Here is a 72,089-nt window from a genome sequence, read left to right on the forward strand (position 1 = left end):
AGACCTACCCTCCCATCCACATGCGAAACCATCCTTCTTACTCAACACCATTCACTGCCCTATCCCATTCACCCATTCGAACCCCACTCATCCACCAAACTCATCCCATCCAAACCTAACTTTCTGACCTTTCCCAACCACCCACATAGCCCGCCACTCACCCACCCAGCTCACCAAATGCATCCACTCACTAACCTACAGTATCTACTCCTAAAACCCACCCCAAGCCACTCCACACACGACACCCAACAACCCCTCCCCAACCCTTACCACTGCTCACCCACCCTGGCAATGCACTAAACTACCACTCCCGCCATCTCAACCTCATGGACTCCACCCACCCAACCAAATGACTCCAACACACACACACACACACACACACACACAGAAAGAGAGACTGACACAGTAATACACAAACAAAATTCACACACACACACACACACACACACACACACACACACACACACACACACACACACACACAGAGTCAGAGGGATGGGAAAGCAGGGAAGGAGAGGCTGGAGGATTTAGGGGTGATGAAAGGGGAGGATGAAATGTGGAAGTGTCCAGTACCGTTCTGATAGCAGCTTTCACAGTATATTGACTCATATCTTCGACATACACCCTTTAATTCCGATATATTATGGATGTACTTCCATTAGGACTCCATGATATGCTATCCAACAGGCAAAAGTTTTAATGAGTGAATACTTTGGTAAAGTATTTAATATCATAACTATACTGGTTTCATTATTACTTTCTGTTCATTTTGTTGAATGATTATACAGTCTACAATCAAAAAGTAATTGGTAAGACTTTGGGCCAATCTTCCTCGCGAAAACATTGAGGATGAGTAGTGAGTGAAGTTTTTTGTGAACCTCTGTGTGTGTGTGTGTGTGTGTGTGTGTGTGTGTGTGTGTGTGTGTGTGTGTGTGTGTGTGTGTGTGTGTGTGTGTGTGTGTGTGTGTGTGTGTGTGTGTGTGTGTGTGTGTGTGTGTGTGTGTGTGTGTGTGTGTGTGTGTGTGTGTGTGTGTGTGTGTGTGTGTGTGTGTGTGTGTGTGTGTGTGTGTGTCGGTGTGTGTGTGTTTGTGTGTGTGTGTGTGTGTGTGTGTGTGTGTGTGTGTGTGTGTGTGTGTGTGTGTGTGTGTGTGTGTGTGTGTGTGTGTGTGTGTGTGTGTGTGTGTGTGTGTGTGTGTGTACAAATGAGTGGAACTATCCTGGTTCTTCTTGGTCGTGCTGGTGCAGAACATAGTGCTCTGATTATATGGTTTGGTGATGAGTGGTTGGGTACGGGGATAACAGGTTCACCGGTGAATAGGCCCACGAAGAATATACAGCAGGTCCTTGTGGGAAAAAGCAAGTCATCCCTTGGAGACTTTGGCTCCTTCCTTGCACAGAAAAACAAAGTAGGTCCATCATGGCAATATTTAAATCCTACCATAGGGGAAACATAGTTACATATAGAATAAGCAAGGCCCTTTGTAGGGGTTGCGCGTCCATGGGCGACTAGGCAAAGTCCTCATGAAGGATATTTATACAGAATATATATATATATATATATATATATATATATATATATATATATATATATATATATATATATATATATATATATATATATATATATATATATATATATATATATATATATATATATATATATATATATATATATATATATATATATATATGTATATCCTATTGGATCCCACAGTTGCTGGGCGAGGCATTGCACTGGGAGGGTACTAAGCGTACCGCCCTCCGCCTATCGGCTAATAGTCGCGAAGCTCGTAGGTCCCTACCCGGGGGTTCCCTACCTTATTAAGATTTGAAAAACCCAGTTCTGTCCAATACTCTGGACACTGGGCTCCAATGATATATATATACATATATATATATATATATATATATATATATATATATATATATAAAATGTGATATTGTGATATAATGTGTGTGTGTGTATGTGTGTGTGTGTGTGTGTGTGTGTGTGTGTGTGTGTGTGTGTGTGTGTGTGTGTATTGGTGATAAAGGAATGAATATACTGTATCCTTCCTCACCCCCCCCCAATACCGATAAACTGATTTGTCACATAAGGGGGAGTAAATCCAGGAGGAAAAGGTTGGTTATCCTTGTATGGGGAAACAGGACAACGTAAGATATAGACAAAAAACTCTTCATATTGGATATTGGTCCACTGGGAATGGGAAAGTCCCCCTATGTGGGTAAAATAAACACACTGGGTATTATGGGTAGGCTAATTTGAAAGAAACGACAGTCCGTCGTAAGTGTAGGGCCCTGTAGCAAAATTATTTCCTTGTGGAAACACATCCAAACTGTAGTTTCCCTATCCGATGTGTAAATAAAGTTTTGAGAGTAAGTAAAAAGAGGACAATGAGGATAAAGCAATAAATGAAAAACTGTCTTCTAAACAAAGCGGACGGTGGGAGGAGAGATGAGGAGAGATGAGGAGAGAGAGGGTTGGGTGGACAGCAAGGGCGCGAGATTGGATGAAGTCATGGATGAAGTAGTTGAGTGTGGAGGTAGAGGAAAGAGAGGGAGGAGGGAGGGCGGGGAGAGTCGAGTTAGGTGGAGGGGGAAGGCGAGGACCAGCTGGGAGGGGGGAGTTAGGCATGATGGAGGGCAAGGAAGGGAAGGAGGAGGGAGAGGATGTGAATATGGCAGAAGGGGGAGTACGCATGGAAGAAGAAAGGACCCTATTTTTTAGAGACGTTAACAGAATATAAGTAACTGAATTAGTATTTTTGCTCACTTGTCGTTCTGCTGTGGATCAATTAATAATGTAAACTGAATGATATTCTAAGCAAACTTCGTCAGTTAAGGGCCAGAATAAAAGAGTTAAATATTCCAGTCACGGTAATTCGTAATTTTAATTCTCACTCATTATCAGCCCATTGAAAGACTCGAGACCATCCAGCCTTAAAGAAGGAAATTAAACAGCATAGAGGACGAGTGGTAGTGATGAACTTGGAATACATTTTCGCATACTTTCACAGCCATGACAATGTTTAATGCAGTTCATGTGTAATGTTCTGGTAACAAAGGGTAACCTCAACATTTGATTTGGTTATAGTTGACAGGTCAGGTATATTTATCGAAGCCTACACACACACACACACACACACACACACACACACACACACACACACACACACACACACACACACACAACCTTCACGACTTCACCCACTAATCATCCTCAATGGCTGTTTTTTCCCGAGAAAGACTGGCCCCAAGTCTTACGAATTACTATTTGATGGTTGACTGTATAATTATTCAACAGTATGAACAGCAAGTGATATGGAAACTAGTATTATTATGATATTTAATATTTTACCAAATTATTTGGTCATTAAAACTATTGCCTATTGGATAGTATATCACAGAATCCTAATGAAAATACATTCATAATGTAGCTGAATTAAACGGTATTTGTCGAAAGTACGAGTCAATATACCGTGCAAGCTGCTACTAGAACAGTAGTACTGGACACTTCCACATCTCATTCTCCCCCTTCACCATCGCCAAATCCTCCCCCGATCTCACTCCCTCGTTTCCCACCCCTCCGCCTCTTCCTGCCGGCTTCATCTGCCTATCTCAGTTCTTCCTACAAAATGTCATCACACATTAAATTAGGCTAAGTAAGTTTCCATTCCTGACTCACACAGGGAAGCAAGTGTTATATACAACCAATCACTGACAGTTATGTTGATTTATGTCCTCTTCAGTGTGCTTTACATAATACTTAGTTTGAAATTGGATTTTTTCTTTTGTGTCCGACTTTGGTCATAAACAGTGCTGCATAGTCCAAACAACTTCTTGCCTGGAGTCCAGCAGTCTTACGTGTCACACACCAATAATCTCTTATGACAGAAATTTGGTATTACTATTGTCGGCATCCTTTATAAGTTACATCACAATTATATTAGCATAAAATCTGATAAGTTTGTAAGATCTTCCTGTCGATTCATTGTAGTGCAAAACAATCCCAGCATAGTATGACATGTCAGCAGAAACTGAAAGAATGTTAGAGGCTAATTCCTCCAAAATACTGTTCAGTATGGTTGCGACCATGCACACACGTGACTATCTGTTGCAGTGACCACAAGAGTTATTTTCCCTTTCCCCTCACGCTAAAGTGCTGAACACAACTCCAAACATGTAATCATATGCTCGTGATATCCCTATATTTTATACTCCCATTCACATACGAAAGATCCATTTACTGTATACTCCTATACACATACGAAAACGCAATGAAATATTACTTCGTTTAGTGTTTGCGTATGTCTGAATGTATGTATATATGTCTGTGTGTGTGCGGGAATCTGTGTGTGTGAGTGTGTTCGTGTCTGCATAATATGTGTGTGCATGTGTGTGTGTGTGTGTGTGTGTATGTGTGTGTGTGTAATTCACCGGGTCGATCAGGATCACTTGATGGTCGTGATTGTCAGCTTTTACCCTTCCGGAAGGGAGCTGGGAGCTCATATAGTCCGATCTAAGGGCAAGGCTGTGACCTTCACACAAGCACACACCCCTCCCCTTGCTCAAGGGGGACAGTAACCACCCACTTCGTCGGTGAAACTTTTCGCAACCTGAGCGAGGCGCGAACTCCCGTCCACCAGTTGGCAAGCGAGAACGTTACCACTGCACCAGCGAGCGGTGTGTGTGTGTGTGTGTGTGTGTGTGTATGCATTATTCTTAGTGTTTCTGTCTTACTGTTTCTGTATCTTACTGTGTGTGGGAGGGGGGAGTCAGTCGGTTGGTTGGGTGGGGTAAGCGAGGTTGAACTGGTAATGTGGTTCAGTGCATCGCCAAGGTGGGTGGGCAGGATGTTAGATAAGAGGGTGGATGAGATGGGTGGAGTGCCTTGGGGTGGGTTATAAGGGTAGATCTCTTAGTAAGTGGGTGCGTGGGGTAAACTAGGTGGGTGAGTGACTAGTTATGTGGATGGACGGGGTGGGGTCGCTAAGTTAGGTTTGCATGGGGTGAGTTTGGCGGATGCGTCGGATTCGAATGGGTGAATGAGATAGAGAGTGAATAAGGTTTGATAAGAAGGGTGGTTGGGCATGTGGATGGGAGGGTAGGTTGGCGGCAGGGTAGGTTGGCGGGAGGGGTGGGTGAATAGAATGGACCGGGTCCCAGGGTGGGGTGGGTGGGCAGGTTGGGTAAGTTTCAGGGAGAAGTGGATGGGCATATTTTTTTTTTTAATGTGTTCGACTCTGGGCATAGGCTGCACAGCCTGCTCCCAAGGCCCAGTAGTCCTCCCACATACCATACACCTATACATGTCACCACTTCGGCGCTAACACCCACCGTCCATATTGAACACATGCTAGGGCTGTCTCATACAGGACTGGTGTATTGGTATTAGCGGGGGTATTTTTACGAGATGTCAGCGGGTCTTCTGGTAGATCGGTAAAGTCTGCTTTACACGAAATTCAAATCCCTAAAATGTTCCCTGCCCCAGCGAAGATTTGAACCTGGGTCCAGTTGGACCACAGGCCACCTCTCTACCGATTGAGATGGTTGTGTGGGTGGATTTGATGGATAGCATTGTTGGATGAGCATGGTGGGTGGAATTCGTGGATGGGGAGGGTGGGTGGCAAAGGTCAATGGGCAAGATGAGTTGTTGGAATATGTGGGCAGAGTGGGCCGGCAGGAAGAGTGGGCAAGGTGGGCCGCAAGAGTGAGTGAGCATAGTGGTTTGCAAGGGTGGCTGAGAAGATTGCGTAGCCGGGGTTCTCTGGGTGGGTTGTTGGGTTGGAGGGTTGGGTGGCTGGATGGGCTTAGTGTGGATAGATGAGTGAGTCTCGTATTGAGTGAACTTGGTGGGCGGCATTCGTGGATTAGCAGGGTGGATGGTCAGAATCTGTGGGTTTGTGGGTTGCCTACATGGCTGGGCAGGGTGAGTGGCTGGGGTGAGGTCGATGCGTTGTGTTAGAGTCCTGAATGGGTAGGTGGATTAGTAGGTGGGTCAACATGTGGCTCTCCAGATGACAAGGCGGGGAAAGACACATGTGGCTAGTAATCATATAAGTTGTCGTTGTTACTTGAATTTTAGTAGCCTATGTCACTTAGAACACATTGGATAAATATTTGGTAATCAAACTGTATACTTTAGGGACACTCTATTGAAATCTACTTAAAACGTCTAGACAGTTACTTTTAATGAAACTGAAGGTCTTCGCACGTGATAATACACCTAATAGTAGGATGAATGAAAGTAACAACACATGTGGCAAGACAAGAGAGTGAGCTAAGCTTCATATCTCCAGTCCATAAGCCAGACAAATCAGTGCTTTGGTGGGGGTAAGCAGGGGGATTTGGGAGGTACACGTGTGCGATCAACCTGACCTCGAGTAGCATATTACCCTGTCCCTCTATTAGTGTTTATAACTGTACCTCTTTTATAACCCCATCCACATGCATATTGAACAACCATGGAGACATGCCACATCTCTATGTGTATTGGTGATCTGCCAGGTAACGTCTTTTCACGGCACAATCTTGTTTCCACGGGCTGCCAGGTACTGGCTATTCACGCTAGTGTCTTCCCGCCACCATTTGAACTGGCCGCCATTTCATCTTGTCATCAAAGGGTAGAGAAGGAGTCCCTCTATACCACAGAAGCGAGGCTCAGTCTGTCCCTTGCCTTTGCCAGTTGTACAATGCTTTCTTCAGGTTCCTCTTTGTCTGATTCCGTCTGCACCGCCTGTAGCCAATTGCATCATCCACCCCTGCCAAGCCTCTTTCCAAGGACACTAGGGGCTCAGCGATATTGCCATTAGGAATGCCTTGGATACAACAGTGTCTAGTTTATCTAGTAGAGGAGTAAGTTATCACACTGTGGGCAAAGCTATTGTCAGCACCACAGGCAGACGCACGAACACCTCTCTCGCACTTCCTCACGTCATTACTAATCCATGCAAGGACCTACAGACCTGGGGATGCTTTCATTCGCAAGAGAAAAAGTTGGTAAGTATAATGGTGTTAAATCGTTTCCCTAAGTGCTATTCTTTCCGATATATTAAGGTTTGAAAACAAGTAATTTTCATTGTTTCTGAGAAATTGCCCATAGTGAGGTGACGAATGCGTTAAATACTGCCTGGCATGTGGGGGTTAAACCCAACATTCAGATTTTAAAAAATCACTCAGTTTATTATCCACACGCACTGCAGCCTTAGCACCTTTACACATACTCTTCACTGCATTCAACAACTTTCTATTTACTCCATATATTCTTAATGTTTTTCCACATTCCTTGTCTATCCACTCTGTCATATACTTTCTCCAAATCCATGAAGGTCACATACAACTTCTTTCCTTTCTCTGGAAACTTTTCCACTCAAGATCTAAGAATGAATATCAGATCAACAAAACCTCGTCCCTTCCCCAAACCTCCCTGTTCTTCGTCAATTAATTCCTCTGTTATTTCCGTAACTCTTTCAATCAGAAGCCTAACATATATTTTTCCTGTTACACTAAGAAGACCAATGCCCCTACTATTACCACACACTTCTTTTTCCCACTTGCACAGGGGAATAATTATACCCAATTTTCAATCCTCCGGGACTCTACCTTCCTCCCAGGACAATCTGCACATCTTCTATATCCATTCTAATACTATCTCTCCCCCATGCTTCAGCATTTCACCACACACTTCATCAATTCCTCGGGCCTTGCCCATTTTGACTTTCTTCATTGCGTCCACTACTTCCCTCCTACTAATCTCATCCTCCCTTCTATCTCATCCTCCCTTTTCACCTCCCTCCTTCTCCCAGCCATTCACCAGCCACTTATACTAGCTTTACATTCATTCTGTATGTTTAACAGTTCCTCATAGTGTTCTCTCCATCTGCTCACATTTTCTCCCTTCTCAACTATCAATCTACCATTTTTATCTTTCACTTATCTGCTAACATCTTTATCACCCTATCTTTCAAATCTCCTTTCTGAATATTTTCTTACATTACCTCCCCTTTACACTCAAATTCCTTCCAAATTCCTCATCCACACTCATCTTACTCTCTCTTACTAATCTTTTTACCTCCTTCTTACTCTCTACATACAGCTCTCTCTTTTAACTCTCAACTTCCTCCGTGCCTCTGCTTTCCATCCACTTACTATATGTTTTCTTCTTTTGTGACATAGCTTGTCTCACCTCTTCATTCCACGATGCTGTTCCTTGCACCCACTTAAGACTTCAGTTCATCCTACACACTACCTCACGAGCTGCTCAGATTTCTTCTTTGAATATTTTGCACACACCTTGCACCTCCTCCATCTGCTCCAAATCATATTTGCGCAATTTTTCCTCCAGTTTTTTCTTATTTTCTGCCTTTTTTCATCCTCTTCCAACTATTCTATCCCTCTTTTTATGTACTCTGCAGCCTGTCCTTCCCTCCTTCGATTCCTCCCTTTCACTTGAACCTTGACTTTCACCACCACCACATGGTGGTCCGAAAGTCCACTCCCCCAACCTCTACGTGCTCCTGCATCCATTACATATCATCCTATTGTGTCATCCACATACTGTACACATAATCAGTCATTGCCTTCCGTTCATTCAGTTTACCACCCACTCGTCTTATCACTCGCCATGTATACCTGTGGATCATTTTGTGTCTAAAGAGGGTATTGGCTATCCCCAACCCCCTCCTTACACAAATGTCCACTCGAGCACTGCCATTTTCATCCACTTCTACAGGCACTCCCCACTCACCAGCTACTACACCAACCTTCACATTCCCTACTTTTCCATTCATATCTCCAGTAAATAACACTCTCATTCCTCTCAAACTTTTCCATGCATGCTTCCAAATTTGTTGAGAACTCTTCTTTCAATGTGCTTCCATGATCTTGCATTGGTGCATACATACACACAGTTGTTCATATTTATAATCATACTTTAAATCTTACCCACACAATCGTTGAACCAACTGATCCATATTCTCTTATATTCTCCTCCCATCTCTTGTACACAAAAATAAATACACCCTCTTTTGTCCTCTGATTCTCACCTACTTCTGCACATATACCTCATCCATACTCTCAGCCTCTCACACTCTCACTTCTATCTTTTAGTCTCATTAATTCACATATGTCCAGGGGCGTCCGCAGGATTTTTTGTAAGGGGAGGGAGGCAAAATAAAAGAAATTATACATATATGTGCGATTATATCAAAATACACACTCCAAATAGGCATAGGCATATACTTACATGAGTTACATGACTTACATCAAACGAATTAAGTGACTGAATGCATGAATCGACTCAAATCACTCAATAATCCTTGAACAAGAACTGAAGCACTCTGGGATTCCAAGGGGGGGGCAACTTCCCCCCCTTGCCCCCCCTCCGGACGCCCATGCATATGTCCACTTTTGCACCGTCAAGCACCTGGACGATCTCTCTCTCTCTCTCTCTCTCTCTCTCTCTCTCTCTCTCTCTCTCTCTTTTACCTCATCCTTAACGCCCCTTACATTCCATGTTGCAATCGGAACCATGTCCTTTGTCCGGGCCTTGGTTGTCACGTTTGTCCATTCTGGTCCGAGGCTTCTTGTTTGTGTATTTAGTAAATCATTTTCGGGGGAGGAACACTAACCTTCCGTCAAGGGAACACGTGTTGGTTGCTTATAAGGTTACCACCCAGCATGTTAAATGATATATTGATCTACAAAAAATAATTTGCCTCGCTACTCAGTGTTGAGCTACCCCAAAATAGAGTACCATCTTTCATTTTCACAAATTCCCCAATGTAACTTCCCTTTTATTCTTTCAATACATGACATTTTCATCGCATTTCAATAATCTTTTCTTTTTTTTCTCACTCCACAGAGTGGGCGATGTACATTTCTCCAGGTGGCTGTGTGGATGTGGATGTGATAGGAAGCGTTATGAGGAACACACTGAGGTGGTTTGGCCATGTGGAGAGGATGGAGGGTGAAAGACTAACGAAGAGAGTGTATGTGAGTGAGGTGGAGGGGGGAAGAGGGAGGGGGAGGCCAATGATGAGATGGAGGGATAGGGTGGAGAGGTATTTGAGAGAGGGTGTGTGTGAGTTGGGAGCAGGGCAGTGAGATGGCGGGGGACAGGGTGACTTGGAGGCGATTTGTTTGTGGCCACCCCAAACGGGATTAAGGCGTCTGGCAATTGTTACGGAACAGAGAAAGATAATGTACACTTTAAGTGAGAATACTAAGAGTCACTACTGTCCCGTAAAGTTCCAGGTTCAAAACAAAAGAGTTAGGTAAAATTACAAGTTAAAGTTTAATGCACAAACTAACAACAAAACATTCAGGACTCATAAGGATAATATAATGGCAAATAAACAGGTTAAATATATGGTTAACTGCAATAGCCTCTATTAACACGAAATTAGCAAGAATAAATTTATCTAAGTCAGCCCTGATAAAATGAGATACCAGATAATACTCAGTGAATGCCAGATAAATAATTACAGATACAAACTATTATCAAAAACGACTGACATAAAGAACCCTACATGAATTACAAAAACTTCACTAGGCCTACAAATTAAACTTATGCTATACAGTACAAGAAAAACATGCAACAACAGTTATACTCAAATTACACACAGCTGCTAGATGGTTGGAGACTTCTTGAGCACTCACAATAATAATATCTGTACAGGGGAGGACAGAGATGTGAACAAAATGAGGAGCAGATCTAAGTGGCAATGATGCAGAGACTGAGCTCATTATATAGGGGCCGGCAGAGCCTGATACAACTTGTAAGAGGACGCGCAAATGAAAGCCATGGGGAAATAGAGTTCACAATCCCGCTCTGGACAACAGAGAGAACGACTTACTCTACTATAACGGTAGAAGGGGGGGACTGAGGCAGAACACGCTCGTGATCAAACATGCAGCAACTGGGCGTTAAAATTACACAAAGGATGATGAAATCATAGGCTATGTAACACCTCCCCACAAAGAAAAAAGAAATTTACAAAGGAAATTTCTTATTACTCTAAAACAATCTGTATATGGCATTACAGACCATGCAAAGGTCTTTCCTAATGTTACAAAACATGAGATCTCCCTAGCACGTTCAGTCATAGGTACTTGCCAGTATCCCCCTAACAAATCAAACCCACCTATGTACCCAGCCCCCCCGATCTCGTCCATGCAATCCTCCACACGAGGGAGAGGGCAAGTGTCTGCCTTAGCTATCTGACCAACACGTCTGTAGTCGATGCAAAGCCTATGTGACCCACCTGGCTCAGGGACCAGAGTGACAGGAGAACTCCACTCGCTCTGACAGGGCCCAATCATCTTGTGGTCCAACAGGCAGCCAAGCTCCCTCTGGATGAGAGGAACCCTCACCGGGTTCACACGGCAAGGAGGCAGCCCAACTGGCTTTGCGTCCCCAACCTCGACACCATGCACCAACACAGTAGCTCTTCCCGGAGTGGCACGGAACACCCGCGGGCACTCCCGCAGCAACGCCGAAAACTCCTGCCTTTCCCTGGGAGGTAGATGAGAAAGCTTAGTCTGGAGATCATTCATGATATCAGGATTCTTCCCCAAACTATCACTCAGGCTCATGCTGCATGGGAGAACTTCACTTGTAGACTCGGGTGGAACAGCTACAGTGCAGACTGGATTATTTTCGTCCCGCCTGTGATATAACTTTAGCATGTTGATGTGACATAGTTGCTTGCTCTTTCTACGATCTGGTGTGGCGATGACATAGTTGACATCACTGAGTTTCTTCTCCACGAAATAAGGACCACTAAACTTGGCTTGAAGAGGTTGCCCATGAACTGGTAGCAGAATCAAAACCTGATCTCCCGGCTGAAAGTGGCGCAACCTGGACCCCTCATCACACCAAGTCCCCATCCTCTCCCGAGCAGCTCCCAAATTCTCTCTCGCCAGCTGCAAAGCAGTGGACAGCCGTTCTTTGAACTTCATCACATACTCCAGCAGGTTGACGTCATCTTCCTCCGACAGCCAGCATTCCTTGAGTAGCTTAAGGGGTCCTCTTACTTCATGGCCAAACAGTAGTTCAAAAGGTGAGAAGCCCAGTGATTCATTTGGAGATTCTCTTGCAGCAAACACAACGAATGGAAGACCTTTATCCCAGTCTTTCTGATGTTCCAAACAGTATTTCTTGAGCATCGATTTGAGTGTTTGATGATATCTCTCCAACGCTCCTTGGGTCTGGGGATGGTAAGCTGAAGACGTGATCTGGGTGATGCCCAACTCTTTCAGAGACTGCTTGAAAACACTTGACATGAAATCACTTCCCCGGCCCGACTGCACCTCCCTGGGCAGACCAAACCTTGTGAAGAACCCCAGCACTTCCCCAACCACGCTCTTTGCTGAGATGTTTCTAAGTGGAATGGCTTCAGGATAACGAGTAGCCATATCAATCATGGTCAACACATAAGAAAATCCTGAAGAAGTCTTAGGAAGAGGGCCCACAATATCCACCAACACACGGGTGAAAGGCGCCTCAAAAGGAGGAATGGGAACTAGAGGTGCAACCTTTTCGGTCTGATTACACTTTCCCACAACTTGACAGGTGTGACAAGACTTACAATACCAGGAAACATCCCTGAAGATACCTGGCCAGTAGAAGTGTTTCAAAATGCGTGCCACAGTCTTCCTCACTCCAAGGTGTCCTGCCAAACTGGAATCATGAGCCACTCGAATGATATCCTGCCTACAAACACGAGGGATGACAACTTGATGTACAACCTCCCATTCACAGTCGGCTGATGCTGTTGGGGGTCTCCACTTCCTCATAAGTACTCCTGACTTTACATAATAACAAGTAGAAGCACCGGCTGACTCTTCTTCACTGTAAGCAGAGTTAGCTAGACCTTTCAACTCAGGGTCAGCAACCTGCAACTCAACCAACTCTGACGAGACAAATTATCAACACTACGGGGTACTGCCTCATCTGGTGAGTGGTCCAAATTAGCAAGAAAAGTGTCAGCTAGGATAACATCATCATCATCATTATCCTCTAAATCACCAGTAACTTTAGACTTAGCCCTAGTGACAGCACATGCAGGGAACACATCAGGGACATCACAATCCTGGGACACAGCCACTGGCTCACTAGACAACTGAGGAGCTGGACACACTTGACTTCCCCCAATATCATTTCCAAGTAAGAAAGTTACACCTGACATTGGGAGTGTCTCAACCAACCCAACCATAACGGAACCATTAACAAAACCAGACTCTAAATTCACTCTGCACAGAGGAACAGAGAAGTAATTATTCCCTACACCTTGTAAGATTACAGTTTCATCAGAGGAATTAAAATTAGAGCCTAGAACACTGGTCAGCATAAGGGATTGGCAAGCACCTGTATCACGATATATTTTAACTGATTTCCTGTCATTACTGTCCAGAGGACTGACAAAACCATCAGACAGGAAATTAGCACATGAACTCTTGAGAGTGTCACCCACGTTACTGCTCAAAAGAGGAGCTCCATCATGAGAATTTAAGTTACCCCTCAAAGCAGGTTCAGTTAACTCAGTTAAAGAATTCTGGGAACTCTCAAGAGTGGACACTAGACCAATTGACTGAATATTTAAAGACTCCTTTTTGTTCACATCACGCTGTCTCCTGAAACATCTCTCTGTAGTATGACCAAGCTTACTACAATAAGTACATTTACTTTTCTGAAATCTAGAGGTGAAGCTGGTATTTACTTCCTTAGAAACATCATCCTTATTCTCTTTCCTGTTACCTGTACTCTGAGTAGAGGCAACGTACTGACTCTCAGCTTTCCTTTTTCCTCTAAAATATCTCTTGTGAGTGAGAACATACTCATCAGCTAAAACTGCAGCATCAGACAAATTATCTATTCTTTTCTCATCAAGATATAGGCTTACATCTTTACTAATACACCTTTTGAAATCCTCCAGCAAAATCATCTGCTTAAATTTACCAAAATCAGAATCCACATTCTTAGAATTTAACCACTGCTCTAACAGATCTTCTTTGATTTTTGCATACTCAACATGGGATTGCTTATCTTGCTTGTAAGTTGTCCTAAATTTTACTCTATAGGTTTCAGGAACAAGCTCATAGGCCTTAAGAATCAAGCTCTTAACTACATCATAATTATCAGATTGATCCTGAGGCAAAGATGCATAAGTTACTTGAGCTTTACCGGTGAGAACAGTTTGAAGGAGTACTGGCCAATACTCCTTAGGCCAATTAAACCTGTAGCTACCCTCTCAAACAACTGAAAATACTTTGTTAAATCAGATTCATTAAAAGGAGGGACAAGTTTAACATTTTTAGCCACATCAAAATCATCAGAGCTAGATGATCCAGTTCCACCTTGTTTCATGCGATACTCATGGTCTGCCTGAATCCTAGCAAGTTCAACTTGTGCCTGTATCTGTGCCTCCTGAATCCGAGCCTGAGATTCCGCCTCCTTAGCCTGAGACTCAGCTTCCTTGGCACGTGCTTGAAATTCAGCCTCCTTTACACGAGACTCCGCCTCCTTAGCACAAGCCTCCTGCAGGGCTAGCTGTAACTTAGCTAATTCAATCTGCGTTTGCTCATTTGGAGGAGTTACATTAAACAAGCTTTTATTAATCATACCAACAATCTGATCTTTAGAATGATGAGAGCGAACAACAATTCCCAATTGTTGAGCAACAAGCTTAAGTTCATTCTTTGTTCTGTTTTCTATATCACACACTGTTTGCACATTTGACAAAAAATCTTTGGCTTCATCAAGTGTAGTAATAGTAGCCATCATGAATATATCACAGTCACAAAATATCAAACAATATCCTTATGATAATATCCTGAATATCCTGATATGAGGTCGCCAAATTTATGTTACGGAACAGAGAAAGATAATGTACACTTTAAGTGAGAATACTAAGAGTCACTACTGTCCCGTAAAGTTCCAGGTTCAAAACAAAAGAGTTAGGTAAAATTACAAGTTAAAGTTTAATGCACAAACTAACAACAAAACATTCAGGACTCATAAGGATAATGTAATGGCAAATAAACAGGTTAAATATATGGTTAACTGCAATAGCCTCTATTAACACGAAATTAGCAAGAATAAATTTATCTAAGTCAGCCCTGATAAAATGAGATACCAGATAATACTCAGTGAATGCCAGATAAATAATTACAGATACAAACTATTATCAAAAACGGCTGACGTAAAGAACCCTACATGAATTACAAAAACTTCACTAGGCCTACAAATTAAACTTATGCTATACAGTACAAGAAAAACATGCAACAACAGTTATACTCAAATTACACACAGCTGCTAGATGGTTGGAGACTTCTTGAGCACTCACAATAATAATATCTGTACAGGGGAGGACAGAGATGTGAACAAAATGAGGAGCAGATCTAAGTGGCAATGATGCAGAGACTGAGCTCATTATATAGGGGCCGGCAGAGCCTGATACAACTTGTAAGAGGACGCGCAAATGAAAGCCATGGGGAAATAGAGTTCACAATCCCGCTCTGGACAACAGAGAGAACGACTTACTCTACTATAAAGGTAGAAGGGGGGGACTGAGGCAGAACACGCTCGTGATCAAACATGCAGCAACTGGGCGTTAAAATTACACAAAGGATGATGAAATCATAGGCTATGTAACACAATATATATATATATATATATATATATATATATATATATATATATATATATATATATATATATATATATATATATATATATATATATATATATATATCCCCCACAGCCATAATAAAGACATTAAGTGGCAACTGCGTGGGTGTTAACCATTATAATCCAACCATTGGCTGTGTTTCCTCTCTGACTTGCTGCAATTATGTAGCAAATAATAAATCAGTCTTAGTATTTGAGTTTTTTTTTTTTTTATTAAAGATGCCTAGCCTACATATTTCCTGCATTCTGAAATATTCAAAGGAAGGAGGTTCAAACTCACGATCCGCTCATTTCGAGGTGGATGTTTCGTGTATTGACCTCTTCTGCCCGATAACAGTACTTGTAGTTTTCTTACGTTGTCACCAGATTATTTTACTTACTTCTGGAAAGACATTTCATACTAAAAGTTAACGAAGGCTATATATGACCTTTCTCATTCGAAATGCCTGTGCCCTGTTGGTTGAATAAAATCATGTAGTGTAAAGAATATATTAAACATGGATATGTAAAAAATCTGTGAAAAATTTAGGATTCTTTATCATATAAAACGAGAAATATCATTCGGAGAGCGAATTCCTCCTCCAACCCCTTTACTACACATCTCTGATCATCACCAAAATTTGACAAGTTCATATTTGATGCATATCCCACATATCCACAAAATATCATTGGACTCCATCAGCAATTTTTTTTAGATATCTTGTGAACAAACAAACATAAAAAAGTTTTGAACTATGACACGAACTCAGATCATCACCAAACTTTCATGAGCTTTTTCTTGGTCCATGTCACACATATTCACAAAATTTCGGTGATATCCATCAACAACTTGGGGACAAATAACCAAACGCAGACTAACAGGGGCGAATGCATAACCCCCTCCAATTCCACTGGCAAAGTTAACAAGAAGAGGCACTCGGACAGTGAATCACACGCACTCCCCTACTGGCCTAAGGGTCAAGTATTTAACTCTGCCCTGTGACACTGACCTTCAACAAAATTCTTTGAAAAGAGAATTATTTTATTCTCTTGTAACTTTTAGCTGTTCCACCTTCAAATCAAAATTGTCACACAAAACTTTGTCCTCTGATCCCAGACTTTGACTACTCTCTGCGACCTTAATCTTCGGCATTCTCATAATCGACTCTATCATTGATCTAACCTGAAACCATCCACAGAGTTTAGGCTGCATCAGATAGAAACTGTTTAAGCTGACGTTGCAGTGTGACCTTGACCTTACATATTTGCTTTCAAAAAGGATAGGTCAGCCTCTTGAATGAACTCATCCACTACGATTGATCCAAATCAGATCAAAACTTTTCAAAATTATTTTGTTCACACACGGATACATGGCCGAACTTTGACCTTGCACTATTTCCTTGGCTTATAGCTGGAATTGCTCAAAACTGAATCCCATCGTTCTTGCCTGACCCTTAACCCATCCACCAAATTCAGCTCAAATCAGATCAAAACTCATTCAACTGACCGTGGCACTTCACCTTTCCCAGTGACAGTGACTTCTCACTGGTTTCAAAACTGAATCCCTTTCTTTACTCGTGCCATCTAAACTCGGCCACAAAGTTTGATCTGAGTTGGATTAAAACCTTTAAGTTGACCCTGCCCAGTGACTTTGACTTTTCAGCCTATTTTTTTTTTTTTTCTTTAATAATAAAGAGATTTACTATCTGGCTGGCCATGAACAACTCCACCAAGCCTCCTTAAAATCGATTTAAAAAGGTTTGTGTTTTCTTGTTACCAGTCACAAACACGGGCCGAGCTTTGACTTTGGCTTTTGACCATTACGTATGACTGTTCCCAGCACTTTATGTGTGTGTGTCTGCTTCTCTGTTGTTGTTCGTCCTTTTGAGGCCAGGCAGCAGGAGATTCGTTGTAGCCGCAGGGATTGCTTCACAAGATACAGCATAGCTTTATATATATATATATATATATATATATATATATATATATATATATATATATATATATATATATATATATATATATATATATATATATATATATATATATATATATATAAAGAAGAAAGAATACCAATGGCCAGAACCCCGCAAGATTATTCCCTCCAAAATGAAAAAGGAGATAAAAAACTAAATTCAAGACATGTTCATTCCGAGAGTCTTTTACACATTGCGTTTAAAAGACCGCAGTTCATAAATACTAGGAAATACAGACGGAAGAAGACAGTTCCAGAGTTGACCTGTTGCATGCATGAAAGACGGGAAGTAACAGCCAACTCTGTCATTAGACAGCTGGACAGAAAATGGATGAGAGTTTGCTGCTAAACGGGTGCTACGTGCCCGCCACAGTGGTGGAGGGATGGAACCAGACAGTTCAGAAGAGCAGTGACCTTAAAAGTAATGGTAGAAAAGAGATGAAGAAGCAACAGTGCGGTGAAGAGATAGAGGTTGATGGGAGCCATTAAGAGAAGGAGAGGTAATAAGATGAAAAGCCTTTGACTCCACCTTGTTGAGAAGAGCTGTATGTGGGGAGCCTTCCCACACATGAGAGTTGTACTTTACGCAGAGGCGAGTAAGACCTCTTTATAAAGTCAGCCAATATGCAGGGGCAAAGAAGGCACGGAATCGGCTTAGCGCACCTAATCTTTTGGAAGGAGATTATACAAGACAGGTAATATGATCTTTCTTAAATAAATCCAGAGAGAATGAAACTCCATGTATAATCAAAGATGATGCAGGATTGAGTTGGATATTGTTAAAAATGAGAGGATACTCTTGCAGCAGGTTTTGACGGGTTGAAAGATGTAAGAACTAAGTTCTGGTTGCATTAAAGACTACAAGTTTGCTTTTACTCCAGTCAGAGATATGAGTCAAGTCAGATATTGGGTGCACCATAGCCTCATCTCTTGTTTGTTGAAGTAACTGCTGAGATGCATGCTGTGAGAAGCAGATGGAAAGGTGAAGGATGGAGTAATCAGCATATGAGTGTATCGGTTAGATACACTGCTTATAAGGTCCTTGACAACTAAAAGGAAGGAGTTGATCATAGGATAGAGCCCCAAGGAACAACACTGTTCATAGCTGGGAAAAGGAGTACATTACCCTAAATGGGTAAGGCTTAATATTTAGGTGGTAATGTATGGTGTATGAGAGGTAATGCGGGCGGTATATTACTGATTTTTCACATAAATGATGTAAGTTTTAGTGAACAAGACGTAAAACTATGTATCATGATAATGCTTAGCCGCCGTACTATTAACAGACGTAACCATTTTTTTTTTCTTCTTAGATGGGAGTAATTTCATTTTACTCAGATAAATTTTTGGGTAATTCGCAGCTTAAAAAAATAAGTTCCTGACCCTTGCTCCAGGAGAAGAACGATGGCTGTCAATAACAGCAGCTAAAGAACGACCAGAAGGAACGCTAGGGATGAAGGCACAGATAGAAGGATATAAACCGTAAGAGGACAGTGTGAAAATTAGAATATGAAACACTCAATGGCAAAGATTTCTCCAAAATCCCGAAGGAAGGATAACCAGGAGTTTTAATGGAAGATGAAAAGATTGCTAGTGGAGTGTCCTTGGCAGAACCCATACTGGCCATCGGAAAGATGGTTACGATAGGAAAGGTGCTTTAAAATTCTTTTAAGAATAGACTAAAAAACTTTAGAAATACAGCATGTTAAAGCAATTAGGCTATAGTTTGAAGGTTGGGAATGGTCAACCATCTTTGGGAAAGGTTGGCTGGGAGCACACTTCCAGCAAGAAGAAATGGTGGAAGTTGACAGACAGGGGCGAAAGAGTTTACCTAGGTAGGATATAAGCGCAGAATCACGGTTTTTAAGGACAACAGAAGCGCTGTTAACCCTATGTCCATAGTTGGAAAAGAAGACTAGAGTTGTTCCGACAATGAATGAGCTGAAATAGTGTGATAAGTTTACGGCAAGTGTCTATGATCTCCAGCACGTTTATGGAGCAGTTCCAGATCTATCTTCCCGCCCTCTCTTCCCGTGTTGTATGAGCCACGAGGCGGCTTGAATCCAAAGCAACGGGTGATGTGGTCTGATGAATTGTGGTTTGCTTGGGTGTGATGTGGTTGGCAGTGGTGTGGTGTGGTATGTGATATAGTGTGACGTGGTGGGGGTAGGAAGTGGTATGTAGAGTTTAGTGTACCGTGGAGTGATGTAGTGTGATGTAGTAGAGCGTGGTGTTGCCTGAGAGACGTCTTATTAATATACCAGTACAGTAAAATGGGATCAGGAAGGAGTATTAATATACTATTCCTACTTCAATTAATTGTTCTTCACCACAGGGAAGGAATTAGTGGGCATTATTTTCCCTCAAATACCCCGAGAGATAAACTCAACCTAAAGCAATACAGATCATTAGTACGGAAATAAAGGCCGTATTATATATCACTGAATGGAAATATCATTAATATGTGACTTTCATGAGATTAAATAACCACGCTAACAATGTCGGTTGGGTGGAATGAAAACTGTATGGTTTGCACTGCAGCCTCATTTGGGGATCATTGTGACTTTCGATCATCCATGGACAGTATTGCAAGTGGCATAGTAGGCTTCGCACCACCTCGACCTCAGTGATGTACTTTACATATTGGACCTTAACATTCCCTTGCATGCTGTTTGTATAGTTTTGATAATTACATATTTTGCAAAGATAATATACTAGATAATACGGATGTGTAATGTGTTAAATAAATCGTTAATGAACACGTGTTTACGAAGTCTCTAACGTAACTTAGAATGAGATCCTGGTTAACCCACCAAATTGACAGATCAGGACGGTAATGAGATTCCCCTGTATCACAGCTGACATGTTCAAATATTCATTAACATCCAGATGCAGATGACGTATTTCTTTAATATGCTCTTGTCACCTGCAGTCGATTCCATTCAATTTAGGTGACCACCACATTCCTGTTGGCCATAATAAAGGCTGTATTAACCCCAGCAACTTCAATAAACCTCTCAGCAGAATCGAATCGTCGAGGATAGAAAGAATAAAATTTGACTAACATCATAGGGTATAAGAAATAAAAAATAAACTTCCTTTCAGTGGCCCGTCTCTTCCCTGTCGCCCGCCACCTACTTTTGTGAAACATCCACAATGAAGTTTTTTTTTTTTTTTATCCACCGGTAGCTGGAGGAAGATACGTAGGACATCAAGAAAATGCGGCAGCTGAAACAAACAATAGTGAGAGTAAATCTATATGTGTGCGTTACATAATGTTAGTGTTAAGAGTTATATTATTTTTCGCCTTCCTTTCCCTTCTCAAGGACCTCAGGACCTGTGTCTCTACACAACACTGTTGAAGTGTATAGCACTGTATGACTGGCTGCCGTTCGTCTTCGTCGATATCATAATGAGAGAGAGAGAGAGAGAGAGAGTTCACTGCATGTAACCTAATTATTTACATATCTGTCTATAGCGAGACGCCCTAATTCTGTAAGTGGTGGCCAAACACAAATCCCCTCCACGTCTCCCTGTCCCCTGCAGTTTCAATGCCCTCCCCCCAACTTACACTCCTTCTCTCATGTACCTCTCCACGCCATCCCTCCATCTCATCCTCGGTCTCCCTTTCCTTCTCCCCCCATCACCTCCCTCACATTCTCTTCGTTATTCTTTCACTCTCCACCTTCACCACATGGTCAAACTACCTCAATGTGTTTTTCCTAACGCTTCCTATCACATCCACACCGCAACGCTCCTTTACTTTGTCATTTGCCAGTTTCTTCATGTAACTCCACATGCTCCTCTCAGACAACTCATTTCCACTGCTGTCATCTTGGCCTGTGTCCTTTCAACGGGGTCCAAACTTCACATCCTTATGTTAGAGTGGATATCACAATACTGTCATTCAACGACTTTAAACTCCCATGCCCACTTCCCTGTTTCTTATCACTGCTTTCAATGAACTAGCAATCATTCTTCCAAGCTGAACTCTTTCATGCACTTCATCCTCCAAACTTCCATCCTTATTCATCACATTTCCCAAGTACTAAAATGCACTCACATTTTACGTATCCTCACCATCCAGCCTCGCGTTGCATTCGGTGACTTCATTTTTTTTTTTTTTCGATAACTACGGCTTTACTCTTCTCTATATTCACCTTTAGATTTCGTTTCTTACAAACTCTACCAAACTCATTGACAAGCCTTGCAGTTCCTCTTCATCTTCACTTAACAATACAGTATCATCTGCAGGGAACAGAGCAGGAAGTTTCTAAAAGCTGTTCTCTCTCATTAGGGCTACTCCAGCATTCACTGTCCTACCTGTACCTCTTTTATAAGTCCATTCATTTACAAATTGAACAACCATGGAGACATGACACATCCCTTTTTCAATCCAACATTCAGATAGAAAAATAGCCCAGCTCATCATCCACACATACTGCAGCCCTGGCGCCCTCATTCATACCGCTCATGGCGTTCAGCACCTTCTCATTTATCCTATATATACTTTTTTAATATTGTCCACATTCCTTGTCTGTCCACTTTGTCATGCGCTATTACAAAAATCCATGAAGGCCGCATACAACTGCAGTCCTTTCCCTAGAAACTTTTCCACTATATAACTTAGGATGAATATCTGATCTATACAACCTCTTCCCTTCGTGAAATCTCCCTGTTCTTCTCCACCTATTTCATCACTTATTTCCTTAACTCTGTCAACAAGTATCCTACCATATGCATTTCCTATTTCACTAAGGAAATAATTGCCCCTATGATTACCACACGCTTCTTTTTCCCCTTTTTCTTTGAACAGAGGAATTATTATATCTGACTTCCAATCCTCCGGTACTCTACCTTCCCTTCAAATTATGCATACGTATATCTTGATTATCTGAAAATCTTAGAGGGTCAAACGTCATGTTAGTTTCCGAGAATCTCTTCATTCATGGTACTGTGTGTTATTTGGCGATATCTGGTGATGAAATATCTGTGAATGTCATATCAAAAAGAAAGTGGCGGTAGGCAGAATATGTTATAATATTTAATGTGAAATAACAGCTAACCTATTGTGTAAGTAACAGGAGGTACTACAGTTTACTGCGAAGGCAATAATATCAAACAGTTTCTTTCTTGAAGAATGGCAAACAAAAATAAGTTTCTTTTCTGCATCTTTTATAATACAGAAATGATACTCCAAGCCCTGGTGGCTGCACCACACAATAAAACTAGAAAAGGTCCTCACACAGCACGATTATCCTGCACCTGAACTTTGACCCGCGACCTTCGCCTTTAGTCGATCTCAGGATGCCTATCTATCTACTGCCAGACGCCTCAGTCCTGTAAGGGGTGGCAACAAACAAATCGCCTCCATTTCGCCCTGTTCTCCGCCATTTCACAGCCATCCCCCCTCAAGCTCACACACCCCTCTCTCATATACCTCTCCACTTCATCCCTTCAGCTCATCCTCGGCCTCGCCCTCCCTCTCCCCCCCTCCCCTCACCCTCAATTACATACACTCTCCTCGTTAGTTTCTCGCTCTCCATCCTCTACACATGGTCAAACCACCTCAGTGTATTTCTCCTAATGCTTTCTATCACATCCACATCCACACCACAACTCTCCATCACTTCCTCATTTGTCAAACTGTCCATGTAACTGCATGCTCCTCTCAGATAAGTCATTCCCATTGCTCTCACTCTTGACTTGTATCCTTCCAGCAATGTCCAAGCTTCACTTCCATACGTTAGAGATGGTATCACAGTACTGTATTATCTTGAAGGGACTTTTCCACTTCCAGGCTCACTTTCCTATTTCTTATCACTGCTTCCAAAGAACCAGCCACCTTTCTTCCTTGTTTTACCCTTTCTAGCACTTCATCCTCCGAACTTCCATCTTTACTCATCACACTACCCAAGTACTTAAAGGCACTCACATTTTCCACTGCCTCATCATCCAGCCTCACTGTACATTCATTGACTTCATTTCTCTCGAAGACCATAACTCTATTCTTCTCTCCTTTCAGCTTTTAATTCTGATTCTTACACACTCATTCAAACTCATTAACCAAGCCTTGTAGTTCCTCTTCATCTTTACTTATCAATACAACATCATATGCAAACAATAGTGCGCTGCCCTACCATATACAGTATTTCATTTAAACTCTATCCATATACAGACTGAACAGCAGTGAAGATATGACCAATGTTTCAATCTAACATTCAGACAGAAAAATTCACTAAGATCACCATCCACACATACTGCAGCCTTAGCACCCTCATACATACTCTTCACGGCATTTTACAACTTTCCAACTACTCCATATATTCTTAGTATTTTCCACATTCAATGTCTATCCGCTCTGGCATATGCTTTCTCCAAACCCATGAAGGCCGCACATAACTTCTTTCCCTCCTCTAGAAACTTTTCCAGTAAAGACCTAAAGATGAGTATCTGAACCACACAACCTCTTCCCTTACTAAAACCTCCCAATTCTTTTCCAGCTAATTCCTCTGTTATTTTCCTAACTCTGTCAGTAAGTATTCTACCTTATACTTTGCCTACTACACTAAGAATACAAATGCCCCTATGAATACAACACATTTCTTTTTCCCTTTTCCTTTGTACAGGGGAGTAAATAAATCTGATTTTCAATCCTCCGGAACTATACCTTCCTTAAAGACCAATCTGCACATCTTCCACATCCATTCTACTACTATATCTCCCTCATTCTTCATCGTTCCACGACACACTCCATCAATTCCTGGGGCTTTCCCCATTTTAACTTTCTTCATTGCTTCCATTACTTCCATCCTAGTGATCTCTTCCTCCATTTTCACCACCCTCCTTCTCCAAGCCGTTTCCCAGACACTTCTGCTCGCATTATTTTAATTCTCTATGTTTAAAAGTTACTTAAAGTGTCCTCTCCTCCTGCTCACTTTTCCTCCTTTCTCCACTATCCGTCTACCGTTTTTGTCTCCCCTACTATCTTCTCTATCACCCTGCCTAACTCTCTTTACCTCCTTTCAAAACATTTTCTCACATTCCTTCCACTTTGGACTCCAATTTCTTTAAAGTTCCTCATCCAGTCTCTTGTTACTCTCTGTCACTAATCTTTTCAGCTCTCTCTTCCTCTCTACACATATATATCTCGTTTCTGTCTCTCAACTTCCTCCATACCTCTGTTTTCCATCCACTCACTATCTGGGTTCTTCTTTAGTGCCACAGCTTGCCTCACCTCTTCATTCCACCATGCTGTTGCTTGCACCCCCTTTCGTTTTCTATTCACCCCACACACCATCTGACATGCTGCACAAATTTTTTTCTGCGAAGATCGTGCACACACCTTCCACCTCTCACATCTGCCCTGAATCATATTTGCACAGTTGCTGCTCCAACTCTCTTATTTTCTGCCTTTTGTTTTTTCCATCCTCTTCCAACCTTTGTACCCTCCTTGTATGGACTCCTTCCTCCTTCCCCTCCCCCCTTCTATTCATTCATTGCATTTGAACTTTGACTTTCACCACCACCAAGTGGCAGTCAGAAAGTCCACTCCTCCAACCTCTGTATAATCTCGCATCCATTACATACCTTTTCATTCGGTCGTCCACACACACAGTCAATCACTAGCTTCCGTTCATTCAGTTCACCCCCCATCCTTCTCATCGCTCGCTACGTATACCTGTGTATGTATCACTTTGTGCCTATGGAGGGTATTGGCTATCATCATCCCCTTCCCCACACAAATGTCCAATTGAGCACTGCCATTCTCATCCATTTCTGCAGGCACAGCCAACTCATCAACTACTCCATCCATCTTCTCATTCCCTACTTATCCATCCCTGTCTGCAATCAAAAACACTTTTTCATTCCTCTTAAACTTTTCTATGCACGTCTCCATTCTTGCCCAGAACTTTTCTTTCACCCTACTTGCACAATCTTGCTTTGATGCATACACACATACAACGACCCACGTTTGTATCTCCATTTTAATTCTTACTAAGACAATCCTTGAACCAACTGATCCATATTCTCTTATATTCCCCTTCTATCTTTTGCACTCAACAGTACCTTCATCCTATTTTGGTCATTCATTCTTTCCCACTCCCGCGCATATACCCCATCCATACTACCACTCCTCCACACTCTCGCCTCTCTATTTCGTCTCAGTTAATCCACATATGTCCACTTTTGCACCCTCAAGCACCTGGACTATCTCCCTCTCCTTCACCTCGTTTGCACCCCTTACATCCCATGATGCAATCCTTACCATGTCCTTTGTCCTGTTCTTTGTCGTCATCTGTTGGTCCATCCTGATCCGAGACTTCTTTTTGTATGTATTTTTAGTTAGTTGTTTTCTGAGGAGGGACACTAACCATCCGCCAGCCAACTTGCTGACACTTAGGGAACACATGGTGGTTGATTATAAGGTTACCACCCAGCATATTCTATGATTTCCTGGTTTACAGGAAAACATTTGTATACTTACATAATATACTCAAACAGGAAAGGAAATGACCACAAGATAAGCCTTTAATGTTGCCAATAAAAATACATAACAGGTATACCGATATAGTGATGGGGTAAAATGAATTTTACATAGAATGATGGAAATGAGTCTTTTTAGTATGTAGTATGCGATCTAAAATATTGTCAGTCCTGCTTTTCCAGAACAAAACTTTGGAACATTCTCCCTTTGTCTTCTGCACTACTTTGTGACCTCAAGACTGCTAGTGTATTTTACTCTCTCTCTCTCTCTCTCTCTCTCTCTCTCTCTCTCTCTCTCTCTCTCTCTCACCTACTGGTAGTCTTTTCATCTTTTCCTGGCATGCCAGTTTTAGCGTGAGGTTCGAATTACGTCCTTCTGGCGTTACCCAAACTTGCCTTCCCGCTTCTTCCGTCCTTATGTCCGCTTCCCTCTCGTCACATTTTTGCCTGTTCTTTCCACCCTGTTTGGTCTCTCTTCCACCCTTCTCTCGCTCCTTGTATCCTCGTCCATACCCATCCCTTCCTGCTCCACCATTTTTCGGAACACACCGCATTTACTTGCCTCTTCAAAATATTTCTTTTTCGCGATTTTAGTACAGATTCCTTCACAAAATTATTAGGTTGATACTACTGGGTTTTCATCCCCGCAAACAAAATATACATATTGGTGTATTTTTTTGATTGTCCGTGTCCCACATACACGCGTCGGGATCAACATAACGGCCACCTGTGTCAATCTTCTAAATAATTTGATAGATTAATGGAACTTGAGAACCAGGTTTATTTGTAAAACCCAAATGTCAGCCAGAAAATGGAATTATGTCCATTGGTCTCGTTGTTTCCCCCTCCCTCCCAAAACACCACCCTTCTCCCAGGAAATATATATATATATATATATATATATATATATATATATATATATATATATATATATATATCATTACTTACCCAAATATAGTGTAAAACTTTGTTGTAAAAGAGTAACTTGATATATTTATTTAAATAGATACAAATAAACATCGCAGGCCAAGCTGAGACTTTTCCCAGTATGTCATGTCTATACTACATAAAAATACAGTTTCATTCATAAGTTAACCTTTATCAGTTCTAAGCATTCCTTTTTTAAGGATGTCACACACATATACATAGAGAGAGAGAGAGAGAGAGAGAGAGAGATAAGGGTGTGTCTTGGGTAGGAAGGAGAAAACTCGAAATGAGAATTTATTGATCTCACCCTCCAAATTTGTTCCACTTGATGAAAAAAAAAAGTTTGGAACCAAAAGTCATTTGTTTTATTTAATATTTAGGGGATTGCCTTTGACACCGAAGTTATAACACACGAACATATGCTAAAAAGTTATAGTACAAGCACAGAATTTCACACTGAAGCTTTCCTTTTGGTAAGAAATCCCTTGGCAGGGGTAGGAAACTGATGTAGGCGGTCTGCTACAACACGGAGAAGGAACTGGAGCTGCTCTTCCCCCTTGGTGAACTTCTTCTTCAGGTCCTTTATGAGGGCCACAGCTCGTTCAACCCTATCATTGACGACAGGGAGCTTGTAGTTTATATCACAAGCATGAGTATAAGCTGCATTCACTGTCCACGAAATGGGGTCATCCCGAAGAAAGTCACTGGGAAGGTCAAGTCTGGAAAAGAAAGTCCTAGTGTTGATGGTTACCAGGCCATTTAAAGTATCTCCGGCAAAAGCAGTCTCTTGTATTAGAGGTCTCTTCGGTGGTGACTCTTGGGCTTCTCTGTTGAGTGACAACACCATCCGGTGCTTTGTGTCAACGGTGATCCTACCACTGAAGAATGCAAGACCAACTGCTTCCTCTGAAAGATACCATAGAGCAGAGCCCAGCTTCTTCGTGTTGGCTTCAGAGATTTTCTTGCTCAGATACCTGATGAGTTCTTGGATAAAGATCCAGTCACTGAGGGGAGCTTGAGCAGAAAATGGAGCTGAAACCAAGGCCTTCAACTAGATAAGGACGGAAAAGAGGGACAGATCTCACATTCTGCGGTCTTCTGCTTTCGTCATCTGGAAATGGCTACGGAAGAGATACAACTTCAAGGAGTATATAACTTTCGCCATACATCGAGCATGGAGTACTGCCCCCGGATCCTGAAAATTCACGTCCTCCTTTGGAGTCCCGCTGAGAAAGATAGTGGACCAGTGCAAAGTTTCCTGGTAATCATCTCTTACTTGGTTTGACTGGGACATGGCAAAGCAAAGGAGATCTTTCCTTGCCTCGGCAATTGCTGCCTTGGCTACCTCATCAGTATCTGTGGTTTTGAACTTCGCTTGATCTATTAAATTCAAGTGGTCTCTGAACCTCTTGAAGAGCAAGATATATGGTTCCATTAAAGCGGTCCCAATGGGGGCTGCGAATGCTGCTTCCCATGATCATCTCCATCACATTGTGATGACAGGCCAGGTAAAGTAAATCTCGTCCGATCTTTTCTTGAAGGATAGCACAGGTTCCTCCACACTGGCCTGTGTTCAGCATAAAGCACATGGAACTGATCTGCTGGATTAGGCCCCAGTCATTAAGGTACTCCATAATGGTGTGGGCTTGGGCTTCTGCTGTCCCAGAAGGAAGTTTTGGTACTCCCAATAGTAGCCCTATTCCGAAGCAAGACACCAAAATCTGAAGATGGTCCACGTGTTCCCTTGAAGTAAGATCTTCCGTAAGTTTTCCATCCCAGTGCACTGTCAGTTTTTTAATCCCTTTGAGCTCACTCTTCAGTTCTTGAGCCCTTTGGGCACGAAACTGTGCCCGTTGGCGGTGTATGGTTGATGGATTGATGTTCAGTTCACGAGGATCATGACCTAAACTGGCAACAGTCTCCATCAGAAGATACGTTACCTTGCGGGAGGATATGTTTGTTCGGTTGTGAGAGGCCAATAAGTCCGTCATAATGTTTTTCACTGCTCTTCGTTGTGGAGGAAAGGGGTCATTTGTGGGTATCTGAAGTGATGTGGATGTCCAACACAAGCTCCTTCAATCTTGGCCTCATCCTCAGAACTGGATGTGGAGGATTCTGGGATGATTTTCTCAGTGACTGCCTTCATCTCATGCCTGGAATGCTTTCTCAACTTCTCAGGAGTTTCCTTCCGTTGTTGTCGAGCCATGACTTTTTTCTGGTGAATCATGTTGAGTCCCCATGTGCTTCCAGAACGTCCTTGCTGGCGCTGAAGAAGGAGAAAGTCCCAGCCCCCTCGATGAGATACATGCCACTTGGCATGAGCATGAGCAATGTCAAATAAATCTTCGAGGGAAGCCAAAATCAACGGCTCATTTTCCTTGCGAGGTTCCGTTGTAGGGGAAGAGTTTTTGCGGTCTAGTCCAAGCTATAAAGATCTTTTCCAACTTTTTGATAGTATGATATTCCTGTCGAGATGGTAGATTTGCTTGATCCTACAATGCCTTTACTGCTCCACCTGTATCACGAAATTCACTCCTCTTCTCTTTCCGTTGCTCTCTATGCAGATGCCTTAAATACCCAAAGGCCTGTCGATTCTATGGTAGTTTGTTTCCAGTTATCTCTGTAAACGCTGAACCAAGTAAGGAGATTGTCTTTCGAGTTTCCATCTGGGAATGACTGAAAAAGAAAATAACACTGATAATGCAACACACTTACTAAACATTGAAACTAAACAAACTATCATATTCCATGAATGCATGAACGCTGGCCCTTTGATGGTTAAGAGTATAGAACAACAACAATGGGTGACAAGGGGCTAAAACTTTGCAGCTCCAGGGCGACCAGTAAATATCACCCAAATGGTATGAAAATCGATGTGCCTTGTTTTTAGAGGGAGTGGAACAAAAGCAGGGGGTGAGACAAAGAAATATCAAAATTATATTTTTTTAAAGACACCCTCATATATATATATATATATATATATATATATATATATATATATATATATATATATATATATATATATATATATATATATATGGAGCCTCTGTGGTACAGCGGTAAAGTGTGCGTTTTCGTACAGTGAAGAACGAGGGTTCATTCCCCGCCAGGGTAATAAACTTTGGGAGCGTTCTTCAGGCCACATACTGCATTGGCGGACACAAGGGGTGCTGTGGCTGAACCAGTGTCGCATTCTATAAAGTATGCTTGCACCCAGTCGGCTTGTGCGGGCCGATTACACTTGGTTCACAGACTACACACACATCCAAAGCCACTCCAACACTAGAGTTACACTTAAAAGCACTTCTCACCCTTCGTAAAATCTCTACTAGACAGCCTAAGCCACTTGGAAGAGATGCATTGGCTGTATCGTCCCCGCTTCGGTCGGGATAGGCTGGTCCTGCAGTAGACACACAAACGGCTCATGAGATGAGATTATATATATATATATTATATATATATATATATATATATATATATATATATATATATATATATATATATATTTGTGTAAATATAAAATATCTATCTGTCTATCTATCTATCTATCTATCTATCTATATATATATATATATATATATATATATATATATATATATATATATATATATATATATATATTTATACTGTATATACAGGGTGATTTGTAAGTCCGTGAAACATTTTAAAAATTCACCACTAATAAACGACGCAACAGACAGCACATATTATTACACGGAACTATAGGTAAACTCTCCAAGTTTTTTTACATACGTTACAAATGCTCAATGTGTCCACCTTTGCTGATGGGCAGATATCTAGCCGGTAATCCATTTCGTCCCACACGCGTGTCAGCATATCTCGGTCGACCAGTGCCACGGCTGCAGTGATACGGTTGTGAAGTTCCTGAAGATCAGTGGGGAGTGGGGGCACAAAAACTTTTGTACACAGGTGGCTCCTTCTGATACTCTGCTCGAAATCGTCGCTGCACAGTCACAGTGGGCGAGGTCCTTGTGTATTCCAACACACAAAATGATCTCTCACGTTTACTTAGCGCCATATTTGCTACTACTGCCTCCTAGCGGCAACCACGGTATATAACTATGCGCACGGGCGGGTTTTCAAAAAAAGAACTCTCCAAATTTCTCATTCAATCGGCGTATGAATTAACAATATCCGTTGCGTAGTTTATATGTGGTGAATTTCTAAAATGTTTCACGGACTTATGAATCCCCCTGTATATCAGCAGCAGCTGCAGCCATTGCATGTCCACTACTGAACAAAGGCCTCCCCCAACCTTTTCCACGAATCTCTTGACTGAGCCAATCTCTGCCACATTTTGCCTGCAAACTTGTCTATCTCATCTCTTCACTTCCTGTATGGCCTTATTCTGCTACGCTTACAATCTCTTGGAGTCCAACCAGTTAACCTCTTGCTCCATCGGTTATCTCTTATTCTATCTACCTAATATGTCCACCTTCATTTATGTTCTTTTTTTACTTCTGTAATGTCCTTGACTTTAGTCTGCTATCACACAGAAGTTGATGTTTTCCCGTCTCTTGAAGATAATCTCAACATTGACCTTATCATTGCTCTTTAAGAATATATTAGTTGATTTTCCATCGATTTTGTCTGTTTCCAGCCCTCATAGCTGCACATAATAGCTGGAGTTATCTATCAATCTATATACCTAGGCTGCTTCCCCCAAAGAACGGGAGGTAGCCGAGACAAGACGACACACTTCCAATTTACTCATCCACACACACACATTTTTTTGTATCTTAGCCCAAAGGGGAAAAAGGACAGATCCTCACCGCACCACACCGTACGAGGGTCAACTGTGCAGTACAATCAGCGACATCCGCAGCAGGGCCCGACAGCAGAGGTGGTTTACGAGTGTCATTATACATCTGTTATACAGTTTTCGTTTCAGCCATATTAGCCAGTTACTTTTCATGATGTCTCTATGTTTACCGGAAGTTTTCCATACAATAATTGTAATGTGTCTTATTATTTCGCCATCCTGGTTTTATGTTAGTTTTAGTATTTGCCCCAAGTAACTGTACTCTTCGACTTATACAACACTTTGTGTGTGTGTGTGTGTGTGTGTGTGTGTGTGTGTGTGTGTGGTACAATTGCTAGCACATTTCTTTAAAGTCCCAGTTAGTTGTACATTGTTTTTGTACATTTATTACTTATTTTTCGGAAGTGTCAATAACAACCTATTGTTATCAATTTGCATAGAAATTTGGTAAAATTGCTAACTAGCATTATGGCAAATCTAATAAGCGTTAATCTGAATTAAGTCTAATATTCTTTTTATGCAAGAAAGAAGGAATCAAAGGCCAGGAGCCGGCAAACCGTTCCCTCCAAGAGAAAAAAAAAAAATGCGAAAGAGAGCCAAATTCAAGATCCGTTCATTTTGAGATGCCTGGACATACTACGTTTGAAAGACTGGAGATCATAGGAAGAAAGAAATACAGACAGAGGGAGACAGTTCCAGAGTTGACCTGTTGCATAAATGAAGGACTAGGAGTAATGGTTAACTCTTGCATTAGAGAGTTGGACAGAAAAAGGATGAGAGTTTGTTGCTAGAGAGGTGCTACGCACCCGTTGAAGAGGTGGAGCGATGCAAGCAGACAGTGCAGAGGAGCAGCGACCATTGAAGCAGTGATAGAAAAGATAAAGATGCAACGGTGCAGCGAAGAGACAGAGGTTGAAGAGAACCAGTAAAAGGAGGAGAGTTGATGAGACAAAAAGCCTTTGATTCCACCCTATTGAGAAGAGTTGTAAGTGGGGAGCCTTCCCACACATGGGAGTTGTACTCTAAACAGGGGCGAATAAAACCTGTGTATAAAGTCAACACCTGTGCAGGGGTAAAGAAGGTACAGAGTCGGCTTAGCACACCTAATCTCTTGGAAGCAGCTTTTGCACGGGATGCAATATGATCTTTCCATAAGTCCCGAGTGAATGAAACCCCAAGCATGGTCAAGGATGATGCAGGATCGGGCTGGATATTATTAAACATTAGTAGGTACTCCTGTGGCAGATTGTGTCGGGTTGACAGATGTAGAAACTAAGTTTTTGATGCATTGAAAACAACAAGGTTATTTTACCCCAGTCAAAAATACATGCCAATTCAGACATTAGGTATGCCATAGCCTCATCCCTTGTTTGTTGAAGTATTTGCTGAGATGGACGTTGCGGGAACCGAATGGAAAGGTGAAGGGTGGAATCATCAGCATACAAGTGGATACGGTTAGATGTACAGCTTAGAAGATCATTAATGAATAAAAGGAAGAGAGTTGGTGATAGGACAGAGCCCTGAGGAACACCAATGCTGATAGATCCAGGAGAAGAACAATGGCCGTCTACAACAGCAGCTATAGAACGACCAGAAAGGAAGCTATAGATGAAGGCACAGAAACAAAGATAGAAACCTTAAGAGGGCAGTTTGGAAATTAAAGATTTTTGCCAGACTCGTTAAAGCCTTTGAGAGGTCAAGTGCAATGACAAAGCTTTTGCCAAAGTCCCGACGGGAGGATGACCAGGAGTCTGAAAACTAGGTGAGGAGATCGCCAGTGGAGCGTCCCTGACGGAACCCATACTGTTGATCAGAAAGAAGGTTGTAATAGGAAAGATGTTTTAAAATTTTTCTAATAAGGATTGACCTGAAAACTTTTGAGACACAGAATGTTAAAGCAATTGGACGATAGTTAGAGGGTTGGGGATAGTCACCCTTCTTTGGGACTGGCTGAATGACAGCATCTTCCAGCAAGAAGGAAAGGTACAAGTTAACAGACAAAGGCGAAAGAGGTTACCTAGGCAGGGTGTAAGCACAGAGGCACAGTTCTTGAGGACAACAGGAGGGACTCCATCAAGCCCATATGCCTTGTTAGTATTGAGGCCAGTGATGACAGAAAATATGTCAGCTGACGAAATTTTAATGTCAACCATGAGGATGTCTGAGGGGGGAAGTGATGGAGGAACAGCACTGGAATCGTCGAAGGTGGAATTGGAAGAGTAAGTCTGAGTGAAGAGATCTGCTTTATCAGTAGAAGAAATAGCTATAGAGCCATCAGAATAGTAAAGAGGGGGGAAGGATGATGATGTAAAGTTGTTAGAAAGGTTTTTGGCAAGGTGCCAGAAGGAGAGGGAAGAATTCGAGTTGGAGAGTTGAGAGCATTTAGTACAGATGAAATTATTTTTAGCAGAGTGAAGAACAGACTTAGCATGATTCCGGGCAGAAATATAAACAAGATGTGATTCAGGAGTGGGTTGCTTCTGGTACCTCTTATAGGGCCTCTCCTTGTTGCGGATAGCATTAGAACATGCGTGATTAAACCAAGGCTTTCTTGCATTAGTCAAAGGATATGAGAAGGGAATGAATGCTTCCATGCCCGAGAGAATAACCTCAGTAATGTGCAAGGCACACTCAGATGGCACCCGGCCATGGAAGCAATAATCATTCCATGGAAAATCAAAGAAGTACTGCCTAAGGGCCTCCCAATCTGCAGCTTCAAAGTGCCACAGATGAATTAGTTGTTGTAATGAAGAGGTCAAGTATGTTGGAACTCTCTTCAAGGCGGTCAGAGATATGGGTAGCGTGCTGTACAAGCTGGTGTAGGTCATTAAGGATAGAAAAGTTGTTGGCTTGTTCACCAGGTGGATCAGTGAAAGGAGAGGTGAGCCAAAGGTGGTGGTGAACACTGAAATCTCCTAGAATGGAGATTTCAGGGAAAGGAGAAATAGATAGAATGTGTTCCATCATAGAAGTAAGATAGTCGAAGAATTTCTCAAAGTTAGTAGAATTAGGAGATAAGTAAACAGCGCAGATATATTTAGCCAGAGAATATCAAGAAAGCCGAAGCCAGAGAGTAGAGAATCTAGAAAAAAGAAGTTCAGGAACACGAGAGCAAGATAAATCGTTGCGTGCATATACACAACAGCCATCTTTGGCCTTGAAGTGAATGTAGGGAAAGTAGGAGGAAAGAGAAAAGGGTTTGTCTTTTAAACCTTAAAAAATATTGTACTGTCCACTAGAACTAAATTCCCTAACTATTTATTTATTGTTCCTGCCTCGTCGGTATGCTTTAAGTGCAGTATTTTCTCACAGGTGTCTGTTGCTAAATTCTGAAGGTAATATTCAGTTGGCAAGTAATATGACTTACAGTTATGCGCATAGTTTTAGGCCGTGTACTGTACCGTTGGGTAATATTTTTCAGCAAAATCATTTTTTTTAAATGCAAGAAAGAAGGAACCAAAGGCCAGGAGCCCGTAAACTGTTCCTTCCAAGAAAAAACAAAAACAATACAAAAGAGAGCCAAATTCAAGATCCGTTCATTTCGAGATGCCTGGACATACTGCGTTTGAAAGACTGGAGATCATAGAAAGTAGGAAATACAGACGGAGGGAGACAGTGCCAGAGTTGACCTGTTGCATAAATGAAGGACTGGGAGTAACGGTTTACTCTTGCTTTAGAGAGCTGGACAGAAAAGGGATGAGAGTTTGTCGCTAGACGGGTGCGTATCGTAGTGGTGGAGGGATGCAAGCAGACAGTGCAGAGGAGCAGTGACCATGGAAGTAACGATAGAAAAGAGATAATGATGCAACAGTGCGGCGAAGAGACAGCGGTTGAAGGGGAGCCAGTAAGAACCTATTGAGAAGAGCTGTATGTGGGGAGCCTCCCCACACATGAGAGTTGTATTCTAAACAGGGGCGAATAAAACCCGTGTATAAAGTCAACAACTGTGCCGGGGTAAAGAAGGTACAGAGTCGGCTTAGTGCAAATTTACTAAGTGCAAGTGCAAATTTACTGTCATGTAAAAGGAGTTATTAAGAATTCGGTAGAACTCTGTAAAATCAATAATACAGATTATGATGACCGATCTATTACTAAGAACGGCATAAGAAAAGAATATAAATTTATGGTTCCTTACACGACCTCGTGGTGTAAATAAACAGAAAGCACTGTGATGACGGTAACTAAGCTGTAAGACTAGCATAGAGAAATCTAGCAAATGAAAATCATACGTTTATAAACAAGACTTTTTCAAATACAACAAATTAAGCAGAAAATTTCTTGCACGCAGTGTGTGTTCTGGGATAACTGTTCAACTAAAGTCACTCCCAACACCTAGCAATTTTCCTTTCACGACAAGAATAATCAGTGCAAAACCATGCAATATGCAATCACCTTTTATTAGTACTGCTGCCTAAGAAAACATACTTTTTTTTTTTTTTCGTTTACGCTTAATCAGGCAGCGTTGGTTCCGTACTCAAAAAGAAACCAACCTAATGGATCAGGTTATCAAACTGAAGGATGAATCACTGAGCTGCTTAAGTTGAAAAGACTATTGGAGACAGGGTTAGCATTAACCCTCCCCACAAAAAAAATCACCCCTCCCAAAAAAAAGAAAACAGCTTGTGTTTTTTTAAATTTGATATAGTTAATTTTACGTACAAAATGTAGGCTTACAATTACTTATTTAGTCTTTCTAATTACCTTACTCAGTAACTCACCTGCCTTTTCCCAATAATGAACTTTCCTCTTGTGGCATTTTTGGATGTGAATTCTCACTCTTTCACTTTTAGCACTTATTATTTGGTTGCAGTATTTGCAGGGTGCTTTCTGTTTATCATTTTCTAAAATATCAACTTCATCCCATTCTGCTGCCTTTTTTCTGCCGCTACCAGCAAGCATTTTGTTGCTGTTGTCCTCTCACTACCAAGGAGAAACTGAGACTGAGACACTGAGTCAGGAGTAGTTAAGCCTACCTCACCCTTCCCTTTCCTGTACAGTACAAGTTAACAGAGGCTTTGTCCAACCGGACCACCTTGTAACAAAAACAACATGTCTCAAACAAGTGCTGTTCTTCAGATAATACTTAAAACCTTCTGTTTCACTCTAAATTACTTTTTATTTTTTTTTTTACACATCCGACTATGGGCAAATGCTTCAGTGCCTATTTCTCGGGGGCAGTGGCCTATCCCAAGGCCCAGTAGTCCTCCTACACCTCCACATATCACCACTTCGGCGCTAACACCCACCATCCATACTGAATACATGCTACGGCTGTCTCATACAGGATTGGTGTAATGGTATTAGCTTGGGTATTTTTACGACGTGCCGGCGGGCCATCTGGTAGATCAGGAAAGCCTGCTTTTTAGGAAATTCAAATCTTTAAACTGTTCCCTGCCCCAGCCGGGATTCGATCCTGGATCTATTAGGAGTGCAAGCCGCCTCTCTACCGATTCAGCCACCGCCTCTGCTTATTTTAACTGAGTTACATATTAATATGAGGAATAAGAAAATAAAACAAAACCCCCCAAAAAACAATAACCCCCCAAAAAAATGTGGGTTGGGTAAAAAAAAAAAAAAAAAAAAAAAAAAAAAAAAAAAAAACGTTTTTTTTTCCAGCCCTGATTAGAGACCTTTATCGTTTGACAAGGTTTTCTCCTGTAGTTCATCGAACTGTTGCAATTCATCAAGCTGTTGTAACCTATCAGTCCATTGCCCCCCACTTCCACTCTACAGTATAGTTGGGTTCATTTCTGCACTCCTGACATGTCGCTAGGAGTGGCAGTTTTGACAAACACCCCTGAACCCTGCATGTTGGCATCTCTATGAAGGCGCCAGATGTCATGTGCAAGACAGGATTCATTCAGGCCCTCATCCTCAAGTACTTCCAAGCACGCAGGTATATTATACGTATAGCCTACATCTAGTGCAAGAGACAACAGACAGCATTGTGTTAATTCTTATCCACATACTCCTACACTACCATACATAGCCATACACATCACACACACCTTTAACTCTATGGTCATGATGCACAATTAGCCCCTCCACTTTTCTCTGACTTTTCATTGTGCAGTGTGCATTGTGGTCCATGTCCAGAGATTCTGGGAGTTCAGTAATTATTAAGCTATTCAACGTGAGGACGTAGGTTAGAAAACCTCCATTATTCTTCTCAATCAAAGCATGTACTTCGCAGTAAGTTCTGTTTATGCCAAACAGTTTAATTCAACTTGCGGATTACCCATCAAGATCAGCGGGTTACAGTAAGTCGTGGCATTCTCAGCTTTGGGTAGGCTATTTAACAAATGAACTCTGAGCACACTTTGCCCACATATGATGTATATTACCTACGACCTTGATTACATGATTGCCATTAGTGGGCATTTAAAGTTTAGTTGTTGTTGTTGTTGTTGTTGTTGTTGTTGTTTGTCTTATTATTATTATTATTAATATTATTATTATTATTATTATAATTATTATTATTATTATTATCATTATTATTATTATTATTATTTTATTATTATTAATATATTATGATGTGTAAGATATTCAGTGAAGAAACCTGTGCAGCATGTGAGGTGGTGAGTGGGGTGAAGATAAGACGAAAGGGGGTGCAAGGAACTGTATAGTGGAATGAAGAAGTGAGACCGGCTGTGGTGCAAAAGAAGAAAACATATAGTGAGTGGATGAGAAACAGGGGCGTGGAGAAAGCTGAGAGATGGAAGAGACAGAGTTATATGTAGAGACGAAGAGAGAAGTGAAAAGATAAGGAAGAGAGAGTAAGAAGAGAGTGGATGAGGAATTTGGAATGAATATGAGTGTAAAGTGGAGGGAATATAAGTATATGTTCTGGAAAGAGGTATATAAAGAGATTTAGACAGCGTGATAATGAATTAAGTTGGGGAGTGAGATATAAAAACGGTAGATCGGTAATGGAGAAGAGAGAAAAAGTGAGCTGATGGAGAGAACACTTTGAGGAATTGTTGAACATACAGAATGAAAGTAACGCGAGTATAAGTGTCTGGGAAATGGCTGGGAGAAGGAGGGAGGTGAGAAGAGAGGAAGAAATCAGCAGAAAGGAAGTAGTGCAGATAAAGAAGAAAGAAGAGGAAAGCCCCAGGAATTGATGGAGTGTGTGGTGAAATTCTGAAACATGGGGGAGAGATAGTAATAGAATGGATATGGAAGATGTGCAGATTGGCCTGGGAGGAAGGTAGAGTCCCAGCGGATAGGAAGTCAGGTATAATAATTCCCTTGTACACGCGACAAGGGGAAAACGAAGTGTGTGGTAATAATAGAGGCATTTGTCTTCTTTGTGTACTAGGGAAAACTATCTGGTAGGATACTTATTGACAGAGTTAGGAAAATAGCAGAGAACAGGAAGTTTTAGAAAAGGAAGAGGTTTTGTAGATCAGTGCCTGTATTAATAAAAACTTCCAGGAGTTCTCCTAAAATTACTACTAAAAGTGGTTGTAGCTGATAGTTGCTTCTAAAAGTTCGTCCTAGGAGGACTCGTAGTAGTATTTTCGCTCCTACCATGAAGTGTTACCAACACAAAGAATCTCTGCTAAATATATTTTAAAAATTACCATTACAAAGCCTTAGAGTATCAGTAAGTAGTTTAAAAATGAAAAACTAGTTTTCATATATAGAAACAACACCTATTTGATCATATATTATGATTCTTTACAAATGTCGATAAAATGGATAAAATGTAAATACATCGTAGTAATTTTTCCTATTCACATACAGTTCTTCATACTGGTTTGGTGCCACAATTCATATGTGAGTCCCATCAAACACACCAGCTACCCCAGGAAAGCCAGCAATTCGCCTGAATTTTCTTTCAGTTCTTTGTAGTTCAGGGAATGTAAAAGGAAACTTCACAAACCTCCTAACAATGCGTGGAGCAGTTCGAGCGTAGAGTGATTCCGTTATCACATTGCTCACTGATGGCTGCGATGGTCAAAAGTCATCACAATTACACTGCTGCATTTTTCCAGATGCAAGGTACCTTAATAGTATCAACACTTTCGTCTCGGGTGAGAGAGGATGGTTTCGATGTGTGGCCCTTTCCAGTACATCTCTTACTAAATCAGTAATAAACAGAATGCCCTCACGAGCGAAACGGCTCCTTCTTACAAGTTCTTGATCATCATATTCCATGAATGCGTCCTTCCGAGCTCGAAAATTTCTGTGTGGTGGGTGGTGTCGGTCAGCCATGGTCTATGTTGTCTTGTCTCTTGGTGTTTGAGGGACGCAGCTACTGTGTTTACTGTCACTAAAAGCCCTACTAACTCCTTAAAAGTCCTTGTGGAGGACTTTTAATTTTTAGCGATTTTACGTGTAAACTCAGGAGTTGAAAGTAACTTTTAGGAGTACTTCTACAAGTTAGGAGCCAAATTTTACTTTGAGAGGAACTTTTTGCTTCTAGGAGTTTTTATTAATACGGACACTGATATTCATTCTTAGGTCTTTAGTGGAAAAGTTTCTAGAGAAGGAAAAGAAGTTGTATACGGCCTTCGTGGATTTGGAGAAAGCATATGATAGGGTGGATAGACATGGAATGTGCAAAGTATTAAGAATATACGGAGTAAACGGGAAGTTGTTGAATGCCGTGAAGAATATGTATGAGGGGGTTAAGGCAATGCAGTCAATGTGAAGACCTGGGTTGATGACGTCACAAGATGAGTCGGACTGCCGTGTCCCCACTCCCTTGCTTCTGTCCCTCTTACTACTTATCTCGTTCCTTCGTCTTACATTTATTGACTACCTCCTTATAACAGTTTCTCTGTCTGCATTTACCTTTGGCAAGTATGACAATATTTTTCATAAGGTTAAGTAGCACCGACATTGAAAAGGAAGCTAGTAATGCGACTGAAGCTTAGTATTTTTATTGTAAGAAATCATAGCAATGGGTGTACAGTACAAGTACTCTATGTAGAGAAACACTGAACTTTACAAACAGGAAAAGTCTAGTCATATCTAGTTTACTCTGGCAAACATAATTAAAAAAAAAAAAAAAAAAAACTTCTGTCGTGTGATTTATGTCAAAGTTGGTATCATCTAGAATATGTAGGGATGCCAGCAGCATATTTTAAGGTATTTCTGAAAGATCACTATGATTCGCTCGGTGATCAGTTTAAGTATATATATATATATATATATATATATATATATATATATATATATATATATATATATATATATATATATATATATATATATATATATATATATATAAGATAACCAAAGCAGAAACATCAGAGGATAGGTTAATGAATTTAGAGAAGGAAAATGTTAAGAGAAGAACTAACAGTACAAACACTGAGAGAGAGAGAGAGAGAGAGAGAGAGAGGTATATATATATATATATATATATATATATATATATATATATATATATATATATATATATATATATATATATATATATATATACATATATATATATATATATATATATATATATATATATATATATATATATATATATATATATATATATATATATATATATATATATATATATGTACTGAATGTACATAATCCAAAACTTATGAGAAGGAGTGTGGTCACTATTAATGGAGCGATTCATTGACAGTTACTGCATTATTTCCTAAAGATTTGACTCTTCGAACAGGTGCTAATACAAGCTTAAAAATAATTAAAGACACATCCACTGATAATAAATCTAATTAACAAAGTATACACCGGAGATAATACTATATTAAAATTGAATCGTCTATCTATCTATCTGTAGCCCGATTCCCTACTCCCGCAAAGGGTGGCCGCAGACAAAACGCCTCCAAGTCGCTCTGTCACCCACCATTTGACTACCCTCCACCCAACTCACTCCCCCCTCCCTCATATACCTTTCAACTCCATCCCTCCACCTCATCCTTGGTCTATCCCTCCCTCTCCCTCCCTCCAATTCGCCTACATACACCCTCTTAGTCAGTCTTTCATTCTTCATTCTCTCTTCATGTCCAAACCACCTCAGTGTATTTCTCCTAATCTTCTCAACCACATCCACATCCACCCCACAACGTTCCTTCACTTCTTCAGTCGTCATCCTGTCCCTCCATGTCACTCCACATGCTCTTCTCAAGTAACTCATTTCCACTGCTCTCACTCTTGACTTGTTCCCCTCTAGCAAGGTCCACGCCTCGCCTCCATATGTCAGGGTAGGGATCACAATACTATCATGCAGTGACTTCTGAACTTCCATACTCACTTCCCTATTTCTCATCACTGCTTTCAGTGAACCAACAACCTTCCTTCCCTGCTGTACCCTTTCACACACTTCATCCTCCAAAGTTCCATCTTTACTCATCACACCACCCAAGCACTTGAATGCACTCACATTCTCCATATCTTCACCATCCAACCTCACTGTGCATTCTGTGACTTCATTCCTCTCAAACACCATAACTTTACTTTTGTTTACATTAACTTTCAGCTTTCTCCTCCTACACACTGTCCCAAATTCATTCACCAAACCTTGCAACTCCCATTCATCTTCACTCAACAATACTGTATCATCAGCAAACAGCAACACCGGAATCTTCCAAATCTCACCCTCATTCATTAGAGCCACCCCCACATCCACTGCCCTATCTTGCACCTCCTTTACAACCCCATCCATGTATATATTAAACAGCCATGGAGACATCACACAACTCTGTTTCAGTCCCACATTGAGATCAAAGAACTCACTCAGCTCACCATCCACTCGCACCGTAGCCCTAGCTCCTTCGTACATACTCTTCACAGCACTCAACAATTTCCCCTCCATTCCATATATTCTTAATACCTTCCACATACCTTGCCTATCTATTCTGGCACAAGCTTTCTCCAAAGCCATGAAGGCAGCATACACTTTCTTTCCCTTCTCCAGATACTTTTCCACTAAACATCTTAGAACAAATATTTGATCTACACACCCTTTTCCCTTCCTAAATCCCCCTTGTTCTTCTCCAATTAGCTCCTCTGTCATATGCCTAACCCTATCAATGAGTATTCTGCCATATATTTTACCAGTCACACTAAGAAGGCAAATACCCCTATGGTCACCACATACTTCTCTCTCCCCATCTCCTTTGTAAAAAGAAACATTTATGCCTGATTTCCAGTCCTCTGGGACCCATCCCTCTTCCCAAGCCAGTCTACACAACTTCCATATCCACTCCACAACAATCTCACCCCCATACCTCAGCATTTCATCACACACTCCATCATTTCCTGGGGCCTTTCCCAACTTGATCTTCTTCATTGCTTCCACTACTTCCGCCCTACTGATCTCTTCCTCCCTCCTCTCATCTCTTCTTCTCCCAGCCATTCCCCAACCACTTATACTCGCACTGCTCTCATTCTCTACATTCAACAAATCCTCAAAGTGCTCCTTCCATCTCCTCAATTTCTCTCTCTTCTCCACCAACAATCTATTATTCCGATCTTTCACTCCCCTACTATTTCCCCTTTCACACTGCCTTACTTTCTTTACCTCCTTCCAAAACTATTTCTTACTCTCCCTCCACTTCACACTCAGTTTCCTCCCAAACTCTTCATCCACTTTCTTCTTACTCTTCTTCACCAGTCTCTTCACCTCCCTTCTCCTGCTCACATATACCTCTCTCTTCTCTCTCTCATCTTCTCCCCTACCTCTACTCGCTATCCATTCACTATATGCCTTCTTTTGTTCCACAGCTCGTTTCACCTTATCATTCCACCATGCTGTCCCTTGCACACCCTTGCATCTCCTCCTCATTCCACAAACCACCTCACACGCTGCGCCTATCTCTTCCGTGAATATCTTACATACGTCTTCCACCACTTCCATCTGCTCTAGTTCATACCTTCCCAATCTTTCTTCCACTATGCTCTTATACTCTGCCATTTTCTCACTATCTTGCAAATTCTCCACTCTTCTCACAGGAGCTGTTTCCTCCTGTCTTCCCCTTCGTCTCCTCAACCTTTTTCTTTGCAGCTTTACCTTGGCCATCACTAAGTGATGGTCCGAGACTCCTTTCCCCCACCCTCTCCACACTCTTGCATCGAACACTTGTCTTCTCATTCGCTCATCCACACACGTGTCTATCATTGCCTTTCGTTCAACAAGTTCACCATCCATCCTCCTCATTACTTTCCATGTATACCGGTGGATCATCTTATGCCGAAAGTAGGTGTTGGCTATTGCCAACCCCTTACCAGCACAGATGTCCACCAAAGCACTACCATTCCCATTTACTTCAGCTGGCACACCCCACTGACCAACTACTCCATCCACTTGTACATTCCCAATTTTGCCATTCATGTCTCCAATCAGAAGCACTCTCTCGCTCCCCACAAATTTGTCCATACATGCTTCTACTCTCGCCCAAAACTCATCTTTCACTCTTGCCACGCGGTCCTCTGTCGGAGCGATTCATTGACAGTTACTGCATTATTTTCTAAAGATTTGTCTCTTCGAAAAGGTGCTAACTAATACAAGCTTAATAATAATTCAAGATACATCCACTTATAATAAATCTAATTGACAAAGTATATACCGCAGATAATACTATATTAAAACCGAATCGTGATATTGAAAAAGATAGAGATAGCCAGTGGAATAAAGCAACGCTGTATTGTATCAGCAACCTTATTCAATTCAGTGGCATGTACCGGTTGCTGTGATGTAAAATTTAAAAGAAGCAAAAATAGTTTCTGATGATGAACACTATTATTTTGATACAGTATTCTTTGCTGATGATGGCATAATATGTCACATTCAATAGAAGATGCAGGACTTAACATTAGGACTATAATACTGTAATACATAGTAAGACCCCTCACACCTACGTTTGAACCAAAATTGTAGAAAAATTAATAGAACACAACTAATAGAACATTCAAGATGTATTATATTATGTTCTTATAATTAAAAGAGACCTTGCAAAATAACTAGGAACCGGTATAGTTTATTAGGCCTGCCAGTAGTAGTTTAAAATCGTCGTGACTATAACCCTCAGGTTAGTAATTAAATTACAGATATTTTGTTTCTATGCTAAATACACTGGACGTATTAGATTTAATAATAATAATAATTATTATTATTATTATTATAATCATAATTATAATTATATGACTTTTTTGCTTTACAGAGAATTTGTCTTGAGTTAGTCCATAGGTACAAAAGCCCAAAGAATAAAAGCTAACCTAATAGAATATAAATCGTACAAAGAGTAATAATGCACTAGATTCTTTCCACCATAAGACTAAGCTCCAGCTGAGGGATTCTACTGCACTGGTTATATCTTAACGAGTAAGATAACGGCTGAGAGACTCCATTGCACTAATTATAATCTAAGACAATCCCGGTTGAGGGCCTGCATTGCGCTGGCTGCGTCCTAAAACTGGATTTCGTTGCACAAGTTGTATCCTTAAGCTACAAACACAGCTGTGGGATTCCCCGGCCCTATTAAAGCATGGAAAGAGGGAAGACCCCAGGAAAAGATGGAATAGTAGCAGATTTACTGTCGGATGAAGGAGTAGAAGTACAAAACAGGCTCACCCACTCATTTTCTCAATGTATAAAGAAGTAGAAAATTCCGAAATTATGATGTAATGCAATATTTACATTGCATTACAGAAAACGCGACTCAAGCGGTCTTAATAACTATCGACCCGTTAGTATATTACCAATTATATACAAACTCTAGAAAAGTTCTTGCGAAGAGAATAAAAAAAAAATCTGGAAGAAAACCAACCTCGTATGAAGGCAGGATTCCGAAGCACGTATTCGACTACTTATCACCTTCAGACAATGAATCGACTTAATATTAAAACTATGGAATAAAATAAACCACTGCGCTAAGGTTTTGCTGATTACGGAAAGGCTTTCGACTCAGTGGAGCACATAGCAATCATAAATTCAATGTGAAAACAAGGAGTAAATGATAATAGTGTAAAACTGCTTGAAAATATAATTATATAACAAGTGGCGTCATGCACAACAAACCTCGTCAGACAGTAGTTATTTTTTCATCCATTTTCAAGTTATAGCCCTCTAATAACCTGTGGTCTTGCATATGACCTTTCAAGGCCACTAAAGGTCAGAGGCCATGGTGCCAAATGAAAGCCCATATGAGAGTTCCTGTATCATGATAATAGTAAATATCTCTGTCTTCAGCCAGTTTCGAGTTATAGCCCCTCGAATATCTGTGACTTGGTGTTTGACCATTCAGGGTCACTTAAGTTCAAAGACCATAGTACCAGTTAGAAACCCATATGGGACCTCCTGTATATTGATAACAGTAAATTTCTCTCTGTGTTCAACCATTGTCGAATTGCAGGTCCCTGAATAACCCTGACCTTGAGTTTGACTTTTCAGGGTCTTCTAGGGTCAAAGGTCATGGTACCAATTAAAAGCCCATATGGGACTTCCTATTTGTTGACAGTAGTAAATATTTATCTACAACCAGTTTCTAGGTATAACCCCCTGAACATCCATGACCTTGAGATTGACCTTTCAAGGCCACTCAAGGTCAAAGGTCTTGGTGCCAAATACTGTAAAAGCCCATACGGGAGTTCCTTTATAGTGACAGTAGTAAGTATCTCTGTTTTCAACTGGTTTCAAGTTATTTCCCTCTGAAAACCCGTGACCTTGATTTTGACCTTTCAGGTCAATCGATTACTTCCAATATTTATTCACTTCCTTTTGGGACCAGTGTCCACATATCCTGAAAGTTTCATGTAATTTCATCCTGTCGTTTTCCCGTAATGCTGCTAACAAACACTGAAACAAACAAACGACCAAAAACAGTACCTCGTCGGACTCCATCTGGGCAAGGTAGAAAGGAAACTGCTACAGTTAAATTACATAAAGACTCAGAAAAAAAAATGAGGTTGAGAAAGGCTTGCATCAAGAAGATAACAATTTCGCCAAAATTATTTGCAGCATGCCTCGATATTATTTTTATAATGCTAGACTGAGAGAACAAAGGACTTAACATGGATGGAGGAAACCTAAACTAGTTAAGATTTGCAGATGACATTGTCCTAATGTCAGTTACAGCAGAGATATTGCAAGAAATGTTAAGTGACCTGAACAGAGAAAGTCTCAATGTAGGGTTAATGATGAACTATCGTAAAAACTAATGTTTAATCCAAATACAACAAAGAGTGTCATCAGAGTAAGCGAAGAAATTCTTGAAGAAGTCGAAGAATACAGTAGCTCGGGGCAGATACTAAAACTTTCGAAAGACATGAAAGCAAAATAAAATGACGTATTACACTTGGACGGAAAGCTTTTGGTAAACGTAGAAACATCATGAAAAGTAACTTGCCAATATGTATGAAATGAAAAGTTTTTAACGAATGTGTAATCCCAGCTACGACGTACTGTTGTGAGACCTGAAAACTGACAAAATCGATGGAAAATCAACGAATATGTTTTTAAAGATCAATGGATAGGTCGATGTTGGGAATATGTTCAAGAAACAGGAAAAGATCAGCTAGGGAGAGACAACAGACTAAAGTCAAAGACATTATAGAACTTACTGTATACAAGAACAGAAGTGGAAGTGGGCAGGTCAGGCAGCAAAAATAAGGGATAATCGGTGGAGATAAAGGCTGACTGACTGGACTCAAAGGGATCGTGGAGGCCTTTGTACTGCAAGGATATGCAATGGCTGATGATGATATTGTATATGTATATATATATTTGATGATGATATTGTATATATTGTATTTGTGAGTGCATATAGGCCTGGAAGTGAAAGGGATGAAGAAGAGGGGGAGTCTTTCTAGAATGATGTTGATGAGTGTCTGCAGTTTTGGAGCGAATGTGAATATGGAAATGATGGAGGATCTGAATGCTTGAGTGGGAAATGTAGCAGCTGATGGTGTAGTTGGTATGCATGGTGTGCTTGGAAGAAATGAAGATGGGGAACGAATGATAGGGTTGTGTGTTGAGCGAGAGTTGGGGGATTGGAAATACCTTGTTTGAGAAGAAAGATTTTTATAAGTATACATAGGTGAGACAGGAGGGTGGAAGCCAGGAATGTAATAGGAAGATTGTTGGATGTGAGAGTTTGAGAGGGGAGGGTGGAGGTACGTCTGACCACTACGTGGTGGAGGGAAAGTTGAGAGTAGGCAAGAGATGGGTGAGAGCTAGGAGAGTTAGGTGTGGCAGGGAGGTTTTGAAAGTGAGTTAGATAAAAGAGAGAAAATGATAGAGTATCAGGAGAAATTGAAAGATGAGTAGAATGTAGTGAAAGATCAGAAGAATGGTAGTGTGAAGGAGGAATTTCAGTTGTTTAAGAGTGCTGTGGTGAGGCATGCGGAAGAGGTGTATGGTGTGAGACGAGTAGTTGGTGGTGTAAGAAAGGGAAGTGAATGGTGGTGCGAGGAAGTAAGTAAGGCTGTGGCTGAGAAGAGATGTGCAGATAAAGTGTGGCTGCAGAGGAAGGGTGAGGTGTCATATGAGAGGTATAAGGAAAAGAGGAATAGGGCGAGAAGGGCTGTGCGTGATGCTAAAGTGGCAGCAGATGAGAGGTGGGATAGGCGGTTGACTGAGAATTTTCAACAGAATAAGAAAATGTTTTGGAAGGAGGTGAAAAGGGTGCAAAAGGGAGAGTCTGGGAAGGAAGAGCGAGTAAAAGCAGAGGATGGAAGGATGTTAATTGAGGTGGATACCGTTAGGAAAAGATGGGCGGAGTATTTTGAAAGATTGTTAAATGTAGAGGAGGAAATGGAGGCTGAGATTATGGTAGATGGAAGGGTGCAAGGAATAAATGTCTTGGGAGAGTTGAATGGCTCTTTGATCACGAGGGAGGAAGTGCAGGAGGCAGTAAAGGAGATGAAAACAGGGAAAGCTGCAGGTATGGATGAGTGTGCTGTGGAATGCCTGAAAGGTGGTGGAGCGACTATTGTTGACTGGTTAGTAAGATTGTTGAATGTGTGCTTTGTACACATTGGTTTTGTGCCAGTTGACAGGGCAAGTGCTTGTGTGGTCCCGTTATATCTAGGTAAGGGTGATAAGTTTGAATGTACTAGCTTTAGGGGTATAAATCTGCTGAGTGTTGTATGTAAGGTGTATGGTAGAGTGTTATTTAAGAGAGTTAGGGAGGGTACAGAGGGAATGATTGGTGATGAGCAGTGTGGCTTTAGGAAAGGGAGGGGATTTGTGGATCATGTGTTTGCTGTGAGACAGGTTTTTGAAAACTATCTTACGAAAGGTAAGGATGTGTTTTGGGCGTTCATGGATTTAGAGGAAGTGTATGATAGAACTGATTGGGAGGCTTTGTGGATTCTTATAAGATTGTATGGACTTGATGGTAGGTTACTAAAAGAAGTGAAAAGTTTTTATGTAAATAGTAACGTATGTGTAAAAGACTGGGAAAAACTGTGAATGAATGGTTTCCCGTGAGAGTAGGGCTGCAGCAGGGATGTGTGATGTCGCCTTGGTTGTTTGATATTTTTATGGATGGTGATGTAAGGGAAGTGAATGCAAGAGTGTTAGGTGAAGGTCTGAGTCTGGTGAATGTTGATCGTAGAGAGTGGAATCTGAAGTAGCTGCTGTTTGCAGGTGATACTGCACTGGTAGCTGATTCAGAGGAGAGACTGAGACAGTTGGTAGAGGAGTTTGGAAGGGTGTGTGAAAGGAGGAAATTGAAAGTAAATGAGAATAAGAGTAAAGTGATGAAGTGTAAGAGGATTATAAGTGGTAGGAGGATGAATATAGTTTTGAATGGTGAGTCGCTTAAGGAGGTAGAGTGTTTTAAGTATTTTGGGTCACATGTTGCTATGGATGGAAGAATAGATGCAGAAGTGAAGTTTAGAATGAATGAAGTAGGAAAGGTGCTGGGAGGAATAAAGTGTTTAGATGTCGTTCGCTTAGAATGGATATAAAGACAAGGCTGTATGAGGATGTTGTGGTACCGACTGCATTATGTGGGGCTGAAACATGGAATATTGGTGTAGCAGAGAGGAAAGGAGTGAATGTAATGGAGATGAGGTGTCTGAGGAGAATGTGTGGAGTGACGCATCTGGATCAAGTGAGAAATGATGAAGTGCTAAGGAGAACTGGAGTTGTTCGGGAGATAGCTGTTCGAGTTGAGCAGAGGGTGTTGTGATGGTTTGGGCATATGGAGGAATGGAAAACGAGCGAATGGTGAAAAAGATTACTAAATCTGATATGAGAGGTGTAAGGCTGAGAAGAAGACCACGAATAGGATGGATGGGCAATGTGAAGAGAGCGCTGGATGCGAAAGGGATGTCTGTTGAGCAAGGAAGAGTGGCTGTCCGTGATAGTTATGAATTGAGAGATATTGTGAATGAATAAATGATGACGCAGCCCTGAGGAGATATTCTCCCACATCAGGTCTGATCAGCTGATCAGGTCAAGCACGGGTAAGGGGATGGGTTCATTATGACGTGGCAGGGGTAAACCACCTCTGCTGTCGGGCCCTGCTGTAGATGTTACTGATTGCACTGCGTAGTTGACCCTTGTGCGGTGTGGTGCAGTGAGGATCAGTCCCTTCTCCCCTTTGGGGCTAACATGCGAATGAATGTGTATGGGTGGATGAGCAAAGTGGGAGTGTGTTGTCCTGTCTCAGCTACCTCCCTTTCCTTGGGGGAAGCAGCCTATATATATATATATATATATATATATATAGATAGATAGATAGATAGATAGATAGATAGATAGATATAGTAGAGAGAGAGAGAGAGAGAGAGAGAGTGTGTGTGTGTGTGTTATGGTATGAAGACCTTTGAGTATTGGAGCATGGCAATGTTGTTTTCCCTAGCTAATAACTACGAAATCTATAGGCTGCCTTCGACCTAACTTCTGCCTGTGGGGCACCCATCGCCCCGTACTGTAATCGGAAATTCGAAGTTTAATAATGCATATACCACCTGCGTACATGTTGGCAATTGCTTATGTCAAGGAGTACAGTTTAGACTCTGTGTCAGCCACCATTAATTAGTTGATACCCAGCATTATTTGTATTAGGGACCTTCCTGTGAATAATGTAGTTCTGAATGTGAAAACCAGTGTTAAATGACATAAACAATGCTTCATTTCCAGATTACAGAGTTCCATTACCTTCTTTCCAGAAACGCCATATGCCATGTTGCGAAATGACATTCAGCACAGTATCTGCACTGGTGCACGCCCATCCTTGTCTGACCGTTAGGACTTACAGGCAACGGGGAACTGCTGACTATGGGAGTTGTTCGACCTTCAGCTATTGGTCATTCCCATTGCAAATGGCACTTCACCTGAAGAGAAACCCAGGTGAATGGAGAGTATTATTTCGGAACTTCACCGAATTACCGTAGACAAATAGCATGTTCACTAGTTATCATGTACACTGTTATCGTCTATGCACATCAGTATTTAATAAATACCCGTGGGAAGGTTTTGTCTAGCTTGTTCCCTCCTTCATCGCATTTGCGTTAAAATTAGATTGTTGGGTTGGGTTAGTTTATTATAACGTAGATGCAGTCAAGCAAAAAGAAGCTGGAGAATTTCCTTCACTTCCCTGTTGCGGAGAAAAGCATTTGCGACGGATGCTTGTAGGAGAAAAAGTACTTAGATCTGCCTAAATTTCAGAACTGATCCTATTAATTGCAGTGTCTGTTAGTTGGGTGTAATTCCGAAAATTCAGAGTGGAGAGTTTGTGATTACAGAGAACTAAATTTTACACAGCCAGACAGATATTCTTTTCAAAACGTCACTGAATTTCACACTTTCTTCCCCAGGTAGTGTATGTTTAAGATCTTGTGTAAGCATTTTGTCTAAATTCCCTTTTTATCAGAAGATGCTCCCAAGACTGCTATTGTAATGCCATCTGGTCCTTATGAATTATGATATTAATTTTTGGTTTGAAAAACGCAGTGCTGGCTTTCCAACGATTTGTAGGACATAATTATTCTCAGAGACCCTGATTTTTTTTTTTTTTTTTTTTTTTTTGACATCATGCATTTTACCTCCTGGGTTCATGCTTAACATAAAAATTTCCATAAACAGCTGTTTGGACGACTGCAAGAGTATGTACTTAAAATTCACGCAGTCAGTTGTGTTGTGGGGGATTCAAAGGCTACTTATTTTCTGCGCCATGGAGTATCTGTCAAAGAAATTAAACACCTTGCACAGGAAGTCAGTAAAAAAGGTTCCACGCACTGCTACTGCAGATTTAAGTGAGTTCGGGTGAACAGAGACTTAATCATCATCGTTTTCTTCCTTAGTCTGCTGCAGTTTTTGCCCCCATGAACGGTATGCTGAAGGGCCTTAGTACAGTTAAGGATCAAAGTTCGACTGGTTTCCTGAGGAGGATGAGGCATTTAAGATCATTAAGGAGTTTCCAATTTCACATTGCTGCCATCCTGCACCGAATGCTTTCGCTGTACTAATAACTGTTGCCTCTGCCATGTCAGCAGGTGTGGTCCTCCTGCGAGAAGTTGATGGTAGCTTAGTCCCGATTTTGTTCTCTGATATCTTGAACACAAAACCTTGATACAGTGGGTCTGACTTTTAAGTTGCTGAAAGTGTACCTGGCAGTATGTAATTTTCGGCATATCCTTGAAGGCCGCCAGTTTCAGGTCAGGACAGACGCTTAACCTCACACTTATGCTCTCAAATAGAAGGCAGTCAATCATTAACCTAGAGTTGAGACAACAGTCAACATATTGCAAAATGTATTACAGAAATATGGCACATTACCAGGCAAGATAACATCAAAGCTAATATTCTCCTATAGTATTAAGTCAATTCTGCTAGAGCATTTGGCTCATAATTATCAGATAATACATGTAACGATACAGCATAAAGATACTGATTCGTAACTAGATAACTGGTTCTTTCAAGCTATGGTGAAATGCCAGTTGTGGTCATCATAGAGTACCTGGCCCACAAATTGTAGCTGAATTTTAGTATTTCCACGGATTTGGTCACCCTTGCAAGAAGGAAACGGTACGACTGATGACTCAAGCTGTATGGAAGGAAATTAAGGCTGACGCCAGAGTGGACATAATGCACAGATCCTCGGGCAGAAAAAGTATACAGAGTATCTTTGTGCTGTCTTACATCATGGTGGACGGTTCCAGGCACTAATCCGATTTTTTTTTTTTTTTTACTTTTTCTTTGGATGCAGAATTTATCCCCATCTATGGCTTCACTGAGACTAGAACCTGGGCGTTCCTTAACCGATGGATGGAGATATCTGGGAGAGTATCACTGTTACTGATCATAGTGTGCAATTTGAATCTGTAGTGTGGCATGCGCACCTTCTGCTCTTGGAAATCTCTAGACGGTGTACAACAGCCTGTCGCCAGCAATTAAATAGTATGACTGAATGTTTTCAAAGGCATTTTTGGGAGGGAGACGGGCAAATGTCCTCCCTTTTCTTGCGGAGCATGCCTCACGACCTAATATTTTGAAACCTCATCGTCAACTTGGAGAGTTCATCTAAAAAATGGGCAATCATTCTGAAGCCACTGATCACTTTCTGGAAGTTCTACAGAAAAGTATGGTCATATCTTTACATGACGCTTCCTCAGAAAAAGTAAAGCCGTTATGGACATATTCTAGATTAGCTGAAGCAAACAGAACAGGTATTGTTAAAGATGCTGCTAATCCTCCATTTACTCGCTCCTATTATGATCATTTTCTTGCTCTGGAATGGGCAGGTAAGCACCTTACCATCAGTGTTAACATGGAGATCATGTTTTAGATGAGCATTTAAACTTTGCTTACATTATCTTCAAACTAAAAATTAGGACTTTTTATTAGATTAATTCTCCTCTAATCCCTTGGCTCCCTCTGATAAGCAAACTCCCCTACTATCCATCAAATACCCTCAGATTTCTCCTCTGATAAAACCAAACTTACTTTTTAATAGTCTCAGTCTCTGGCAGATCATCATCTTGTCGATAATACCGACAGGTGAACAGTGACAGAATGGGCATGAGGTTGGTTCCTCCAGAACACTACATATCAACCAGACTCTCCAAATATCGTGGTTTCAAATGGATCTCACATAGACTCTCATAGCTCCCAGCAGGGGAAGTATTGTGGTGGTTGGCAGTCCAGTCTCACAGTATTTTGCCACCATTTCCATCACTCCAGAGTTCGCTCGCACCGCTATGAGTGATGATGGTGACATGGTGACCAACGCCCACCCAGAGAGCAGAGACCTACAAGCAGGGCTAGAACTAAGTACTCTCCTACCTGTCCACTTCACGCAACACAGCATTAGGTTACGTCATTATCAACTCTGTTGTCACTGCCTGCAACGATCAGACTTACGAACTCGGGCCCGAGCAGGCAGCCTTCCAAGGCATGACAGAACTTTTCTGAGTAAGACTACGACTGAAATGAAGGACCGAATGAAAGAACAAGACTTGGGCCTGACTTGGAGTTAGATTTGGGATGCGCTCAACAAAACCACTATATAGTAACAAGGCTTGGGCCCCTCACAGACCCAGCAGATGCTCTCAAATCCAAGCCACATTTGAGTGGGTTTGAGACAGGCTTGAGCATTGAGAACCTTTTTTTTTTTTTTAACTATTTGTAGGATAGATTTACTTTTAAAACGATGAATAATTTACCAAATAATCCCGGTACAACAATAGGCTGAGAGATCATTGACAAAATATTTGAAATTAAAATCAAATCAAATAAGAACTGCAAAACAGGGCCAACAATATAAGAAGACTATAATTGGCTATGAAAACTATTCACCAGTGCTCAATACAATTAATCCTTACAAAGAGGGTAGAAAGGTTGGAAGAGGACGAAAAAGAGAGAAGCGGAGTACCGTTTGGACAAATTAATATGGTTTGGAGAAGATGGAGGAGGTGAAAGGTGTGAGCAAGATATTCTCAGAAGAACCAGAGGTCCCCCAAATGAGGGAATCACACCATCCTCGAGCCGATACATATCTAGCACGGCTCGGAATATGACTTTGACCTTGACCTACTTTCATCAATTTCGAACTCATAGGAGATTTTCATCCCTATTACACACATGGAAATATTGTGATGACACCTTGAACGGCTGCGAAGTTATCGTGGTAACAGACACACAGTCCTTGACCTACTTTCACCAATTTCGAACTTGTACGAGATTTCATCCCCACTACACACCTGTAAAAATTTGTGATGATACCTTGAGCGGTTCCGAAGTTATCAAGCTAACAGACACACAGACAAACAGACAAACTGAAAACAATACTCCCAGGATATCTTCATCCCTACAACACACCTGTAGATTACGTGATGATATCTCGAGCGATTGCAAAGTTATTGTGGTAACAGACACACGGGCCTTGACTTATTTTCACCAGTTTCGAACTCGTGATCTATTTTTTCCCTTCTACAATCCTGTAAAATTTTGTGATGATAGCTACCTTGAGCAGTTGCGAAAGTACCGTGCTAAGAGACACAGACAGACAGACAGACAGACAGACACACACACACACACACACACACACACACACACACACACACACACACACACACACACAAATTTCCAGACAAAGCCTCGCTTTCGCGGCTGGTAAATCTGTGCATCATGTGATGTGGTGTGTGGTGAGATAACGAAAAGGAATGCAGGGAACAGCATGGTTGACTGAAGAGGTCACACAAGCTGTGGCACAAAAGAAGAAAGCATATGGTGTGTGGATGGGAAACAGAGACATGAATGGAAAGTTATATTTAGAGAGGAAAACAGAGGTGAAAAGATTAGTGAGAGAAAGTAAGATGAGAGTGGATGAGGAATTTGGAGGGAATTTGAGTGTAAAGTGGAAGAAATGGAAGAAAATGTTCTGGAAGGAGATAAAGAGACTTATGCAGGGTGGCAAAGAAAGTAGTAGGGGAGTGAGAGATAAAAATGGCAGATTGCAAGTAGAGAAAGGAGAAGAGGTGAGCAGCTGGAAAGAACACTTCAAGAAATTGCTAAACACAGATAATAATAGGAATGTGAGAATAAGTGGCTGGGAAATGGCTGGTAGGAGGGAGGTGAGAAGAGAGAAAGACATCAGTAGGAAAGAAGTAAGGAAAGCAATGAAGAAAGTCAAAATGGGGAAATCCCCAGGAATCGATTGAGTGTGTGGTGAAATGCTGAAGCACGGGGGAGAGATAGATGTAGAATGGAATGGAAGATGTGCAGATTGGCTTGGGAGGAACGTAGAATCCTGGAGTTTTGGAAGTCAGATATGATTATTCCCCTGTAAAAAAGGAGACAGGGAAAAAGAAGTGTGTGGTAATCATAGGGCATTTGTCTTTTTAGTGTACTAGGAAAAGAATATAGTAGGATACTTATTGTCTGAGTTAGGGAAATAACAGAGGGATTAGTTGCAGAAGAAAAGGAAGGTTTTAAGAAGGGAAGGGGTTGTGTAGATCAGATATTCATCCTAAAGTCTTTAGTGGAAAAGTTTCTAGAGCAGGGAAAAAAGTTGTTTGAGGCCTTCATGGATTTAGAGAAAGCACATGAGAGAGTGGATAGACGAGGGAAGTGGAAAGTATTAAGAATATATGGAGTAAATAGGAAGCAATTGAATGTTGGAAGGAGTATGTATGAAGGTGCTAAGGCTGCAGTAAGTGTGGATGGTGAACTGAATGAATTTTTCTATCTAAATGTTGGGCTGAAACTGGGATGTGTCACGTCTCCATGGTTGTTCAATCTGTATATGGACGGGGTTATGAAAGAGACACAAGGTAGGGCAGTGGATGTTGTGTCAGGACTCCATATTATAAATACAATTCATTATAGAAAACATGATAGATAGATAGATAGATAGATAGACAGAGCACCAGGCAAGCCTGGGAATGTTGACAATACACCGGAAGCAGAAAGTCAGGGGATGAGATAGGTAGTGTTTCAGTGAAATAGGCACACGAACAATGCCTAGTGACCATACACACACATACACACATACTTACACACAGGCTTCCAGAACATTTCAACAACAGTGTAACACACGTGACACGACCCCTGCTACACCAGAATGTAGGAAGCAGAGCTCAGAAGGAGGTAAGCCATAGAACCGACAGGTAGTGGGGAGAGTGAACATGAAGAGAGGTCCAACTAGATTTACTAAGTATATTGTCTTTGTATTATACGCTGCTCAACTTAAGACTTTCTCTGAAGATAATAGATCAAGATCAACTCCCTGTATTCATCTTTAACTCCTCCTGCTCTTCATTTATCAAAATAACAATAAAAACTCAAGACTCACCTATTACAAGAATTAAGAGTTACACCTATCTAAATTAAGGCTACAAAGCTTTTAACATTAAATGGTGGCAGTCTAAGAGCCTACAGCCTACGAGTCTACGAGCCTAAGAGTCTACGAGCCTACGAATCTATAAGCCTACAAGCCTACGAGTCCACGCGCCTACGAGTCTACGAGCATACAGTAGCAATGACGAATTACAAATAAGAAGTCTACTAAACAACTCTATAGTCTTCACTCAATTTCAAGCAGCAGCAAGAAGAATAAAAAACAAAGTAAGTAATGGAAAAGAAAGACCAGAGCAACAAGCACACAAAACCCCAACACTCTCTCCCGCCTACCTTCATCGCTAACGCAGAGGTCAAGACACACAGCAAAACACCAGAGCCACATTTATAACGCATCTTACTCACCTTTCCTCACTCAGGTTGCTCATCGCTACTCAGTTACTCACCACAGCCACCAGTGTGGGAAGCCGACGTCACCACCGAGTTTGCTGACACAATGCCATGCCAATCAACCTGTGACTGACACCAGGCACTTCTCACCCACTACTCATTACTCATTATTCACATAGCTCCTACTCATACGCATTTATTTCCACAGTATTGAGTTGGAAATTCGACGTTCTATGATGAGGTTCGCCTGTGACTACAGCTGTTAACCACTACATGCACCAGGCCATGGAATTTCCTGAGTAATATCATCCATCAACACAGCCCTAGAATTATCGAGAGATCTTCATTCAACCCTGCATTTTTCTTCCGAGATCGACAGTTGCATCGACACGCCTCTCCGATTTGTATCAAGTGGGTGTAATTATACTTACTCATTTCTTCTCAGTGCTAAAATTAGGTATATTACACTCCTTTACTTATTTCTATATATACACTTATACACTCACTACCTATCATTTATTACAACTCATTTACTCATCTATTTAGTTAGGACATAAACTAAAGGCGTATTTCATAACACCATACTTTAATGACAGGGATATTTTTGCTCCCACTCATGTTAATACCAGATGATACACAATTAGGAGAGCACCAAGACAACACACCCATTGTACAAACCTCAACACAAACTAAAGATCAAGAAACAAATACGTCAGTTCTAGATGATGAGTGGCAAACCCCCCCTGACGTAGCAAGTGAGGACTTAGTTTCTGCGTTGCATTCCTATGAAAATGTACTTGATATAATTCAACGTGCAGGCAAATCATATTCCACTATTCCCTCACACAACGATAAACAAGTCCAAGTTAAATTAACAGAGCAAACAGTGAAAATGAATAACGCAATCAATACCGCGGATCAAACATCCCCACCTCATGTTTATGTTTATCATGAAGATAAAACTGTCCCAAAATTCTCTGGCACAGAAAAAGATCGCATTGATGTCATTTCATTGGTCAGTCAGTGCGAACAGATCTTTAGCAAAAGACATATAATAGATGAACAATAGAAAATTGCCATTTTTTCATCTTGCATAACCCAGGAAAGATGTCCAGCAAGCAATTTACTAAGGTCAGATAAGCTCCTCAAGGCTAAGACATATGATGAATTTAAAACTGAATTTTTGAAGAAATTATCTGGAGGTATGAACTTCTTGCCAGGTATAATTCCAGAATTACATAAGATTGTAGATCTTGTAAGGGAGCACACTACAAACCATGTGCTCAGTGAAATAACTGCTGATGTCTCCACAATCAAAAGAACATTATTAGCTACTTTAGAAAACTCAAACTGGATAACAGATGATGGAAAGATGTCCCCAGACCTCGTCGTGGACATCATTGGTTATGTAGCTGCCTTGTGTAAATTACCTGATAGGACCCTTAAGATCGCCAAGACGATCGCGTACACCCCAGGCATGTGCTTACTAGACTTAATGAACGAGGTAGAGATGCAGTGCAGTAAAGCAGGGATGATCGACACACACGCACATTCTAGTAGAATGAGAGTACCTGAGACAGTATCAGCTGTGAAAACATCTACAACGACCCCAAACAGAGAACAAAATCGATCGCGACCCGAAAGCAGGCAGAGCAAACAACTAAACGTGTCGAGGGTTCGATCACGAAAGCAGGCAGAGCAAACAACTAAACGTGTCGAGGGTTTGATCACAAACACCAGGCTACAGGCAGTTTCATAAGTTTTCGCGCAGCCCGAGCAGATCTCGCACCACAAACAACACTACATATGGGAAGTCATCTCGTAGATCACAGTCAAGAGATAGGTCCATTCTATGTCATTATTGTGCAAAACCAGGACACACAAGGAATGAATGCTTTATCAAAACGAAAGAGGATAGACAAAAGACACAAGGATTTGGTCCCTACTGTAGGCATCATAGATGCCAAGGGCGCTGGACCAGTAGCTGCAAAACAGTAGAAAAAATTGTGTCTTATGTTCAAATCGGGGGAAGACCAAGTCATGACAAAAAACGAACAAACGTAAAGAAAAGCAAGTCTAAAATTCACATAGGAGGCATGTTGGGAAATGAGTGTATCTTGATACCAGCTGTATGTGAGGATCAAAACGTTTCCTTGTTTTTAGACACAGGCTCTCCAGTGAACTTAATAACACAAGAAGAAATAAATACAATTTTCAGAAAAAAGAAGAAAGTAACTTTTCTGGAAGAATCTGATTTAGATTTATATACAGTAGATGGAAAAAAAATCACAGTAAAAGGTATGATAAGGTTAAATATCAGTTTCACAGAGACTACAAGACCAATCTCTGCATTTTTCTATATTGCTGAAAACTTAGCAATTAAAGCTCATATGTTACTGGGCTTAAGATGCATGAGAACAGAGGAAATAACTTTACTTCCACAAATGAATGGACTAGACTATGACAATGAATTCATAGAGGAAATACCATCAGAGCCCCCACCGATTAGTAAAAGAGAACCAAAAAGAATTGGTAATATTAAAAGCTTAAACAAACATACACAAACAGATGAGTGTATAGATCCACTCACACCACCAGCCCCAGCCTCCATGATTAGAGACCCAGGTAACAGTACTGATTTATCAGTTTTTCCCGCCCATCTCACCAATGATTTAGTTATACCACCTAATTCCTATATGAAAGTTACCATAAAGAGCAAATTACGGAATAGTACTGTTCTTGTCTTAGAATTATGTAAAGGGATTGTCAGTAGAAAATGCATTATGTCAGATGAACGACGAAGGGCAAACTCAGATATTCATAATTAATCACATGAATGGGGATGTACAGTTGAAAAAGGGGACTTGCATAGTTAATATTGAAAAATGTCCCACCCCTATGAAGGAAATAGTTATAGCTGGAGTGACAAGTGAGATAAAATCTATGGATAGAGAAAGCATAAAAGAGAATTTAATTCACTCAGGTGAATTTGATGAAGAAAATTATTTGTTAACCCTGCTGGAAACACACAGGGACACCGTAGCATTACCCGGAGAACAATTAGGGTGTACTAACCTGATTAATCACAAGATTAATGTGCACCCAGAAACACCACCAATTTTCGTACCAGCCTACCACATCCCACAATCGCAACGTACACTTGCAAATCAGTATGTCGATGAAATGTTAAAACTTGGAATTATTGAACCTTCAGTCTCCCCGTGGAATGCCCCATTATTCTTCATGCTCAAACGAAATGGAGAAATGCGTGCGGTAGTAGATTACCGTAAACTAAACAATCACACAGTCCCAGACCGATTTCCCATGCTATTGCTAGAGCGACGTCCTACAGAATACTGGACCGGAAAATAATGTAATTTCCACAATCGATCTACTAAATGGTTATTACCAAGTACCGGTTGAACAGGAGTCACGTAAATATACTGCCTTTTCCACAAATAGAGGACACTATCAGTATACAAGGATGCCGATGAGACTGAGGACAGCCCCAGGCACATTCCAGCATCTTATGAATTACGTATTGTCCGGAATATTAGGACAAGGAATATTTGTTTATCATGATATTATAATCGCAACGAAAAATATTACAGAACATCTCAAGATATTAGACTTACTCTTACAAAAGCTTGGTGATGCTGGTTTAAAAATTAAGCTTTCTAAATGCAAATTTGGCTTTAAGGAAATAAATTTCTTAGGCCACAAATTAAGTTCTAATGGTTTTCACACCACTGATGACAAAATACAGGCAGTGAGAGATTTTCCTGAACCCACTACGACTGACGAAGTTAGACAATTTTTAGGTCTAGCTGGGTACTATAGGTCATTCGTACCACAATTCTCTCATGTAGCCTTTCCTCTATTCCAACTACTCAAATAAGATGCTATATTCCAATGGGAAGAAGAACAAAAACAAGCATTTAACAATCTAAAAATTAAACTAACAAACGCACCTTGTTTGGCATATCCGGATTTCACAAAATCATTTATTATCTGTACAGATGCATCAGTTAAAGGATTAGGGGCTGTACTGATGCAGGAAGATAAAAGAGGAAAGAATCAATCAATTGCATTTGCCAGCAGACAAACAAAAGGTGCAGAGAAAAATTATTGCACTACAGACTTAGAGGCACTTGCAGTGGTTTTTGCATTATAAAAGTTTCGAGATTTGGTATATGGATACGAAATACACTTATTCACCGACCATAAACCACTAGTGTGTATGCTTAAAGAAAAACTGCTCTCTGGGAGGAGAGCAAAATGGAAATGTAGTCGAAAACTACAATGTACAAGTTCATTATATACAAGGTAAATGAACATAGTAGCCAACGCACTATCTAGGAGCCCGAACACAATTCAGGTCGCGGCATGAGATCTCAAACGAAATATCCTAAACCACGATGATATCGCAAAAGCACAAAGACTTGATCCAATACGGCCTAAAGTTATATACAAGTTAGAAAGTGGAGATGACATACAATTACCCAAACTGCATGTACCACTCGAACAATTCACAATAGTCAATAATACTTTATACAAGATCAACCCGAAACAACCAAAACGCCAAAGAAATACTAACCAATTGGTAGTACCTAATGACATGATACCCCAGGTATTACGAATGATACACGATAACCCACATGCAGGATATCCTGGAAAGAATAGGACATTCAAACAAGCCCAGTTGTTATATTACTGGCCTTCATTACGAAAAGATATAAACAATCATATAGACAGATGTGAATCATGTGCAAAACACAAAGGATACCCAATCACACCTGCACCGATGGGTAATTACCCTGTACCACATCAACCGTGGGACGTTGTCACTGTTGATTTACTCAAGATGCCATTATCATACAATAATAACCAATACCTATTCGGAGCAACGGATCATTTTTCCCGTTATGTAATTTTAGCTCCAATTAAAGATAAAAAAGCAGAGACAGTAGCAAAGGCAATAGCAGATAATGTAATATGTCGCTTTACTACCCCAAAGGTACTAATAAGTGATAATGGCGGAGAATTTAATTCTAATATCTTACAAGAAATATGTAAACAGTACAACATCAAAAAGGTTAACGTTTTAGCCTATCACCCAGCATCTAATGGGTTAGTAGAGAGACAAAACAAAAAAGTATTAGATGTGCTACGACACATTCTCAATGAAAATTAGGCAAGCTGGGATGATTGGATTCCCAGAGTAGAAGCCTCAATTAATGGATCTATAAATAAATCCATAGGTGACACACCACATTTCATTATATATGAGACAGATAAAAAACTACCATATGAGCTCCTAGAAGGTGACAGTCTGCCCATATACAATTACGATGATTACTCTAAACTCCCTTTACGTGAATTCCAGGACATACACAAAAGAGTCAAAAAACAATTACCGATGTCCAAGGAAGAAATGACGGAGGCATTTAGCAAGAAGGCAAGAGATTCACCTATCAGCTTAGGAGACATTGTTCATGGTATCATTCATACGAGAGACAATAAATAATCCCCAAAATTTGAGGGCCCATACAGAGTAATTAACATAAAAACAAACAAAGTTTTAATTAAGTCACTGTCTAGTGGCGAAGAGAAACAAGTTCATATTGACCATTTAAAACGAGTTTCAAGGGAACTATCCAATAATTATTCAGCCTCGGATACAACCGAACAAGCGAACGTAACTCATGAAACCAATCAAGAAAACAACAATAATTACAAAAATAAATTAAGGTCATGTACCAAACAATCAAACATAGGTGCAACTGTTCCAATAAAATCTACAGTACATCATTTACGAGAATTAAATATCGATTTAAACTCCTTCTATAAATGAAATAACAATCAACCGTAATGCACATCACTGTCATCGACCACAGCATGACCATATTAGAAAATTAATAGACTTTTTTGTCGGTAGGTAGCGATGAAGGGACTTATGCTATGGATTCTCCTCTACATAGCAAGAGGATATGCGCACTTAGACCCCCAACACATAGTACGGCAACGATGCCTCATAGCTCCAACGGCCACGACTTCAATCATAAAAGACGTCATGAGTACTGAAATAAGTCTGGATTACTTTTTTTTTTTTTTTTTTTTTTTTTATGCGAGGAAGAAGGAACCAAAGGCCATGGCCCGCAGTAACAGTTCCCTCCAAGAGAAAAACAAAATACAATAGAGAGCCAAATTCAAGATCCGATCATTTTGAGATGCCTGGACACACTGCGTTTGAAAGACTGGAGATCATAGGCAGCAGGAAATACAGACAGAGGGAGACAGTTCCAGAGTTGACCTGTTGCATAAATGAAAGACTGGGAGTAACGGTTAACTCTTGCATTAGAGAGTTGGACAGAAAAGGGATGAGAGTTTGCTGCCAGACGGGTGCTACGCGCCCGTCGTAGAGGTGGAGGAATGCAAGCAGACAGTTCAGAGGAGCAGAGACCATTAAAGTAGCGATAGAAAAGAGATAAAGATGCAACAGTGCGGCGAAGAGACAGAGGTTGAAGGGAGTCAGTAAGAGGAGGAGAGTTAATGAGACGAAAAGCCTTTGACTCCACCCTATTGAGAAGAGCTGTATGTGGGGAGCCTCCCCACACATGAGAGTTGTACTCCACACAGGGGCGGATAAAACCTCTGTATAGAGTCAACAATTGTGCAGGGGTAAAGAAAGAGCGGAGTCAGCTTAGCACACCCAATCTCTTAGAAGCAGATTTTACAAGAGATGTAATATGATCTTTCCAAGATAAGTCCCGAGTAAATGAAACCCCAAGCATGTTCAAGGATGATGCAGGATTAAGCTGATTATTATTAAACATTAATGGGTATACCTGTGGAAGATTTTGTCGGGTTGATAGGTGTAAGAACTGAGTCTTAGATGCATTAAAGACAACCATATTATTTTTACCCCAGTCAGCAATACGAGCCAAGTCAGACATTAGGTGTGCCATAGCCTCATCCCTTGTTTCTTGAAGTAACTGTTGAGATGGGCGTTGCGGGAACCGAATGGAAAGGTGAAGGGTGGAGTCATCAGCATATGAGTGGATAGGGTTAGATGTACAGCTTAGAAGATCATTGATGAATAAAAGGAAGAGAGTTGGTGATAGGACAGAGCCCTGAGGAACACCACTGTTGATAGATCTAGGAGAAGAACGATGGCCGTCTACAACAGCGGCTATAGAACGACCAGAAAGGAAGCTAGCGATGAAGGCACAGATAGAAGGATAGAAACCGTAGGAGGGCAGTTTGGAAATTAAAGATTTATGCCAGACTCGATCGAAAGCCTTTGAGATGTCAAGTGCAATGGCAAAGCTTTCGCCAAAGTCCCGAAAGGAGGATGACCAGGAGTCTGAAAGGTAGGTGAGAAGATCGCCAGTGGAGCGTCCCTGACGGAACCCATACTGACGATCGGAAAGAAGGTTGTGATAGGAAAGATGCCTTAAAATTTTTCTATTAAGAATTGACTCGAAAACTTTTGAAATACAGGACGTTAAAGCAATTGGACGATAGTTGGAGGGTTGGGAGTGGTCACCCTTCTTTGGAACTGGCTGAATGAGAGCAAACTTCCAGCAAGAAGGAAAGGTACAAGTTGACAGACAAAGGCGAAAGAGTTTGCCTAGGCATGGTGTAAGCACAGAAGCACAGTTCTTGAGAACAACAGGAGGGACCCCATCAGGCCCATATGCCTTGTTAGTACTGAGGCCAGTGATGGCAGAAAATACATCAACTGAAGAAATTTTAATGTCAGCCATGAGGAAGTCAGAGGGGAGAAGTGATGGAGGAACAGCACCGGAATCGTCTAAGGTGGAATTGGAGGAGAAAGTCTGTGCGAAGAGATCTGCCTTATCAGTAGAAGAAATAGCTACAGAACCATCAGAGTAGAAAAGAGGAGGGAAGGATGATGAGGTAAAGTTGTTAGAAAGATTTTTGGCAAGGTGCCAGAAGGAGCGGGAAGAATTCAAGTTGGAGAGTTGAGAGCATTTAGTATGGATGAAATTATTTTTAGTAGAGCGAAGAACAGACTTAGCACGATTCCGGGCAGAAACGTAAAGATGATGTGATTCAGGTGTGGGTTGGCTCCGGTACCTTTTGTAGGCCCTCTCCTTCTTATCTAGAGAATATCGCAAGACCCATGAGAACCCTGGACTTCATGATAAGAGGCTATGTTTCACAAACACATAACACAAAGGAAGTGGATGAAATAGTGAAGTTAGCGAAATGGAAAATAGAACAGGCTAAGTCAACTATGCTCATCATGATCCAAGATCTCCCATCTTATGGAACGGAGGTATTGAGCAACAAGAACAACATCACACGTACTCGCCAAAAGCGCGGTTTGTTCGACCTGGGTGGCGCAGTTCTTGGGAATATCTTTGGATTGGCTACAGAGGAAGACCTTAAAGAAATAAACAACAAATTTAATAAAATAGCTCAGGTACTAACATACCAAGATAAATTCATCACAGGACATAACTCAGCAATGAAGACAATTGTGAAAAATCTGAAAAAGGCAGAAAACATAGCTCTCGAAATTGTAGATAAAATAAATGAAATGGAAGGTAACATAACACTTTTCCAACACTTCTCCATCTTCACAGAACATATTGACACAATTGTACTACAATTAGACAACACTAGAGTTCGTTACAGGGCACTTATGCAAGGAATTTCGAATGCTGGTGATGGCAAGATCACAATTGACTTACTTCCGGTTCATGAGCTACGTCAGATAATTAGTCAAGGCATACATAAACATAAATTGAAGCCTTTGTTCCGAAGTAGGGAATTCATGCAATATTATCCATATTTAGAAGCAACACTAACACCAACATCAGTAGTAGTTCATGTACCATTCATAACTGAAGACCTGCTCGCAGTATACTAAATACACCCCTTCCCTTCTAAAAATGATAACACTTTGGTCATCATCAACATCAACACAGACACCGAACTCATCATGGTCTCCAAGAGACGGAACACTGTCACTTTCGCAAGTGAATCAACGATTGAACGAAAGTGCCGCACATCCTTACATGCTGTTCTCCTTTGTCCTGTGTACATTTTCACGTTTCAGCCTACTGATATGGTCCCTTGTGAAATGGCTATCATAAGAAATAACACTATCCATCATCACTGTAACTTCACTTTTGCTCCAAATAAGCTTGTACACCATCAGCGCATCGGACACTCAGAGTTTTTTTTTATTTCACTCATAACACATCAGTTTACATAGTCTGTCCAGATATACCACCATCTCATACTTCAGCCTCAGGATTATACATAGCACTGTGCGGTATTTACACCATCCATGTCCACTTTATCCACCATCAATCACTACACCATCCTCAATCATACAAACAAACATTTTCACCTACTGCCTGTTATGGACTTAAACATGAGCACAAGTATTAAATAGTCTTCACCTAAGTTTGAAACTATGCAAATGATCAATGAAACAATGAAGCCCTGGGAAGATTTGAGTTTGAGTATGTTCAACCCATATTATGTGTATAGTCCAGCACCTACTGTCTTTATAATCTTCTGCATTGTATTTGCAGTACTGCTGTTCGCAATGCACAGAATGCATGCAAGAATTGCAAATTTGGAGTCAGTATGTAGTGGGGGTAGAGTTAACATGCAAGTTAACCCCCCTGAATGAAGTGTACATATTTTGTATATAGTATTAATTATATATATGTATAAAAAAAAAACACAAAGAAGAATGACCCATGATATAGAAGAATGCTATACCAGTAGCATTATCTTAAATGAAATATTAATAGTTCTTACCATAATCTTAACTTTAAACTACTTTTTTTTTCTTGCATATATGCATTTTACTACAGTAACCAATTTACAAACTGTATTACAGTACAATAGTTTAACTTTAGTGCATTTATTCAATTATGTATATAACTTGTTTAAAATGTAATATTACTAGATCATTGCAATTTACCATGAATATTATACCTGTACAATATTATAATCAATATTATATATTAAGAGTTAAGAAGAAGACTATTATGTATTAATGGATTAGCATATGTCAATAACGATTGCTGTAGGACCTCTAATGGCATGACCGAGCAATGTCAGGACTTCATATTATAAATACAATTCATTATAGAAAACATGATAGATAGATAAATAGATAGATAGACAGAGCACCAGGCAAGCCTGGGAACGGGATAGGAGCTTGCAAGTCTAAGTGAAGGAATGTTGACAATATAGCGGAAGCAGCAAGTCACGGGATGAGAGAGGTAGTGTGTCAGTGAAATAGGCACACGAACAATGCCTAGTGACCATACACACACATACACACATACTCACAGACAGGCTTCTAGAACATTTCAACAACAATGTAACACACGTGACACGACCCCTGCTACACCAGAATTTATGAAGCAGAGCTCAGAAGGAGGTTAGCCATAGAACCGACAGGTAGTGGAGAGAGTGAACAAGAAGAGGGGTCCAACTAGATTTACTAAGTATATTGTCTTTGTATTATACGCTGCTCAACTTAAGACTTTCTCTGAAGATAATAAATCAAGATCAACTCCCTGTATTCATGTTTAACTCCTCCTGCTCTTCAATTATCAAAATAACAATAAAAACTCAAGACTCACCTATTACAAGAATTAAGAGTTAAACCTATCTAAATTAAGGCTACAAAGCTTTTAACAATTGAAGCTACCCTTATGTTCTGTTTTTTGCAGATGATACTGTACTGTTAAGTGAAGACGAAAGGGAACTGCAAGGATTTGTGAATGAATCTGGATGAATGTGTACGAAACGGAATCAAATGGCGTATCTAGCGATGAGTAACGTTGTTTTCTTGGAGAGAAATGAAGTCACTGAATGCACAGTGGGGCTGAATGGTAAGGAAATGGAAATTGTGCGTGTATTTGAGTACTTGGATAGCGTGATGAGTGAGGATGGAAGTTTAGCGGATGAAGTGCTTGAAAGGTGTATAACACAGAAGAAAGGTTGCTGGATCTTTGAAATCAGTGATATGTAATAGAGAAGTTAGCATGCAAGTAAAAAAGTCACTGCATATTAGTACTGTGATACCAACTCTAACGTATGGCAACGAAGCTTGGACTTTGTTGGAAGGACACAAGTGAAGAGTGAGAGCAGCGGAAATAAGTTAGTTGAGAGGAACCTGTGGAGCTACATGGAGAGACAGACTGACAAATGAGACAATGAAGGAGCGTTGTAGTGTGAACATGAATGTGACAGAAAGCATTAGGAGAAATACACAGAGGTGGATTTGCCATGTGGAGAGGATGGAGAGCGAGAGACTAACGAGGAGAGTGTAAGTGAATGAGGTGGAGTTGGGAGAGCCGAGGATGAGATGAAGGAATGGAGTGGAGAGGTATATAAGATAGGAGTGTGTGAGTTGGAGGGAAGGCAGCGAAATGGCAGGGGACGGAGAGATATGGAGGCGACTCGTTGCCACCCTTTAAGCGATAGAGGAGTCTGGCAATAGATAGTTAGATAGATAAAAAAATTGTTGTTTGAAGATAAAAATATTAGGATACATTTGTACAAGTTTACAAAAAAATACTTTTCCATTATTTGAAAATATTTCTAACATGTTTTCCTGGCAACTGATAATACAGTATCACATGGCTAACAGTTATTGGTGCTGCATCTCCACTTACAAGTTATATTATGTAGGCTGAAACGTTTTGTATACGCACGGGTGAATAATTTTCATAGCCAATTAAACTAGCTATAATGTGGGCCCTGTTTTGCAGTTCTCATTCCACGCATTATATCTTATATAATAATAACAATATAAGTCTTGTTATACACGTGAATACGATGCCCATGACTATTCGAAATTATGCGATCCATGTGGAATCATATAAACTACGTCAAACAGATTTTACTCTCTCCATTACTACTGTTCAAACATATTGATAATTAAAGCTGTGTTATTGAATTTTTTACTAGATTTCGTCATTGGAAAGGTTGTATATTATATAGGTCAGTCTTGCCACGATTGTCGTTCAATAGTGAAATGATGATAACGCAATAACTTGCTATGCAGTTTTTTTTTTTTTTTTTACCGTATTTTGCAACTTTTATAGCCTATCAACTTTCGCTAATGTTACTGAAAAATCAAAATACAGGCTTATCTATAGAGCTACATTATTTGGCTGTATTCACGTAATTTTTTATTTCCGTTTAAATCTCGTAACCTCTTGGATAAAAAAAAGTACACATTATCACACAGGCAAATATAATGTTCTTATATTTCAAATTTAATATGTGATTTAACCAACCCTCTATGATGAGAGCATCCACGAAGATAATGTCTGACAACTGTGTTTTGGGATCAGATATTTAACTTTTTAACTTTTTTTTTTTTTTCGGTGATAGGTGGGGGCGCTCACCATTCACTCATTCGATGTAGTGCTGCTTTGGGTGTCTGCCCTTTCCCCTCTTCCTTCCATCATCATCTGTCTTTCTTTCCTTCATTCTTTCTTCTTCCTTTTGCCTCCGGGTGACTTTGCACTCCCTCTCCTGTCATTCTTTCCTTCATTCTTTCCCCTTCCTTCTGCCTACGGGTGACTTTACACTCTCTCTTGTCTTTCTTTCCTTCATTCTTCCCTCTTCCTTCTGCCTATGGGTGACTGAGAGATAAGCCAACGGTTTCCTGCAGAACACGAAATAATTTACTATGGTGGGTGGTAACCATATCACCAAATTATGGCACCTGGTGGTTTAGTGGGTAAGTAAGGCACGCTATTCGGATTGAGGCTCTGTAGGTTTATATCCAAGAGATGGTTGGGGTTTATTGTTCACGTAATGTCACTCAGGGATTAATGAGGCTGGTCACTCTTATCTTAAACGTCAGAACCAACTTGCCTAACTCCTGGCTCCTACGCTCCTTATAGAGCAACATAGGTCTGGATGACGGATGAGTGGATGGATGGATTTGTTTATTTTCCCATGTACGCTAAAAATTTGTATTCAAAAGTCGGCACTGTGACTGGTTCATTTTAAGAAATTGGAAGGGGTGCCCCAAGTTTTTTTTTTTCTTTTTTTTAATGTGTCCAACCCTGGGCAAAGGCTTCAGGGCCTATTTCTCGGGGGCAGTGGCCTATTCCAAGGCCCAGTAGTCCTCCTACACCTCCACGTGTCACCACTTCGGTGGTAAAAACCACCGTCCATACTGAATACATGCTACTGCTATGTTATACAGTACTGCTGTACTGATATTAGCGGGAGTATTTTACGACACGTCGGTGGGTCTTCTGGTAGATCAGGAAAGTCTGCTTTTATGAAATTCAGATCCTTAAACTGTTCCCTGCCATAGCCGGGATTAGAACCTGGGTCCATTATGACTGCAGGCCGCCGCTCTACCGTTTCAGCCACCGCCTCGCAACTTGAGGCCAACTTAAAGAAGTCCGAACTGAGCTTCGATTCATTATATGGCCGAGTCAAACTGCATGAACTTAACGTGAGTAAGCCGTGAGCCTGAGCTTGGGACCGTCCAAAGCCCTACTTCCACCTCCGACTCAATACTCGTTCTTGCATTCGAGACCAAGCCTCTGTTTACTTTAAGTGTGATTACCGATATTTGCACCGCATAAATTTTTAAGGAGCATGACATAATTTCCGACTACAGGATCGAACAAATGCGTACATTACCGAACAGAGCTGTAAAAGACCTTATACATCTATAAATATATATGTATATATACAGTAGAGAGAGAGAGAGAGAGAGAGAGAGAGAGAGACAGACAGACAGACAGACAGACAGACAGAGATTTATAAGTACATATATATATATATATATATATATATATATATATATATACCCAAAGGCAGGATCCCTCTGCAGCCTGGTGCATCCCTTTGAGACGGAAAAGGGAAGGCTTTTCAGATATACAAGGTACCCCATCGTAGATGGCGTGGACGATGGGAACCCCTACAGATATATAGTGCTTCGCCGAACATACTGAATAAGGTGGCACAAAAATTACACCTCAGCAGATATTGTGCGGCAAGAGGGGGGTGAGATTACTTGTCACAGTCCTCCCAACCAAACATGAATTCTACTGTTATTTATTTGACGGGTGTTCCTGTTGGATAATCATCTACTAAATGTAAAACTGCACTACCTCCTGTGCTTACGAGCAGTGTGCTACCGAAAGTGAGTAGGCTGTGTCTCGGCAGATCAGAGATATAGATGTTAAACAAGCTGACATCCAAGAAGATTTACACGTACAGTGTAATATGCCTCGCAGAAGATTAGAAACTTGATAATGACTGAAAAAAACATTAGTTGCAATATTGTAGGTTTGAGTGAGATAAAAAAAATATGAAGGAAAAATTATTCATTTCTGCGACAGCAACAACTTATCTTAATACAGAGGAAAGCAAAATGAAACAGTTAGGATGTAGGCTATCTAAAAAAACAAAAATCTTGCAAATAACAGTGTTAAACTTAGCAGTGTATCTGACTGAGTAGCATGGTTTGTATTAGACTAGGGAAAATATAAACTCTGAAAGTAATATAAATATATGCACTGATTTCTCAAAGCTCTGATGAAGAAACGGAAATATTCTATGACGACACCTCCAAGATTATGGA

This window comes from Coenobita brevimanus, chromosome 65 (genome assembly GCF_032717465.1).
Source record: "Coenobita brevimanus isolate Jiangsu-jjx chromosome 65, ASM3271746v2, whole genome shotgun sequence".
In the NCBI taxonomy this organism is placed as follows: domain Eukaryota; kingdom Metazoa; phylum Arthropoda; class Malacostraca; order Decapoda; family Coenobitidae; genus Coenobita; species Coenobita brevimanus.